The 66,805-nt window shown below is 31.8% G+C and overlaps 3 protein-coding genes across 3 annotated transcripts; 1 reads left to right on the top strand and 2 right to left on the bottom strand.

Annotated features, from left to right (window-relative positions):
- Positions 1-12,762: 12,762 nt before the first annotated feature.
- Positions 12,763-14,468, top strand: LOC133669452 (transcription factor MYB60). The gene is made up of 3 exons (XM_062089594.1): positions 12,763-13,023; positions 13,229-13,358; positions 13,509-14,468. Exons 1-3 carry the CDS (start codon positions 12,891-12,893, stop codon positions 14,218-14,220), a joined length of 975 nt encoding a protein of 324 aa, XP_061945578.1. The 5' UTR covers positions 12,763-12,890; the 3' UTR covers positions 14,221-14,468.
- Positions 14,469-42,073: 27,605 nt separating this feature from the next.
- LOC133668914 (probable arabinosyltransferase ARAD1) lies at positions 42,074-45,277 on the bottom strand. The gene is made up of 2 exons (XM_062088918.1): positions 43,611-45,277; positions 42,074-42,833 (listed from the first exon to the last, which is right to left on the bottom strand). The coding sequence occupies exons 1-2, from the start codon at positions 44,583-44,585 to the stop codon at positions 42,279-42,281; spliced, it is 1,530 nt and encodes a 509-aa protein (XP_061944902.1). The 5' UTR covers positions 44,586-45,277; the 3' UTR covers positions 42,074-42,278.
- A 9,079-nt stretch (positions 45,278-54,356) lies between these two features.
- Positions 54,357-59,309, bottom strand: LOC133670002 (NADH--cytochrome b5 reductase 1). The gene is made up of 9 exons (XM_062090382.1): positions 58,917-59,309; positions 58,040-58,181; positions 57,758-57,848; positions 57,563-57,640; positions 56,997-57,077; positions 56,772-56,861; positions 55,685-55,750; positions 54,915-55,001; positions 54,357-54,805 (listed from the first exon to the last, which is right to left on the bottom strand). The coding sequence occupies exons 1-9, from the start codon at positions 59,029-59,031 to the stop codon at positions 54,713-54,715; spliced, it is 843 nt and encodes a 280-aa protein (XP_061946366.1). The 5' UTR covers positions 59,032-59,309; the 3' UTR covers positions 54,357-54,712.
- Between the last annotated feature and the right edge of the window lie 7,496 nt (positions 59,310-66,805).

Genomic DNA, 66,805 nt, shown 5'->3' with positions numbered 1-66,805 from the left:
TTGTTGCAGTGTTTTTCCATATGATTTTTTTATGATTTTTTCCAAAATTATCTTTGTCCATTTTTTTTTAATATTGAGTTGGTTAAGAATTATAATTACAATAAAGCTATATCATATGGGGAAAGCGTTGCATTTTTTCTCTAAATGGTTTTTTATTTTATTTTATTTTATTGGGGAAATCACTATAGTTTTCCTTACAAAACATTGTCAATTGCTACAACATTTTTTCTCATGGGTTTTTTTCCTTCCAAAATTATCTTTGTTGGTTTTTTTAATATTAAGCTGGTAGAGAATTTAGGTTTGTATTTTTTTTTGCTTTTTATTAACAAAAAAGCTAAATTATATGGCGAAAATACTGTATCTTTCCTCCCAAAACACTGTGGATTGCTACAAATCATTTTGTTCAGTCTCCAAGTTTTGGTCACCAACACAACTTTTTTTTTCCGTCATGAAATATTGGCTCCATCATACCTTTAGTTTCTATTACTTATTTAGCGCTGGCTCACAATTATAACACTATTAAATATATTTGTTTTATAAGCCCACGACAGCGCACGGGCATGCCATCTTGTAAAGGTTATTTGTGTTAGGATCTTATCTCTAATCATTTACATGTTTCATATATTACATTTGGAAAGTAAATAATGATTTCCTCTTCTACAAATTTATTTGTTGATGATGCTAATACAGTTTCTCTTTCCACTTATTCTATAAGTGTATTTGGGAATACAGTTGAAACCATGTTTTGCAAAATTTTAAATAATTTTTGCTTAAAATTAATTTTTTAAATGTTTTCAGATTGATTTTTGATGTTAAAAATAATTTTTTTAAAATAAATAAAAAAAACATTATTTCGATGTATTTTTGAGCGAAAAACACTTTAAACTGCAACCACCACTACATTCCCAAACACACCCATGAATCAATGACTAACTCTTGCTACAGTCCTATTTTCCTTCATGAATCATGTTTATGGATTCTAATTTGGGTCATTCTACTAACCATTGACCTTTGCATTGGTCATATAAAGTCAACCTTCAATACCATTTCATGAATATTATGTTTATTATAATTTCTTTCTATAAGTCATGTAGCTATTAAGAAGCTTGTATTGATCCTTTTTAGCAACGAGCTTTGGTTAAAACTCATACTTGAGATTTTATTAATTTGCTACTTAATAAGATTATTATTAGTTGCAATTGGATATATAAAATTAAGATTCTATCTAATAAATATATGGAATGTTATAAAACGCGTCTTATTTCTAAGGGTTATATTGATGACCTATATGGTATTGACTTACTATTATGCATAGTTTGTTAGTTATTGTTGCCATTCCTCATTAGCCTCTTTTTCGGCTGAATGTAAATAATCTTTTCTCAATAATGATTTATCTTAGGAGATATATATGAAACCTCATGATGTGAACTTTATGATCATATGATCACATAATCCACAACAAAATTGAAAACCAACTCAAAAAAGCCAAATATCAAATTTGAAATCCTAACTTAGAGGTAACTTTATACCTAAGAATCAAAAGTATTGAGAAAAAAACTTAGACATAAAGACAACCTAGCACCTAAGAACCCAAGCAAATGAATGATGCCACGAAGTTAGTTAATTTTTAATAAGTCGATATATGATTTTTTTTTTCTGCAAAAAAAGGTTGTTTGCAGCATGCAAAACAAAGAAAAAAATCATGTTTATTCAAATCATTATAGTTGCCAAAACTTGCAGCTATAAAAGAAATATATAATCCCCTATAAATAACCATAGTGAACATATTTTAGATTGCAAGCTAATAGGCTCTATTTAGTATCAACTAACACACATCTAATATTGAAACTAACCTTAAAACAATGTCCAATGAGCAAAAACAAATCCAATTTAGAATAAAGTCCAAAAGTAATAATATTCAAAACTAAAATAGATAAATAAAAAACATCATAAAAAATTCCTCTTGCTTGAAATCCCCAAGCATGCCCGAAACCCCCTTGCTTTATTTGAAATCTTTGCCGGAACTTCGTGCTCCAAATTAGCTAGGAAACTTAGTTTTTAACTGCTGGAATTTTCTCCCTTAAATTATTTTCCTTTAGTATCCTTAATGTGCTAGGAAATCCTATAAAAGAAGGAAAAGATCAACAAAAGAATCCCAAACCTCTTGCCACCACATACATTCCATAATGAATATGGAATTTTTGCATACTATGGATAATATTTGCTGGCATAAATGTCTCATTGTTTGACATAGATAATATTTATTGGATAATATTTGCCACCACATACATTCCATAATAGATATGAAATACTTGCAAACTATGGATAATATTTGCTGCCATAAATGTCTCATTGTTTGACATGGAATCCTTATAGAATAGATAAGCCAAGTTTTCATATATGTTTCCAAGAGCATTAAAGAATCCCTGTGTTAACTAGAATATATAATACATAAGGAAACAACATTTCTCTAATTTTCACACGTTCCTGTTAGATTTCAGTCCTGGTTTTAAACATGTTGTTCTCTCTCGTCTGGATGAATTAGTAGACCTACCACATATCTCTGGAAAGGTAAGGATGTCTACTTTCCAATAAAATTAGAATCTCAGAAGAAATACTGATGTAGCTTCAGATATAGTCCAAACAGTTGACAAAGGTATAAATAAACATATTTGATAAGATTCATCTAGTAACTTTGACCCTTTAAAATAATCCCTTTTCGAACTCTGATTGACCTGAAATTTCAACCTAATGTAAAAAAGCATGTCTAAAAACGCATGTAAAAATTGTAACCTGATCCAACAGTCAAGTTGAAAGTTATTCTTAATAGCATGTAACTAGATAGTAGAAAGTTTTACACCAAAATCCTAATATGACCTTGCCTAAATCGTATCACCTCCACTTGAGTATGATCATCCTTCTAGAAACAACTGTCAATGTTTTCATGCTTTGTATGGTCTTAAATAAGCTAATTGAGTTTGGTTTGTCAAACTTAGCTTACAATTGATGATTTTGGGTTTACTTCCATTTTATATGACAAAAAAAATATTTTTTTCATTAGATTTTTAGAGGTCTATGTTTATGATATAATAATAATTATTATTAGTGATGAGGTTAAAGAAATTAATGACTCAAATGCTTTCATAATTTATAGTTTGAAATGAAGGATTTTAGACCTCTTAATTATTTATTAGGAATTGAAATATCTAGTGATGAATCATGAATTTTTCTTTCACGAGCTAAATATGCTACAAGCCTATATTTTAGAGTAGCTTAACAAATAGCAAGATAATTGTAGTGCATCCAAATTATCCTATATTTATCAATTCAAGATCTTCTTTGATGGACTTTTAGTCACGCTCAAACTATTCAACTAGCCTTGTCAACTTTTTTATATCTTCTCTTTCCCACTCTCCATCATCCGTGTAATTATATATTCATCAAGTTTTGGCCATCCATTCTTGATGCAATATGTTTATGCAAGTTTTGTTTTCTTGATCTTGATTGCCTTCCTGTAAACTTTCCTCCTAGGCTTAAATCTCAATCCAAATCATTGATTAACACATTTTATTTTTTATCACATGAAATCTCTTGGTCTTACCCATGGTTGGATGATATTAGAATGGTAGCTCGTGCTTCAAAAAAACATTTTGTGGCCATTTTGGAAGCTTTTAAAACCCGAGGTTTTCTTATTACTGTATTTTAAGGCACCCATTTAACATTCACTACCTTAAAAGCATACAAGTTACCGTTAATGTTGTCTTCAGTTTCAATGTAAGAAATTGTCATATTATTTATCATTGAAAATGCCTCTCTAGCCTTTGCAGTGACCAGGCCTCCAGTTGTATAAATCCATGGCCTTTCTAACAACATGCCATAGGAAGGGTGAATATCCATCATTTGGAACCTCACTTGAAATGGTTATGGACTGATGCAACCATATTATTCAATAGTTTCACTCACATTTAACTAGTGTTTTGCCTATGTTTTATATATAAAATGCCTTGATATTCTTTATTTTATGTTTTGAAGGCACTTTTGGATGAAAGATGCAAAAAGGAGTAAATTGGAGATAATTGACATATTTGACCTTCAGTCGATGTTTTGTGCAGAGCGTGAGCTATAGAGGTTGAAATGAAGTGATTCTAGTGGAATTAAAAAGCTAACATCCATACCTTTCTAGAAATCTAAGGCAAGAAAATAAAATAAAGAAGAGCATGGAAATCGCAGCCTTCAAAGTCAAATCTCGCAATCTGCCAGTGTTGACCGTCGGCCATTCCAACTTGAATATCTGGAGCTACAGAAGTCCAATTGATACAAACTCAATTTTTTTGGATTCAAGACTCAAAGTTCTATAAATGCTCCAAAGTTCAGCCAAAAAAGATGTCATATGAGGGAGATATGAGTTTTCAAAGATGACATCTGAATTTTTACCAGCAAACAGGTTTCGTGAAGAAACGAGTCCAAATTACGTTCCGAAGTATCTAAACCGATATCCAAGTTTTCATTTCAGAAATTTAGCTTTTCTAAGTCAAAGCTTGAAGATTTCATGCAAGGCTATTTCTCCTTTTTTAGGAAAATAGTTATTGAAGTACTTAAATGTAAACAGTCTACTTAATGGAGGACTATTTTGTAAAATAGAGACCTAGGGTTTCCTAAGATATAAAAAGAATGAGAGAAGAGAAGGGAGGCAGCCAGCCAAGAAGAGAAAAACGCCCCTTTCCTCTAAGAAACCCAAATTTATGCATTCTTCCTTCTTTTTGATTAGTGGTTCAAAAAACATGCAAGGCTAAACACTTTTTCTTGACTGCAAGGACACGAAAACCTTCTGATTTCAAGAATTGTGAGATTTATTTTACCTTTTCTTTTTAGTTTATATGATGAATATGTTTGTTCTCCTATGCTTATTTTTCTAAGATTGTTTATTTTAATTGTTAGAGCGGACTCTAAGTTATTATTGTAGACAATCTATTGCTAAGTTTGATATCAAAACCAGAGTTGTGGTATATGAACTTGTGAAGCAACTGAGTTTAATAATTATGGCGGATCTATATTATTAATCTTAGGGAGAACATTCAATCAAATCAAACATAGACTGTGGACAGTTATGTTTTCTTGATTAATCAACTTATCTAGTTCTTAAGGCTGCCATTGAATTAAATTACTAGTACGAACACTGTGGTTGTTTGATGGTTAGGGTTAGTTATACGGTGGATCCGTTACCTAACCAATGTTAAGAAGATATAAATATTCAGAATATAAATTGATGTTTTGTTTCCATGATCAGTTCTGATTTCTGTAGGTGGATGTGTGCTTGTGACCAAGGTTTGTTCTCTTGATAATTTTCTGATTTTATTAAATTTCGTTTGATAGTTTTCTGTTTTCTTTTGCTTTAACCTAGATAACGTCCAAACCCCCCAAATTGCATATCATCTAGCATAAAAATCTGACTTGAATCTTCCTCGTGGGATCGACCCCTTGCTTGCTCTATACTATCTTGTGTGCTGTGTTTGAAGCTAGGGTAATTAATTTGTGCGACCGCGACATCGCAACATGGACTAATGATAAGCTCAATCTCAATATTCCCAATAACATGCCTAGGCGATTCTTCATAAGCTCTAGTAGTCATGGTACTCGGTCTTATATGAGAAATATCTATTGGTATCTTATCCAGTATATGTCTTGGTAGCATATTCAAAACAGAACCATTATCTATAAGAACCTTAGCAATTATACATTCTTTGCACCTCATAGTGATGTGTAATGACATATTATGACCAATCCCTTCAGAGTCAAACTCATCATCGATGGAAAACAAGTAGTTGGTAGATTGGATTCTACCAACTAAATGTTCCATTGAGTCTTTTATGATGTCTTGTGGGATATAAGCTTCATTGAGGACCTTTTATAATGCATTATGAAGCAGCTCCGAGTTCATGATTAATGACATTAAGGAGATCCAAACAATTATCTTCTTTAATTGTTCTATAATGTATACTTATTATACTTTATAAGGTCAAGGAACTTTATTGCCTCTTCCTCACTTATTGGTTTCTTCATCATTTTTGGCCAATTCCATCACATCCTTCCCTTTAGCTTTTCTTTGCCTCTCTAGCTCCTCAAGAGTAAAAAACTTCTAACTTCGGGTTAAATCATCTATTTCAGCATGGACAATAGGGGTAGAGCTTTCAATATGGAATAAGTACCCACAGTTATAAGGTAAAACATTATAGCTTTCGTTGCTTACAATAACAAACTTAGTGAAGATCATTTTTTGGTCAACCTCCTATCATAGGTGACACGTGCAAACCTTAGCCTTCTTGTTCTGCCCATTTATCATCCTAATTTCAACATTTTTTTTTTATCACATTTGATTATTAGCACACCCAAAACATTCTTTCCACCTCATTATGGAACTCCTCGCAACGATCAATAACATGCCCTAACTGCCGATGATAATTATAAAACTCCCTTATATCCCTTTCAGGCTGCGTTTTGGATGGTGCTCTAAGATACCAGTCTTATACCAATATGTCATGCAAATATTCCATAATAAATTTCAAAACCACTCCTCCTTTCATCTCTTCCTCTAAATAATTGACCGTTCCACTTCTTGGGGCATGATTTGGAAGAGGATTAGAGTTCATATTGGGAGTTTCCACAAAAGTAATCCACCTCGCCTTAATAAGCTGAAGGACTTTCCTTTTAAATGCAATATAACTTCCAATGCTATATCATGTGATACCAACATGGTATTCACAAGTTTGGTTTGGCTTATAACAGTTTAGGAATGGTGGTTGCAATGGGGCTAATGAAATAGGGGCAATTTAAACAATGCTTATCAATTCTTGATACATTTCTTTGATTGGTATGGGTATAGGTGGCAATTGTTCTTGGTCTTTTTAGAAGTTTATGCATGGGTGATTGTCATTTTAGTTATTGATTTCCTAATTGTTTTGATGATTGAGTTGGTTTCTAAGAAAAGGCATGGAAAGATTTATGTTAGCTATGGGCGGGGTAGGTGTTTGATAATTGTATGTGTTTTAATACCCATTTCCTTTATAACCTCCCCTTTCAACATTTTTTACTCTAGTCTTTTTCTTTCTCTTATTGAAGGCTTTTTTTTTTTCTTCTAGATATGTCTATAATTTTGCCAGCTCTTCACATTCCAATCTCATATAGTAAGTTAGTTTAGCGTCACTCAAGCTATCTTGAAAAAAAATAGATCATTGACTTTTACTAGCTCACCACTTCAGCCATATTATTGCAATATACCTTTAGGTGGGTTATTAGGCATTGGATGCCAATGTGTTTTATAAATTCTAAAACCCTAATTTTTTTTGCACTATTATATTAGGGACTAAACACATCTTTATGGCTCTCACTTGGTCGTATAGATCAACCCCTTTAATTGGTGTCATCCTTTCCTTCAAGGCAACAAGCTTATCATAATTATCCTTCTCCACCATTCTTTGTTTGTGGGTTTCCTTGTTAGTCAGGTCCACCATGGATGATGCTATCATAAGAGGTACCAGTTGGGTAAATAGAAAATAGGCAGCAAATTAGGGTTCTGGTGTACCCATACTTTAAGGAGTTATGGATTATGCAGCAACTGCGGGTTGAGCGGAGTGTCCCTCCCCAAAATTGGACCTCAAGGCTTGTTCAAGTACGCTAGTGATCCTTGTTATATCACCTTTCTTGCTTTTTATCTCCCTTTGGTATTGCGCTTCCAACTAGGCCCTTTCTACGTTTTTCATTAATCTCTTTCGGAGACGAGTTTTGTATGTTCAGTGTTACGGGGGACCTATATTTCAACTTGTTTTACTTTGTTTTATTATTACCATGTAAGCAAAAGGCATACAATATGCTCATGAATTTAAAATGTTGGAATGATTATGGTAATGGATTGTTTGTTCATTTTAGTACCATAAAGACAGACTAGGTCAGGATTCTTGTAAAAAGCTCTCACTGAAGACTCCAAACCCATAAGAACTTAGGCCAACTTGATAAATTAAGAAAGGTTACCATAAATAAGGAAAAGGATATCAAAATACTTTATTTCTCAATAATAGTTTAATTTATTACATCATTTTCTAACACTAAACTACATCATTCCATGCTTTCAAACCAAGATATTTAACCACTATAATGATGCAGTCCTAAAGTTGTCCAAAAATTCTTAAAGTTCATCTCTTGTCATTGCTTGATCTTCTGCCAAGTTTTGAATAGTCTCCCTCTTTCTAATTGTATAAAACTAGGCATTTTCAGCTTGAATATGATATTGCATAATTTTTAAAGCTCACCAGCTTACCTTTTTTTTTTTTTTTTGCAACAATCTCATCTCTAGAAGATCTATTTGGTAGAAATGGACTCATTAGCATGTTTAATCAGAACCCTTTATTGATCATCATGCCGAGTAGTTATCATTTTTAATGCTAAAATAACTTTTTAATTTTTTTCTTCGTCTACTTTAATTCTGCAATCTTTTCTTGAGCTTCAAATGTTACTTGAGTCATTTCTAATATGTTTTTTTTTTATCTTGTTCCCTTTTGGCCTCTAACAATAAACTAAATCTATTATGCAACTCCTAAAAAACTTCTTCTTGTTGTTGTTATTGTTGTAATTGAGCCATTAAACAATCTTTATCTCTTCCTATTATGACTAAAGTCTGTTCATGAACCGCTAAGTTGGACTCCAAATTTATCTTCTTGGCCCCAAACTCTTTTAACTCTAGGTTCAAATCCTTATTATAGGTCTCATGTTGAGCTCTAATTTAATCTTGTATATCTTTCATAGTTTGGACCATTGGTCTTTAAGGAACCTCGTGTGCTGGGACCTAATAGCCTTTTTCTCTGGTTTTTTTATCAGATAACCTGGAGTTGTTTTCCCATTAACTCTATTAACAAATGGTACGATACCAAGGTGTCTCTAGCTTGCTTAACTGTTTTTCCAAAAGCCTTCAAGTCTTCATAGAACTCACCCAACCTAATAGTTTGATGTATAAATTGTTCGAATCTCAATTGTTATAAAACCATATTAGGGTAGTAACTAATGCAACACCATGCTCCCATTAATGTAATCCATTGATAATCTTCACAGCAAGCTAAATATATCCAGAAATAAACACATCAAGTCCTCTAATAAAAAGTAGACTTGCTCAAACTGTGAAACATGGATTTCTAGGTATTCTTTCCCAACTCCCTTAACGGTTGTTTTGCAAATTTTTCTAACTTTGAGTATAGGTGTCATAGATACTAGAAATCTTTCCTTTCACTAAATGATTGATGGTCCATACAAAGAGCAATTGTAAACAACATCTCAAGTGCCTTTTTCCCAGCTTTTCGGTAATGGTTCAACGAAGACAAAGTCTCAATTAAAATTGTTCAAACTAGATTGATTTTGAGAGCAACAATACTTTTAAACATGTTCATAGCCTTGAAGTCAATCACCTCTTCTGCCGATAGGAATAAAACTAAACCATATATGCCCAATGCCAATATTTTCAAATGGTCCTTATTTTCTTTGTCATAAAGCTTCTTCTTCAATGTAACTTCTAAAATACTCCAATACCACCCTTGGCTATTTCCTTGTTAATTGCTTGTGCTTTTGCCTGTTTCTTGCTCATCATAGTGATCCATACATAGTTAGATGAGGCTTGCTCTATTGGTGTGTATAAGTACACTTTATTTGACTTTGGACAGCTCAACAAAAAGTCATACTTATCAAGAGTGAGAGTCATATCAACTGTATCAAAAGTAAAGCACCTATATTCTGGATTCCAAAACTTTATCATGGCCTAAAAGCTAGAATGTTGTGTTATGGTCTTGACTAGTTGAGCTATATCCCCATATTATTGTTAAAAATCAATATGGTCATGTAAATATAACTTTTCCCAGTGGTTCAAAAGTTAACCAATGCAAGAGAATATTTTGCCCAATTTCACTTGTTCCGACAATTATGAATCAAACCTTATTTGCAAGTAGTCTCCCTTATTATTTTAGACTTGCTCTTACCTAGTCCTTTTGTCTTCAATGGCAACGTGTTTCCCCATCTTTCACTTTTTATAAGGACCAGTTAAGATAAAATGAGAACATAGTAAAAAGATGAATATGTATGTCATGACATATTATTATTCATGTCTTATGAAGGGTCAATTTTAAAAGAAAAGATCTAGCTTATAAAGGTTTTGGTATTAGATTGTCCAAATTACAACTTGGGTAACCCAACCTCTTAACCTTAGCTTATAGTTTATTTTTATCAAAAACAAAATTTTCTTATGATGATTGGTTTGATTTATATATGGGTTATGTATTATTTATACATATGTATGATTTTTGGATGGAGGAGCTTGATTCATATTGGATGTTTCTGATTTTTTGTATATGGCATGTTCAATTAAATTATTTTATATTTACTGGTATTTTGGTATAGTATATTGGGTTACATGTGATATGTCCATATGGGTTAATTGAATTTATTCTGATGTGATGAATTGGATTTATATGTGATACCTTAATTTTTCTATAGTTTAAGTAACATCGATTAATTAAGATTATTCTGGTGTGAAGAGTTGATTGAGATGGTTTATGAATTTAATTTATATACGATGTGTTAATTTTATGATGGATTGGTTGAGAGAATTGAATCTTTTTATTTATTTATCAATTTCCATGTGTAAATGATGAATGTGTTGTGTCAGATTTGATGGGTTTTTTTTTTAATTTTATATATGAAGGGTGAGATTTTACATGGAATTTGTTTTATTTACATTTTTTAATGGTATGAATATTTTCATATATATAATTTTTTTTTAATTTTGTATTCCTTTGTGTTTGTTTATTTTTTTCTTTAGATTTTTAATAAAAAATGAATAAAAATATCTTTTCTAAAAAATGAATTTGAATTGTTAGTTGATGGGTTTTTTGGCAGTAATTTTTTTACTCATTTTTTCTACAAGATAGTAATTCATTATCCTACTAACGAGGTTATTTATAACATGATAGCTTTTTAAAAAACAAAAAAAAGAATAAAAAATTTATAGCATGTCCTTTTATTCTATATCTAGTTATTATTTATTAATTAATTTATTCTCTTTTTTTTTTGTGAGAATGGATGCTAAGAATTTAGTTTTTTTGTTTCAGGATATATTCTTTTGTACCATATTATGAGTCGTTTTGAACCAGATCAACATAGATCAACATGATCCTATAAGGTTTATTGAGAGTGAGTGATGGCCTAAAAGCCTAATTTGAGACACAATCAAGAAAATGAGTTCAAAAAACTCGATTTAATATTCATCATCTTCTCGAGTTCAACGTCGTGTTTTACAAGTGAGGATGAGGCCTTGTAGCTAAACTCAATACCAAATCAATATCCTAGATCTTTATTTTCAAGAATAAATTAGTTTAAGCAAATACTCATTCCAAGAAAACTAAGATCAAGTTTGGAATTGAACTTGACACAATGATAACCTGTATTAAAATACAAAGACTATAAATAATTGAACCCCCACCTAACATCTATAAAGAGATGCAAATGAGAAGTATAGAAGACGCCATAAAGTTTGATTAATTCTTTGATAAGTTAGAGCAGTTCAATGAAGAACAAAAAAATATGAGCAAAACTTCTCACACACAATATTAATAATTGTCAAAAACAAAGTTTGTTCCCTTAAAAAAAAATTCTAAATACAAGTTAAATAACCTTATCTATACTAGATAAAATGTCATAAACAATGCTAAAAAAATAATAAAAGAGTTCTAAAAAAAAATCCTAAATCAACTATGAAATTAACTAATATAAATTCTGGTAGCTTTTGGATCTTATCACAAGACCAAGAGTTTTTTAATTGACTAATATATTTAATTGACTTGAAATATTAATTTAATATAGAACAAGACCTCTGAAAATTTCTAGTAAAATTTTAGCTCGATCCAACAGTTGGATTAAAAACTATGACTGTTAGAGTAAACTATACATTAAGAAAAATAAACCTCAAACTGCTGAAATTAATTAGCAAATGAAGTAGATGGACTAGGTCCATTTTGTACACGAATTAAATTGACTAAGATTTGATCTTTATTTGCTGATGTTGTTTTCATGAAATTCACCTTAGTTCAAATATTTCAAATAAGCCGATTAAATGTATATTTGAGTTTTTTTACTCTTAATCTTGTAATAGCTAAATTGAAGCTTTTAATGGATTTTTTTTTTGTATAGTCTTGATGGCATCGTGACTTCTTGTTTATTTTTAAGAGTTTTTTAAAAATTTAAAAGCCTGTTTAATATTGTGATAGAGTTTTTTTAAAATTTATTTTTAATATTAACATATTAAAATAATTTAAAATAATAAAAATAAAAATTTAAAAAACATACCATCTTACAAACCTGATTTGCCGCGAGGTCCGTAGCGACATATGGAAGTCACTGATCCATAATAATGAAATACAAAATAAGTATTATACTTTACCCGAAGTGAGAGATGCAGGATAGAAGAGAAATAAAGAGTGTAGGGCTGAGAAGTTTCCTACCTTTGGGTGAAAAGAGCTGCAGTGGCACGTGATCAGCCAGATAGGAAAAGCCACAGGAGACACATTCACTTCCCTTCTGAGTTCTGACATTGGCTTCTCTTTCTAGATTGACTAAGTAGTGAAATTTAATAAAAGGCAAGGTGAGTCAGCATGGTAGATCAAGTGTGGTGTAAAAACTAAAAGAAACCTGGTGCCCCCCTAGAAGTCCATGTATATATATATATACACACACTTTCACATGGTGATAGATTACACTATTTGACAGGTCCCTATAGAGAGAAGCTTTAGCCTAGACAAAAGGGAGAGTGATTAGCTAGAGAAAGAAAAGAGAGAGGAAATTGTGGGTGAAGGTCCTCAGCCATGGGAAGACCTCCTTGCTGTGACAAAGTTGGGATCAAGAAAGGTCCATGGACCCCTGAGGAGGACATCATCCTAGTCTCTTATATTCAAGAACATGGTCCAGGAAATTGGAGATCAGTTCCTACCAACACTGGTAAGTTCCACAACTTAGATCCATCTGATTGCTCCTCATCATTTATGAAATGAATCCCAATGACCAGTTTTGAAATCTTGGCATGGGACTTACATTTCCAATGTTTTTCAAGACATGGGGTTTTGATTTTTGGATGATCAGTACGTAAAAAAACATTGAATTATGGAATACACTAATGGATCAATATATCTTGTTGCTTGCAAAGGGTTGTTAAGGTGCAGCAAAAGTTGCAGGCTTAGATGGACTAATTACCTCAGACCAGGAATTAAGCGAGGCAACTTTACTCCCCATGAAGAAGGGATGATAATTCACTTGCAAGCTTTATTGGGTAACAAGTAATCCTCAAAAACCTCAATTTTCTGTTTAAATTTTTGTGTTTTTCATTTGGTAAATCGAATTATATCGTTAGTATTTTTTATGACATAATTACATGTCATGAATTAATTTGAATCCTTTTTGTTGTTCTTGATTTATTTGGACGACAGATGGGCAGCCATAGCTTCATATCTTCCCCAGAGAACAGATAATGATATAAAGAACTACTGGAACACCCACCTGAAGAAGAAACTAAAGAAGTTCCAATCAGCTTTGGATCCTATGGCACAAGGCTCAGCAAGTAGTCAGTTTATGTCGAAAAGTTTCAATGAGAGAAAGTGCTTGGATGATTTCACCACCGATTCCTCAGTCCTCAACAGGCCTAATCAGGTCTCCACATATGCATCAAGTACCGAAAACATTTCGCGCCTTCTTGAAGGTTGGATGAGATCATCTCCAAAGCCAAACGGCACTGATCTTCTCAAAGAAAATTGGGAGAAAAACAACAACAGCAGCCTGGAAAACAATGATCATAGCTTTGGCAATTCAGTGGCTACAAATTCTCTTCAATCTTATAGGCCAAAACCCGAGGAAGAAAGCGGTGATCTAATCTCTCATGAAGAGTTTGAGTCCATTTTATCACTTGAGAACTTGAATAATGTTGCATGGGACAAATCCTCTTGTGATTCTGCTACTGCTGTTACTACTACAAAGGATTTCAAGAGCTCTACAAGTGATGAGAAGGACAATATTACAATGACTGAGAGGAAGCAGAAATCTGATGAAAGCACTCCCCCCCTATCATTTCTCGAGAAGTGGCTCTTGGATGAAAATGGTACTGTTCAAGTGGAAGAAATCATGGAATTGTCTCCAATATTCTGAGCACGTTATTGTTCCTTCTCTCCCATTCTCGATCCTTTTTTTTTGTTCCTTTTTCTTTTGTTTTATTTTTAGTTTCAGCTAAACCAGTGGAGGAAAAATCAAAGAAAAAAAATAGCAGTGTGATCTCTCAGGGTTTAATCTTTTATCAGCTGGGATTCTGAGAAGTTAGGATCTCTTTGCAAATTGTAATTAATCTTATTATATATTAATGAATTGAATGTCATGAAATAACCTAATTAAGCATTTCACACTCTGTGTAACTTGTGCGAGACCAGCAGCATGTTTGATTGAGAGGTAAAAAAAAAACAAAAAAGTCCTGCTAATTAATAAGTACTCCATTGCAAAAAGTCAAATTACACAGGATATGTATATGTGGATCGAATTTCGTTCAAGGGTTAGAAAGAGATGCGCCTAACGCACGACAGCAAAGAAAGAAAAAATGAAAGGGAAGAGTAGTCTACCCATTTATTACAGATCCTTTCATGGGTCTCCACCAGATATTAATTAACTAGTAGTATGTGCTTCATATTTTCTAGGTTACTGTGTACACATACAAGAGAAAGAGATACACAAGGGGAGACGAATGTTATTGAAGTCAAAATAACGACACGACACTCATGGATAGATAAACAACAAAATAATTTTGTCTTTGGACTAAACCCTAGCTAAGAATACGTACGTAGCCAGAAGCAATAACGTATAATTATGGAGTTCCCATAAGGAAGGTTAAGCGTAGGAGCTATCATGCATTATATATAAGTAGCACTGCTGGGTGTATTTCGGCAGAATATATTGGGTTTAAGACTTTAGAATTATTATATAATACCTTCAAGATTATATATATATAATTAGCTGGCACTCAACCTCCACAATGAATTTGTTCAGATATCAGGGATATGCAAAATTTGGTAATTAATTACTTGAACCAAAAACGGGAACTATTGCAAAGTGAAAGCAAGAGGAAGAAAATCCATACAAGTTATAAAAAATGAGAGAGTGTCACGAAAGTCTTGCATCCAAATGAGGTAAAATGGTTGCTTCAATGGCTTTTTAGCTAGAAATACTTGTAGTATATATAAATGAGAGAGAGAGAGACATGTGATCTTAAATGACCTTTCGGTGATGACTGATGAGAAGCAAAAATGCCAATCTTTCACAAGATACAGCCTAGGTTCTGGCTTCTGATCTCTTCTATACGTACGTGATACAATTTGGTCCCCCACCTCCCTTCTACGCCACTACCTTTTTATCAATAGAAGAACCTCACAGGGTTATAGCTTTAGGGACAAAAATGTTCCAGCCGTGCTCCAGCATTGTTGAGTACAAACAATTATACCTTCTTGTATATATAAATAATGATAATTGGAGTAGATAGCAACAATTATATCACAAAATAAAATGTGTTTATTCTATACTTGTGAAACATAAGATTAATTCCAATTTATCTCTCTTAAGTTTGGAGCAAGTGAGGTTTCGGTAGAATCATACTTTTTTTTTTAAAAAAAAAAAGATACACTGGTGGTAACGGTTTTTTAATCATGAATCAATTTATACCTTATGTCTGTCTTTGTGTTAGGCAATCTAACAAAACAAAAAAATTTGGGTCTGTAAAGTGTTAAAATTTGATCAAGGTTTTTTTTTTCCAGATGAAAGCGTGAAGCGCTATAAGACTCGGTTGGTTGCTACAAATTTTATTCAGCAGAAAAGCATTGATTATTCTAAAACTTTTAGTCATATGGTAAAACATGGATCTATTCATTCGGTTCTTACCATTACGGTTTTAATGATTGGACGATTAATTAACTTAATATACATAATATCTTTTTTAATAGGATACTTCATGAAAAGTTGTATATGCAGCAATCTCTAGATTTTGTTGAAACTCAATTTTCAATCAATCCTTTCGGATCCAATGTTGAAAAATAAAATTTATAAAAAATTTAATTAAAAAATAACACAAAAAATAAGTCAAGTCAACTCGGGTTGATTGAAAAAAATTAAAAAAGAAAAAAAATGCTTTGTTAGAAGAGTTACAGTAAAACCTCTCCTCCTTTTTTTTTTTTATTAATATCTATAGAATCACTTAGGAATAAAAATTAAAGTTTACGTATAATATCCTTACCATTGAAAAAAAATATTTCCTCAATAATGCGTCAACCATGCATCATATTTATTGATTCACCAACAGGAAGGAAATGCACCACTTCATGTGCAAATTTGCTTTGCTATCTATCTATCCATCCATCATCAGGTGCAATGCCTAATTATCAAGGCCCCTGACGGAAGACTATAATGTTTTTTTTTTTTTTTGATTAATGTATATATAATATCATGATGATTTGAGTATCGGTGCAATGCTAATGGCTCCAAGGACCACTAAATTCGAATAAAATAGCAAATTTAGCGGTTAAACATCGATATTAGTTAGTAGCAAAGGAAATTTTTTTAATAAAGTTCTAAAAATGTTATATAAATAAGATTATTTATGAAGCAATCAAAGTTTTTTCAATAAAAAAAATACTCAAAAAATTCATTAAAACCAAATATAAAGAGTAACGATGCAAAATATCCTAAAAAACTATAATTAATGAGAAATATTAAAACACGAAAAAATCTATACTGAATTCTCTCTTTTGTTATTATTCCTCTTGAAAACGCACGAGATTTTGTAATAAACATCAAAGATTTTAGGAATATAAACAGTTGACAAGTTTTACGATTCAGAATGTTTTTTTAACAGCCACTCATAAGAAATATTACTATATGATATATATAAGAAATTATGATTTTATCTACCAGCTTATTATATAATATATACCGTTAGGATTTATCTTTTCAAGAGTGCGGTTATTACTGTATGCTACCATAGAATTTAACCGTTATACCTATTTGTTCAATACTATACATATTTTATATAGAGAATAAATATTGCGTTTTAAATGGAAATTGAATAAATTTTAATTTTTTTTGTTTAAAATAATTTTTTTATGTTTTCGAATTTTTTTATATCAAAAATAATTTTTTAAACATAAAAAATATTATTATAATATATTAGTAAAAAACATTTTAAAAAATAATTATTTTCCCCATTCTAAATATCCCTGCAGATCTATAAATGAGAAACAGGGTGCATCCACCAACTAGGTCAAAATAGGACAGAAAAATTATTAAATTTGTATTGGAGATTTGATTTGATGTTTTAGTTGTAAATACATAGACATGTATTAATACATAAATATTTATTAAAAAATAATTATTATTACATCCTCAAGACCCTATATATCCATACGTGAGATGCAGGGAGTGTGCACCAACTCGGTCAAAAAAGGACAGAAAATTATTAAATTAGTATTGGAGGTTTGATATGATGTTTCAGGTTGTATATACGTAGGTGTGTATTAATAAAGGTATTGTACGGACTGAGGACCATCTATTTTCCATTTTAATGCCTATAACTAATTTCATAAATATTTATTGGCATCGTTTTTATCTTCTTTTTAAAAAAAAAAATAAAAAAAAACCTTGGTATGACATGCATGCCTCTGGTTGTAGCGTACATGAAAACTTTCTTGCCCTAACATTCCTGTATTTCTTTTGGCATATTCACATGCAGCTAGCGATCGAGTCTTGTAAATACTTTATTTCTCATAAACCTCTTATGAGCATCAAGAAGGAATTAACTCAATCTGTTACTAAATTTTAAGTTCAATCTCCAATATCGTTTAAAGTCCTTGTGTTTTTGTTTATTTTATAGCATGTTTATTTATTTATTTATTATTAACGTATATATCCGGATCAATTTACACGTATCTCCATTAATTTTACATGTTTAAAATTTAATATTTTGCAACATGTTGTTACAAATTTAGGTGATGAAGAGCAGCTCTTTCCAAGTGAACAACCCTTAAATAAATTTCTTCTGCTCCAACGTGACGATGATTTGAGATTAACCAGGACCCATCACATCATTTTGTAACATGACTATTTTCTCTACCCAACATATGTAGCAAGGTGCATGTGAGATGAGAGACGGCACCTATTCTTATGATCCCCATGAATAGCCCTGCTCCATTGTTCATGAAAATGATCTTTTCTATGGACCACACAAACCCTAGCATCTAATGATTTTTTTTTAAAAAATTTTTTATTTAAAAATAAACTGAAATAATATTTTTTTATTTTATTTTTAATATCGAAACGGTCTAAAAAACTAAAAAAATAATTTGAAATAAGAAAAAGATTAATTTTTACAAAAACATTTTTCAATCGCAAAAATAAATGGGGCTTTACAATAAATAAATATCAAATAACCATTTCAATCTAAAAATTTAAGTTATTAAGCGAGATTCTAAGATATAGTTTATATTATTTTCTAACACATCACCTCAAAAAAAAACCATTTAAACTTGAAACTTGCACAAGTTCACATTACTTTATGCTTAATTTTTATCAAATAAACAAGAATAATAAGATTTAAACTCATGAATATTTGATCATCAAAACTCTGATGCTATATTAAATAACTATCTCAATTTACAATTAAAATTCTTGGTAATTTGTTATTTAATTTTAAAGTTGTATTGATTAATATTTCAAAACAGAAATGATATACACACAAAGAATATAAAAGTATTTTGTTATATATATATATATAAATAATATGTGTGTGTGTGAACTATTTTAAAATGAAATTTATTTTAAAATAGAAAAGACAAAAAGACGTATTCCATGTATTCTATTTCAATATCTCGAAACATTAACTAAACGGGCAATAAATACTCAGTACAGATTAGCAATGAAGTCAATGCCAGAAGAATGAAAGCCAATAGCATGCAAATAGATGATCCTATCAAAATACTAGCTATGGTCCAACTGCTATCTGAACCCACCACCTTCAATGCAATTTACTTCAGTCCCGTCCTACAAACATGATTATCTCTCTCTCTCTCTCTCACACTCAGATCAAATCAACATGTGATCTCTCTTAATGGCCTTCAAATTAGGCCAAGAACATGGGCCACCCCATGAAGAAAGATCAAAGCCAGTTTTCACACAAGCATGAGACCTCAGACCATGACACTGACCTCAGTCCTTAAACATCTCTCTGTACATACTAAAAACAATTTCCAAGTAATAGGAAAATCACAAGTATGGAGAAGGGAGGTGGGATTTAATCCTGAATTAAATACTCTAGTTAATGTTGTTAATTTCTAACTTTCTTTAGCTTGTTCGGCAAGTTCGCTATATATTTCATGATACATATAAAGTGTTTAGCATGACTTGTGAAACAACTTCTTTAAAAGTTGATTTTCATATATAATTTATAAATTAAAATGATTTAAAACTAGAAGCATGTTAAAATCGATTTTAAACAACTACTTTAAAGAAACAATGCAGTATAAGTTATATATAATCTATAAATTAAAACACAATTTTGACTCATATTTGTACAAAAAAAAAATATTTAAATCAAAAAATTATCTTCGAGCCAGGTGTATTTTTTTTATTATTGTAATTACCAGTTGTTAATCTGGGGCAAAATAATGGATCCAACTGTTGATGTCCAGGGTACTATGGAGCAAAAATAGCCAGCCCATTGTCCTGGTACAGGTCCACCAGTTCATGAGCAGCAGTGAAAATTCATTCACACGGAAGTCAAAGTGCAAACGACAATCCTGAATCCACCAGTGTGAAAGTGGACTCCATCAAAGTTGAAAAAAACAACTCTAACCACCAAACCAGGAGCATAAGAAGAGACTAATTCCTAGAAGGTTGGTAGCATCAAGGGCATAAATGATATGATGTGAAATGTTGAATGTTCAACAGCTCCATTTGACACTGGCTGCTTAACTCAGATACATATCTGAACATGATAAATTGTAAGATGCAGGGACAAGATAATAAGAACTTGACACCGACGCACTCAGCTACTGAACTCCTAAGAACAACTTCCTCGAGAGAAAAATCTTGACACCCAACATTGCTTTAAAAATAAAGCCAGATTCTATGTCGTGTGTGTATGAAGTTTTGGCATAGTCGAGCTTGCAATGACGGGTGATTCTGAGGAGTCGGATCTAAACTAATAGAACAAGTTTAGATCCAAAAGGAGATATGATTGTGCAAGACCAAAATGATTGCTCAAAATAGTCATAATTTTTCATCCTACTGTTGAATCAGACTGGAATTTTTGCAGGAATTTCCGCAAGTCTTTTTTATTATAGTAGTCACCACGTCGCTACGCGAATCATTAGTTGGTACCAAAGCTGAACAATCCTTGATGATTATTTTTCTTTACTGTGTGGTACAAAACAATCATGGCTAGAAGAGGTTACAAAATATAATGTGCATGTATATGAGGAGATGATGAGGTTTCTTCTTGAGAAAAAAAATATCCAAGAACTAATGTGTTGTTTCCATCTACATCAGTTGTTATTAATCGAAATCCTGGTGGTGGGATCCATGTTAGGGTGACCCGCATAAGGTATTGTGTTAGGGATCCATGACGGAGCTACCTTCACAAATATTTTGTGTTAGGATCCATGATGAGGTGGTCGACACAAAGGTGTTAGAGACCCATAATAGGGTGGCTCACGCATAAAAGGATGTTCTTGATAGAGGACAATTTCTAACCGAAAACTGAACTAGAGGATGGGTTCTTTCCAACCCAGAGAGACTTATATTGGAGCTTTTTCAGGAAAATATATATTTTCCTTAGTTAATTTTATTTTTCTCTATTTTATTTCTCTATTCTTTATTATTATGCTTTTCTAGTTTTTTTTCCTATTTAAAAGGGATATTTTCCCTGATTTATTTCTTCTTATTCAATATTATTAGAGTTCTTTAGTTTTCTCTATATAAAGGGTTGTAATAGCCATTTGAAAAAGGGAGACATAGAGGAATAAAATTAAGTATTTTGAGTCTTTTAATATTTATGGTGTTCTTGGTCTTTGAAGGTTCTGACTTGTAACAAACCCTTTATCCTTCACTTTGCATGCTTCAATTGGTATCAAAGCTCGTCATTGAAGGCATGCAAAGGTAGATCACAAAACTGACTCGTAGGCTAGAGGAGAGAGACCTACGACATCAAGAGCAACATTACCAGGACCAAGAGAATGAATCTGGGTTCTTGGCAAGTACTAGCAATCATAGGCATATTCAAATGAGATTACCTCTTGAGTAAGAAGAGAGCAGGCCTGTAGATTTCAACTTTCATATCAAAATTCTTGAGTTTTCAGGAACTTTACAAGCAAAAGAATTCATAAACTTGTTGAATGAGGTTTAGAGGATTTTTTTTAATACAATGATTTATCTAAACAAACATGAGTAAAGTTGATTGCAATCATATTATAGGGCAGTGCATCTGCTTGGTGGGAGCAGTTGAAGAAGATATGAAAGAGATAAGGGAAAGCTAGAATCAATGACTAAGACAAGATGAAGAAGAAGATGAGAAAGAATTTTCTTTCTTTTGGCTACTCCCAAACTCTATATCAAAGGCTCTACATGCTAAAACAAGAAGGTAAATTTATCAATTATTACACTAATGAGTTTTACTAATTAGTTTCCAGGAATAATCTAGTAGAAACAGTGGAGCAGCTAGTGGTGAGGTATCTTAGTGGTCTACATCAATCTGTTTAGGACATACTATGTTTTCAAGTCTTATAGATAGTTTTCTATGTCAATCTATTCATGGTGTATTGTATCTCCATGCCTTGTAGATAATTTTTTAGGCTTATTAGAGAGCTTTAACAGTGGAGAAGCAACAAGTTGCAAGAAATTTAGTAGAAATTTTAGGGCAAATCAATGGAGGACGCAGTAGTGATCCAAGGCAGGCCACTAGCCAGACTAGGTTTAACCAACAAAATCAATAGGCAATAGGTCAAGGTTTTAGCTTTATACTTTGTTGTTTTAGATCTAGTAAGATGAGAAACCAAGTTAGCGAGTGTAGCAAATTAGAGAGTCGTTCAAGAAAGAATATGCTAGTAGAGAAGGAGCCCATGAATTTTACTAACAATGAAGATGATTTAGACAAAGATGGGGGTGTTTTGCATTGAGATGAGAATACAACCCTTATGATTAGAAAGAGTTTTTTGATACCCAATGGTAATTTAGATGAGGATAAGAGGCATAATAGTATCTTTCACTATACATGCACCATTGAAGATAACATTTGTAGTTTGATTATAAATAATAGGAGCTGCGAGAATGTGGTCTCTATGGAGGCAATACATAAACTTTAGCTGGCAACTGAAAGTCACCCAGAACCCTATAAACTGACATGATTGAATAGAGATATTGAGATAATTGTTAATAGACACTGCGTTGTTTCTTTTTTAATGGGTCAAAAATACATTGATAGTGCTTAGTGCGATGTGGTATCAAAAGATGTTTGTCATATTCTGCTGGGGAGGTCATGGTAGTTTGATAGGAGTGGTTCATGATGGTAGAAAGAATACTTATACCCTTAGCATTAAAGGGAAGCGTATAGTTCTAAAACCTATAAGGGAGAATATGGAGACAAAGACTGAGGATGAGAAGAATTTATTGTCCTTATCACAGTTTGTGGAGGAGTAAGCGAGTGGTGTTTGCCCTAATACCTATGAGTATAATCAATGAAAAGGAAAAAAAGGATGACGATCTTGAAGAGGCATAAGGTGTGTTGGGAGAATTTTTAGATTTGGTACTGGATGAATTGCCCCAAGGTTTACATCTTATGAGAGATAGATATAACACTAGATTAACTTGATGTTAGGTTCTAGCTTGTCAAACAAAACAGGTTATAGATTTTAGGACTTGATTAATTTTTAGTTTTAAAAGTGTTTTTAAAAAAAAATAATTTTTTTAATTCTTTCTTTGCTTCAAATTAATATTTTTAGGGATTTTAATATTATTTTGGTGTGCTGATGTAAAAAATAATTTTTTTAAAATAAAAAAAATATTATTTTGATGCATTTTCAAGCGAAAAACACTTGAAAAACAATCGTTGTCATAGTCTCAAACACTCTCTTAGCCCTAAAGAAGCTGAAAAGTTATAGAGGCAAGTGGTGGAGTTGTTAAAGAAAGGGTATATTCATGAAAGTATGAGCTTTTGTGTCCAGCTAGCCTTTTTAGTAAAAAAAAAAGACAAGTCATAGAGTATATGTGCAGACAATCAGGCCATCAACCAGATCATAATAAAATACAGGTTCTCCATACCATGTCTAGATGACATGTTAGACCAGTTAGCAGGGTCTAAAGTATTATCCAAGATTGATCTCAAGAGTAAGTATCATCATATCAGAATTAAACTAAGAGATGAGAGGAAGACAACCTTCAAAACTCACCATGAGTTATATGAATGAATGGTTATGCCATTTAGAATGTCCAATGCTCTTAACACATTCATAAGATTCATGTATAAGGTATTGAGGTCATTCATAGGCAAATTCATTGTAGTTCATGTCAACGACATTTTAATTTATAGTCTCACTTTGAATTCTCATTAAAGCATCTAAGGGTTGTTTTTAATACTTTAAGAAAGAAACTATTATATGTCAATAGAAAAAAATGTAAGTTCTTCATTACTATCGTTGCTTTTTTGGGTTTTATTGTATTTGTTGATGGTGTTTAAGCTAATTAAAGTAAGATTTTTATGAATATGGAGTGGCCAACATTGAAAAGCATCTATAATGTTCAAAGTCTTCATATCCTTATATCTTTTGAAGACTCATCAGGAATTATAGTTGCCTTATTGCAACCATTATAAAGTGCCTAAAAAGATGTCTTTTTCAGTAGACAAATAGGACTGAAACAAGTCTCAGTTAGTGAAGCGGAAGATGACTAAAGCTTTAGTATTGGTATTCCTAGACTTTAAGAAACCATTTGAATTTAATTATGATGCATCCATAGTTGGCATTAGGGGAGTTCTTAGCCATGATGGGCTTTTAATCACCTTTTTTAATCTGGAGTTTTATGTTATTGTTCAAATATAAAGTATTGGAGACACTACCTTATGCAAAATGAGTTTATTATAATTACAGATCATAAAGCTCTTAAGTACATCAATGGATAACATCAAGTGAAATGAGTGTCATTCCTATAGGAGTTCACGTTTTCATTAAGACACTAATCATGGAGCATAAACAAAGTGGTTGATGCTCTCAATAAAAGAGTTACCTTGCTTAGCATCATACACACACATGTGCCAGGATTTGGTACTTTACATCATACGTGTACGACATCATGACAATCATCCACCTGGATCAAGGATCTTTGTGGTGATATGGGTAAAAAAAACAAGGAATTCTTGTCCTTTATTAGTAAAAAAGAGAAATAGGAGTCACCACCTAATATTTTGGTTACTAGAAAACTTAACTGGTCTTAGATTCTAGATAATAGAACTGATTATATAAAAGAAACGTAATAGAACCCCTAGTAATGTCTTATCTGAGGTAAGCTGCATTGTTTATTTATTTGATATAAATTAAGGTAATGTTTTATTTTCTAATCGTTGATCTTTTTAATAGTTTAATAAAAGTTCTTCTCAGTAGGGAAGTTCTTATCCTATCAAGTTAAAACCTAATCATTTTAATATCAAAACATAAAAACAAAAGGAAATGTTTTTTTTTATTTAATAGTAAATGAAATTGTAGGAAAAACATGCGAGGGACCCATAAATAATTCTAAAATGATCTTTGAATGTTTTAAGAATTTTTAGGGCTTGTTTGGCAAAAGCATAAAAAATGAGAAAATAAAGCTTGCTGGAAATTATTAGGGCGTCTCTTCCATACACGCCGTTAACTAAAAATCACAGGTTAAACAATTGTCTTAAGGCTATATTTGGAATACATACCTTAAGAACACAATAAAATGTTTTTTTTTGTTGGTAAAAACTTTACTAGCCAAAGATGCTCTGATCTTAGGAATGGGCTTAATCCAAGTAGTAGTGAGCAAAAAAATCAAAGAACCAATTAAACCGAGAAAAAATATAACCACAAAACCAAATCGACAAAAAAAAAATTAATCAATTAGAAATTAAAATTTTTTTTCGCTCGATTTTAGTTTTTAAAATCTGAAACTGATTGAATTGAATTAAACCAAACTGGTTCAACTAAGCCAGCACTTAAAAAAATAGGTATAAGTAGGATTTTTTTTTCTAACCTTAAACCTAAATCAATATTTCTTAAGACAAAATTAGTCGCCCCTTCCATTTGCTCTATATGTCTCTTGTTTCTCAAATTTTCATGCTCCACAATTATTAAGCTTCATGCTCCTCAGTTCTCTCAATCAAAAGCACACCTCTCTTTATCTTTTCTTTTAATTTTTTTATCCTATTTCTTTCTATTTCTCACATAAACTTGTAATTGTTATGCAATTTCTCGTGCACATGTAACTAAAGAAGATTATTTTGTTGAACTAGTAGAAGGCCTTTTTGTGCTCTCCTTAATGTTGGTATTGTGAGGACAATAATTGAGAATCAGGTTTAGTTATTTATTGAAGAGACTGAGTATAAAAATGCTAGGCACATGATGGGTGGTAAAGATCTATGTAGAGTATTTGTAATTGGTTTTCTCTTCTTCAAATAATAACGATTTGATGGTTTTACATTTCAATAATAGATATCTTTTGATCTTCTTTTATTTTTTTGCAGTCAAATTACTTCTTTTCTTTTTCATGTACCTTTTCATAAAGTTTAATATTTGGGTAAGGATCTAACAAAAAAAAATGAGGGTGAATTTCTAGATATCACGCATGCCTAACTAGCTTAAAAAAAAAGTCATGTTTGTTGAGAAAGCCAAGATGTCTCAGAAAAAGGGCACTGAGTTGAAAAAATGGAAGCAAGTACAAAAACAGAAACCTTTAAAAATGTGGCCAATGAAAAAGACTAGAAGAAAACTTAATTGAAATAATTTCATTTTGAACCGGTTTGGAAAGGATAAAACCAAATTGAAACTAGTCGATTTGAACTGGTTTTCAATTCGGTTTAGTTTGAAAACTTGAAAAAAAAAATTGGTTTAGTTATTTATTTTAGTCCAAAATCGAACTGAATCGAAAATGATCAGCCCTAACCCTAGCCATGTGAGCTGGGCTTCCTAGCCTAAAGTCCAAGCCCATAAACATAACCCAAAACAGAAATAAAACAAACTAAGAGTTTTTACTTGAATGTGACGAAGAACACCACAAAAGGAACCTAGAAACATATCTTTGATTTTAGACTAGATATAAGAAATCCAAATTTATATGAAGGTTGGAAATCATATAGGGATTAATAATTTAACATCTGTTCACTTTGATTATCAATGAATTATCATGAGTTGGTAAAAAAAGGTTTCAGTTCAAAATTGAAATCCTAAGATTAAAACCCTAAAAGACATGTTATTAATGTAAAAGAAACCTAGATTACTGGCTATAAGGGCCATGCAGAGTGGCTAGTGCAAAGAAATGACCAAAATTGGTCCAAATCACGGAACTAAGGTAGATATGCAGAACTGCTTAAAAACCCGGAATGGCAAATATATAGCCAAACCTAGAAAAAGAACTTTAATCCCAGAAAACAAACTAAACTTAGTGAACAAAGCTTAAGCATGCTCAAAATAACTTGCTTCGACCATTAAAACAGTAAGAATCAAAGGCAACACAGTAAGTAAAGTCTAAGTCTTATAGCAAACCAAAAACACATTTCAACATTGTTCTAATGGCTATTTTTCACATTCTTAACCATAAACAACATGCATTTTGCTTAAGCAAACTCAACTAACCATTAACAATGGCCTAAGAAAATCAGAAACAAACATAAATAAAATTTCAACATATATTGCCACAATGAGTTTATTGACTTTTTTGAACATCAAAACATGCTAAAAATATATCTCACACTAACGTTTATCACCTCAAAAACAATTAAAAGCATCTAACAAAACCTTGAACAACACTTAAACACACACACACACACACACACACACACATATATATATATATATATATATATATTAAAACATGGCATGGTTAAACATCCATTCCATTTAAACTAATAAATGGCTTTAAGAGAATGCATAATGAACACTCAATGCCAAAGATAATAATAAGAATAGAATGGAAAAGGAGAGGTGTGCTCATTGAGCTACACCCCTTCATCAAAGTTAAATATTTACCTTATCTAATGATTGTTACCTCCTTGGTATCTTTCCTTGAGATATGATGGTGAATGGCAGTGTAGAGAACTAGTAACAATGGTGAGGATTGGTGGTTAAAAGGCTAATCTCTCTTTTTTATTTCTTCTTATTTGTTATGGCTTTATGCAATATTTTTTAAAAGGACAATAGGGATCATTCAGGGGCTATGAGATGGACTATTATCACACATTGATGTTGAAGAATCAATCCAAGCCATTCATTAAGGTTAAGGACCACGCTTTGTAGTGTTTCAGAGCTGATAAAAGGAGTATACTGGCAGGCATGACTAGTTGGGATGTGAGTTTTGGCTTCTTGTAGTAGCACCTTCAAGGCTGCAAAAAAGGTTTTGTTTTGTCTGGATAAGAGTACAATATACAGGGTGTGATGGGCTATGTTCCTTGTCTTGTTTGGGGAAAGGATGAAGGAGATTTTAACCTTGGAAGATGGTAACAACCAACCTTCTTTTGAAGCTTTTTAGGAAGAAGATCAATAGTGGCCATACAACAAGTTATATGGCCCTTTTTAATTTTTTTTGTCCAAGACTAATCAAAACTACATTGTTTTGGCCACACAACAAGCCATTCCTTAAGATTGAAAAAGGGAGTACACTAATAGGTATGACTAGTTGGGGTATTGGTTTTGGCCTCTAATAGCATCGCCTTCAAGGCTACAGAAGAGGTTTTGTTTTGTCCGGGTAGGAGTACAATATACAGGGTGTGATGAGCTATGTTTTTGGTCTTTTTTTAGGAAGGAATGAGGGAGATTTTAGGCTTAGAAGATTGCAACAAACCAACCTTCTTTCAGGGCTTTTTGAGGAAGAAGATCAACAGTGGCCACATGACAAGTCGTGTTGCCCTCTTTATTCTTTTTGTTCAAGACTAATTAAAACAACACTTGTTTGAACCCAAACAAACCGTTTTAGTCAAAACACACCTTCATATTTAAATGAAACAGTGTCATTTTGATAACCCTAGGTTACTTAGGGTTTTTCAATTGAAATTTGACTAAAATTCAATTTAGCCCTTGCTCTCTTGATTTCTTTTAATTTAACACATAATTGGTCTCTGACTTTTGATTTTGTGTAATTTCACCCCTACCAAATCAATTACCAACCCCGAAGTTTAACACCTCTTTCACTTTAGTCCTTGGTTTCTGATTTATAAAAATTAACTCTCAATTGATCATTTAAATTTTATTTTTTTTTCAATTTGGCTCTCGATTTTGTTGATTTATGTCCTTGAATTTACACACCTTTCACACTTTGGTCTTTGGTTTTGAATTTCTTCAATTAAGTCTCTAATTATCCATAAAATTTTAATATTTATACAATTAAGCCTCTAATTTGGCCAAATTAACTTTATGAAATTGCAATGTGACCCCCAAATTTCAATTTCTTTCAATTAAAGCCTAAATTCAACTCAAAAATATTTTTTTCTTGCAATTAAGCCCTTATTAAATTCCATTAAACCAAGAAAAATTCTAATTGAGTTTTCAAATGTCCAATTTTGAATTATCCTTCCCTAATTAATTTTTCTCTTATCAATAGAGCATTTATCTGTCAAAATTGAACTGTCAATTCTCCAACTTTGTATATTTTGATCCTCCTCAACAAGGCTTTGGTAATTTTTTTAGCATTATTCATATTTTTCTAAGATATATATATATATATATATATCTGTGTGTGCGTGTGCACACGCGCGCGCGCGTGTTTTCTTTTCCAATTTTAATATTTTTTTTTATATTTTCCTTTTTTCTGATTTTTTATATGCGCACCCTAAAAAATAGGTAACAACACTTTCTGTGAGCTGTATTATGGCTAACAACACTTTCTATGAGCTGTATTCGGGTGTTTTCTCATTCTATTAGATTTATATTGAGTTATTCAAAAAAGATAAACAAGATAACTTTGTGCTTGAGAATAGTTATTTTTTTTTTTTGTGATTTGTAGCTTTGTATTCCAGTTTGTTCTTTGCGTGAACATATCATTCATGAATTACATTGTGAAGGGCATTTTGGACGGGATAAGATACTGGCTCTAGTACCCACAGACTATTATTGGCCTAAGTTACCAACTCAGGTTTCCAACTTCATCAAGACGTGTGTTGTTTGTCAAAGGTCTAAAATGTCTTATCGATTACTGGGTTTTACACCCCATTACCAGTTCCTGATGCTTTATGGCTAAACATGAGCTTGAATTTTATATTAGGCTTATCTTATACACAACTGGCCATATACTCTAATTTATTTTTTGTTGATAAGTTCTCAAAGATAGCCAATTTCATAGCTTGTCGAAAGACAATAGATGTATCTCGAGTAGCTCAACTTTACTTAAATGAGATATTTTGTTTTTATGGCATTTCTAGGTCCATTATTACGGATAGGGATGTCAAATTCATGAGTAGTTTCTAGAAAAGTTTGTGGAGAAGGATGAGAACTCAATTGAACTTTAACAGTGCTTATCATCCTTAGACAAATAGGTAGACAGATGTAGTTAATCACAATCTTGATAACTTACTACGAATCTTAGTTTGGGATAAGCCAAAATAGTGGGATATGGCATTGTCACAGATGGAGTTCTCTTATAATAGGTCTCGAAACCGGACCACCAAAATAAGTCTCTTTGAGACCATCTATGGAAAGAATCTTTTAGGAGTACTAGAGCTAATTCTCATACCTTGTATAAGATGATCGAGCATCCAAGCTATAAATATGGCAAATTACTTGCATAACATTCATGAGTAGGTTAAGTAGACAATCAGTAATAACATTGCCAAGTATGAGCCCTAGCTTATACTCATCGTAAGAGGGTAGTGTTTGAGGTTGGTGATTTGGTATGGATAGTTCTTACACGTGACAAGTTTCTAGTAGGTGAGTATAACAAGTAGAAGAAAAAGAAAATAGGCCTCTATGAGGTGTTGCAGAATATAAATAATAATGCTTACAGGATTTATCAACCTTATCATCTAAAAACTTCTTATTTCTTTAATGTCTAGCACTTGATATCTTATTAAGAGGAGGACAAAACTTGAGGATTAGTTCTCTCCAACCCATAGAGTTTGATGTAGATGGGCTTGCAATAACAAGTGATTCTAAGTAGTCAAGTATGAATCTATCATAAATAGATAAGGATTTGACCTAATTAGATTATATAGATGGCTTAATAGATACATTTATAGACTAGCTGGACAGGTCTAGGTGTAAAAGAAGGTTTGGTAGCTCTAAACTAGAATGATGGCTAGATAAGGCCATAACTTTTGATCCAATTATTGGATTATGTAGAAAGTTTTACAAGAGTATTTGGAGGTTGTTTTCCCTACAGTAGCCACCACGTGCTATGCAAACCTTAAGATATTTAGATATTACAAATCTCATCCAAACCCCTAGTTTTGGAATTTTTGTTATTTTCCATGTACTTTTTAGGTTTCTTGTTTTATTTCAGATTTTATGCTTCTTTCCTTTGTATTTTTGGATATTTTTTTGTTTCCTAGTAAGTAAGGTTTCTTGCCTGGTTAAGCTTTTGTAAACTTTCTAAGGAGGCAGTCTTTATTGTTATTATTTTAAAGAGAATAAACCTGTGAATTTGGAGTTCACATCTGTAACTCCTTTTGCTCATTAAAATTCTGTGTTTTTATTTGTTGATATCTTTAGCTTCTGCCTACATCAAGATTACACCTACAGGGGAAAATATGTGGGGAAATAAAGTGATCCAGGAACATTCTAAGGAAAAAAGTTACTCTGAAAAACTGTTTAAGCTTCTAACTTGTCAATCAACATAACAACTACTCCTCACTTAAAGATTAAAAAAAAAACTCAATTCTTCATAAGACTAATATTCTGGATAGTTCAATTATATTTGTTCCATATTTAAACCTCTTCGTATATAGAAAGAAAAAAACAGTCAAAATGTACCCCTCACCAAAGCATGATAATATAACCTCTAACATTGAAACCTTTAAAGTTTTTCAAGCTGAGAATAATGACGTTGACATATATGCTTACGGATTTTTTTGAAAAATAGCATAGTTTGATAAAAGTTTGGGAAAAATAACTTATGTTAAAAAAGTATTTGGAAAATAGTACAGTTTGAACACAATTATGTTTCATAATATTGATTTTATACATAACTGTTATTTGAAACACAATTGTGAATGTTTCAAAACATCTTTCTTTTGCAAATTAATTAACTTCAACAAAAGTCAACCAAATATTTTATGAAGATTTAGTGACCAAAATATGGGATTGAATATCCAATAGCCAAGAAAGAAAGATAAGATAAGGTGATGTGGCAAGAGAGAAAAATGATGGGGAAGAAAAAGAAAAGAAAAAAAAGAGCCATCGAGGACACACTTAATATTGTTAAAAAGATCTCAACAAAACTATTCTAACTACACATTGAAAGAACACCAAATGAGGTTGTAATTAAACCTAAATTAACCCTTAACAAATTACTACTTTATTTAGTGGGTTTTCAAGGTGTGGTTATAATCTTCTAGTTGAAATCTTTGTAACGGTACTAGATATGTTAAAAACAAAACTCTGGTGTGTCCTAGGTGACCCATTCTTTCTTAGAATAGGATCTTAAATCTCATTTCTTAGCCATTGGATCTTCATAAAATGTTGAATTGATTTTTTTATGCAATTGAATTGAGAGGAACATGGTTTTTGGAAAAATCATTATTCCCAATAGCGGTTGTATTCAACTGCATTCTCAATAGCGAATGTGTTCAAATTGTGTTGTTTTGCTAATATTTTTAAACATGTGTTATTTTTCTAAAACTTATATAAAAATGTGTTAAAATTTTAAAATATCCTAATTCTTACACGATCAAATAAAAATACACGAAATGATTATTAAAATCTTAGTTGTCGATGAAAGAGTGTATGTAGGTTCCACCTAATTTTTTTTGTAACAAAATAACAAATCATGAAATATATGTCTCATAGCTATTAGGCAAACCTTACAAAGTTGATATATAGAAGTTAAAATTGTTTCAGAACATACACTAAAGACATCATAAAATCATCATCACTATAAAGATGAAGTTGCATCACTTCAAGTCAAGAGAAACAAATTTGATACCTTCGGACAGTTTAGTTAGGCCTCTCGCGACCTTTAATTTGGTTTTTCTGGCAAGTTTTAAGAATGGATTTAATCTCTTTCACTTTCATATTAGATCATTAGGGTGTCACATCCATGGAACCCTCTTCTGTTGGTTCTAGTTTAAACCAGATTGAACTAGATCCTTAATTATAAACACAAAAATGTTTCTCATGTACAGTTGAAGCCTATCTCACTTTAAAGGGAAAGAAAAAAAAAAGAAAAAGAGAAGGGTATCACCCTCAAATCAAAGATCCCTAGCAAATGCTTCTTAAGAAAAAAGATTACGGTATTATGTAATAAGGAAACCGCAATAAAAAGGATCTTTAAGCTTAATGTGGCATGAAAATTTTACCTATTAATTAACGGGTGGCTTGGAATATAAAATTTATAGACAGTGATGAAATTATAATCTCTCCACTTCATTTTGTTCATTACGAGTGATGACATAATGGCATTTAGCCATGAATAATCTCTATAATTTCAAATACATGTGCTACATATGAACAATTAAAGTATGGAATGAAACAAAAGGGTATACCAGCTACACAATCACGACCTCCTACAGCCCGTAAGATAGCAGTTCCATTATGATTGAGGGATGAACGAAGCTATGCAGATGTTCTGATTTTAGATGAAACAATTAAGCCCAAAGACAACCATCAGACTCTTCTTTCGGATAATTTTCTAAACCTAGATATCATAATTTAAATGATGAACTGATTATTCATGATTCTTGTGATTTTGATATCAAATGGCTTCGTAATAGTTTAGTTGGGTGGATATTTGAAGGTAGGGACCATAGATAGATTCAACAATAATTAGTCCAGACTAGATTACTTTTTAGTGGCCATTCAAGTTCTTATTCTGTTTGATGACCATGATGTTATGATGAATGCTTTTATTTAAAAGAAAGAAAGAAAAAAAAGAAAGAAATTTGGCCAAGTTTCTTCCTCAAAACACAACAATGGCTCCCATTAGATTATGCTGCAGACAGATTAACATGGATCTCCATTACAAATCTACCAATATCTGGATGGAATATGGCTTATCTCACAAAACGGTTACAAGATATGGGTAGACGCAGACTAATAGGGTATGATAAAATCAGCCTAAGGTTCTCTTCATTGTATGCCATACAACTTCTTATTAGCACCTAGAATTTTGATAGTCTACATTCTGAAGTGACATTAAGGTTGAATGGTGATGATTATCGTATTACAATCTCTGAGAATAATTCTCTACCTTACCCTAACAGTGATTCAATACCATACAGTATAGATACTTTTTTTGGAAACATTGCAGCAGGTTGAAGATGACAAGTCAGATGATTAGTTTGAAAATTTAGACAGATGAGGGAATGTGGAAAAGAAAGTGGATGTTGTACCTATTCTCCCAATCAGTATACCTCAAGTGGTCGACTTCAAGATTCAACATACATTCTTGATGTATAACACATATTGGAGTGGTGATAAATCCTCAGTGAGAATCATGGAACAAGAGAATTTATTCCTAGAAATTTTAGGATGGTATGTGTTAAAAGTAAACTAATTTGTAGAAATTAGTTTATCCAGTCAACCAGTTGAGACTAAGTAACTGGTTGGATTAAATAAATCGGTTTATTGGTTGAGCAACGATCGACCAGTTCAGTAGGCGGAATACAATTCTTGTTCAAATTAGAATTTTCTTGTCTTAGTTTAATTCCTTAATTATTTAGGACTTTTATGCCTATAAAATGAGCTTGTAATTCAAAATTATTTAGCACAAAAAGAGAGAATAGTTAAGAAAGCTTAGAAAGAAACATCTAATAAAAGTATGCATGTCTCATAACCTTCTTCTTGTTCTTAAGTGTTTGACTTTGTATTACTGTTTTTGATCTTATACAACACTCATCCCTCTTTCACAAGTGGTATTAGAGTTTAGGTTTTATTATTTAACATGGTCAATCCAAACTTCCCACTTCATTATCCTAGGCTGACAAAGAACAACTATGAAATTTGGTGTATTCAACTAAAAGTTTGGTTAGGTTCCTAAGATGTATGAGAGACAGTTGAAAAAGACTCTAAGGAGCCTATAGATCAAGCAACATTGACTTCATTCTAGAGGGAGGTCATATAAAAGGCACGAAGAAAGGATCCATATGCATTAATAATCATCCACTATTGTCTAAATGATACCATTTTTTAGATAGTGGCAAATACAACCACCACAAAACAAGCATAAGAAGTTTTGAAAGAATCAAACCAAGATGCTGACAATGTGAGGAAGGTATGTTTACAAAAGTTATGTGGTGACTTTGAAAAGTTACATATGCTTGAATCGAAGAATATTGAAGAATACTTTACAAGAGTATTGGCCATATACAATCAAATGAAGAGATATATAGAGAAGATGGAAGAGACACGTGTGGTAGAGAAGATCATATACTCACTGTAAAATAAGTTCTATTATATGGTGGTCATGATAGAGGAATCGAAAAATATAAATATCCTTTCAATCCAAGGTCTCATGGGAAAATTACAGGCCCATGAGGAAAGAGTCAATAAGATTCAAGAAGATGTGGGTAAACAAACATTTTTTCAAAGTAAGATGGTTCTGGATATTCACAAGGGGGTAGAGGGTGTGGACAAAACAAAGAAAGAGGGAGATTTGGAAAAGGAGTTCAAGGCAGCCTCAACAGGTCAATCAATCGACCGTATAACCGGTTACACTGATAATGACAATCTAAAATCTAGGTTTGACAAATCAAAAATTAAATTCTATAATTGTTAAAAGGTAAATCATTATGCTAAGGATTGCCGAAGTCCAACCAAGAGGATTGAGGAGAATGCAAATATAGTGATAGAAGACGTGAAGGAAACCACCCTATTAATAGTGTGTGATGAAAGAATACAAGACAAAGAGAACATGTGATATCTAGATATTGGAGCCAGCAACCATATATATAGAGACAAAGACGAGTTCATTGAGCTTGATGAAGCGATTATAGGTAAAATCACCTTTATGGATGATTTAAAGGTTTTCATGAAAGGAAAATGTTTGATTTTGATTAAATTAAAAGATGAAAGTCATCAATTTATTAGTGATGTCTATTATATACCAACGGTGAAAAGCAACATATTGAGCTTAGGACAATTACTAAGAAGGGGTATGATATTAAGATGAAAGATCATACTTTGACATTACTTGACACTAAAGGAGCTATGATTGCAAAGGTAGCCATGAAAAAAAATAGAATGTTCTTGCTAAACATAGAGACAGGTATGCCTAAATGCATATGTGAAGGATTAGACTTGGCTTTGGCATACGAGACTTGGATATGTAAACATTGATAGCTTGAAGATAATGGCACAAAAGGAGATGTTGAAAGGTCTACCATCTATTATACATCCAAATCAGTTGTGTGAAGGATGTTTAGTGGTAAGCAATTTTACAAGAGCTTTTTGAATGAGTCTACATCAAAAGAAAGTCAACCCCTATAATAAATATATATTGATTTTTAAGGGTCCTATCAAACCATGTTTATTTGGTAAAAATCTGTATTTTTTACTTTTTATTGATAATTATAGTGGAAAAAATTAGGTATACTTCTTAAAAGAAAAGTCTAATATGTTTAATTGTTTTAAGAAGTTTAAGGCATTAGTTGAAAAAAAAATGGTTAATCTATAAAATCACTTAGGACAAATAAGGGGTGAATTTTATTCTAATGATTTTAATATATTTATAAAGATCATGGTATAAAGAGACTCCTAACGATACCTAGATCCCCACAATAAAATGGCATAGTGGAGAGAGAATAAAAGCATCCTTAATACGGCAAAAAGCATGCTCAAAACCAAGAAGATGCTTAAAGAGTTTTGGGCCGAAGCTGTAGATTGTGCTATTTACTTGTCAAATAGATGTCTTGCTAAAGGTTTAAATGGCATGACTCCACAAGAATCATGGAGTGGAAGAGAGCCAAATATTTTTCATATGAAAGTTTTTTAGAGGATTGATTATGTGCATATACATAATTAAGTAAGGACCAAGCTAGATGACAAGAGCAAAAGGATGATCTATGCAGGCTATGAACAAAAGTCCAAAGGAAACAAGTTGTACAACCTTAATGAAGGAAAAATTGTGATTAATAAAGATGTTGAGTTCAATGAAAAAGGAGTTTGGGATTGGAAGGTAGATTATGGTGAGAAATATGACTTCCTACCGATTATTGATGAAGAGTAGGAAAGATATAAAGATGATCAAGAACCTATAGTTATACCTCCACAAACACCAATGAGCTCCACTTTTCTCCTTTTCTTCTTTAGCATCTTCTTCAAGTGGAAAATCAAGTAGTGGCACGCCAACAAGTGCATCAAGAAAGATGATGAGCCCTGATGACTTATATAAGGTAATTATAATGTTTGAAGAATCAATTAAATATGCAAAATGAAAAATTGTTATGGATAAAGAGACCGCATTAATTAAAAAGAATGACATATGAAAATTGATTCCTAGACCAAGAGGAAAAAAGTTAATAGGTGTCAAGTGGATCTTCAAAGAAAGAATAATATCAAAGGAGAAATAGAGATGTATAAGGCAAGGTTAGTGGCAAAAAGCTGTAGTCAAAATCATGGGATTGACTATGATGAAATATTTGCTCCAATTACTAGATTAAAGATCATTCAATTAATTATTGTCATTATTGCCCAGCATAGATGGAGAATCTATCAAATGGATGTCAAATCAGCTTTTCTTAATAATTTTCTTGAAGAGGAAGTTTACATTGAGCAACATATAGGATATAATGTGAAGGGACATGAAGATAAACTCTACAGAGGTTCTCAAAAAGTTTACGATGGAAGATTGTGCAAAAGTTCAAGGGAGTAAAGATATCAAAGAATGATGAAAGAGAGAAGATAAACTCTACAACATTCAAAAGCTTAGTTTGGAGTTTGAAATATTTTACATACATTTGTCTGAATATTGTTTTTGGAGCAGGAATTATGAGTAGATTTATAAAGACACCAACAATGACACACTTCAAAGCATTCAATTGAATTCTTCGGTATATCAAAGGTATTGTTGATTTTGGCTTGTTCTATGTTATTCTAATAGCTTTAAACTTGTAGATTATAGTGATAGTGATTGAGCTGGAGATATGGATAATAGAAAGAGCACTATGAGTTTTGTTTTCTACATAGGAGACATAGTATTTACATGGAGTTCAAAGAAGCAATTTATAGTCACTTTGTCAACATGTAAAGCTACATATGTAGCTACTTCATCATGTATTTGTCATTTTATATGGCTAAGGAGATTATCGAAGGAATTGTGAATGCGACAAGAGAAACCTACTGAAATTTATGTTGACAACTTATTAGTCACTGCATTAGCAAAGAATCTAGTATTTCATGATAGAAGTAAGCATATTGACACAAAATTTCATTACCTACAAGATTGCATTACAAACAAATAAGTTGAAGTCAAGTATGTAAAAACACAAAATCAAATCGCGGATATCGTCATAAAGCCACTAAAAAATGATGTTTTATCAAGATGAGAAATATGTTAGGATTTGTGAAGAAAACAAGTTTAAAGAGGGATGCTGAAAGTAAGTTGATTTTTTGAAAATTAGTTGAACTAGTCAATTAGTTGGGAACAAGTCAAATTGTTGAAACTAGATAACCGCTTGGATTAAATAAATTGGTCGATCAATTTAGTTGACGAAATACAATTCATGTTCATAGTAGAATTTTTTTTATTAGTTTAATTCCTTAATTATTTAGGATTTTATGCCCATAAAAAAAACTTTTAATTCAGCATTATTAAGTAGCATAAAAAAATAAAAGAAATTAAAGAGAAATATTTAATAAATATATATCTTTCTCACAACCTTCTTTTTATTTTTAAGTTCGTGACTTTACATTACTATTTTTTTATGTTATATTATACTCATCTTCTCCAAATAATATCCTATTATCAAGTACCATGGCCAACATGGACCTGGATATTGAGGTTTCACAGCTATTCGGCTCTCAGCAAATGGGCTCCCTACTCATATATCTGAAACAAGATTTACTATAGTTAGCACTGAACACGAACTCATCGCAGAGGCCCATGGCAGTAGCTTGACCTCACAGCATGTCTCCGAGGAGTAAAGCCCAAAATTTAAAGTTTCTCTCCAATACAGGGTGCTTTCAAAACACAGCAAAAGACAACTGTACAGAGGGGGTTGATGAATCTTCAATGAACAATGGCATCCGAATGGGGAATCTCAGATGGGAACAGGAGATGGGTAGACAGATTATTGATTCTCCATTCAGGAATAATACTGATGCTGGGATAAGCAAGACGATTGTGGATGGAGTGACACTTGATATTGCTGGAGGTAATAATTTAGAGGACTTCTCTTCTGAGATAAGGAATCGATTGGAACGAGAGGCTGGGGACTGGGAGTCCATACAGTGATAGAATCTTGGTCTAATAGGTATTTACATTAAACTTCTATGAAGATATTTTCTTGAAATATATGTGGTATGGGTTCGAAGTTAAACGAAGGTCTGTTTCCAAGGTAATCTCTCCACATGATGTAACATTGTGTTTTTTTTAGAAACTATGTTGAATACTTGTATGGATAATAATATTTATCAGCTATGGAATGGAAAGGATCTCAAATGGTGGGCTCTAGATTCAGATGGTCGTTCAGGAGGATTGCTGGCTCTATGGGATGATGCAAAATTTCAGGTTCACTCTATAGAATACGGTGATGGTTTGATTGGCCTATTAGGGCAGCATGTTGAATCCAGTTTTCGTTGTGCAGTAGTGGGAATTTATGCCCCCTGCACAGTGCATCAGCGACAGTCTTCATGGAGGAATTTGATCATTCTGAAGTCTGCATTTGACATTCTTTGGGTAATGATTAGTGACTTTAATGAGACTTTGGCCAAGGGTGAGGGAAACAGTAGATTCATCAATGCTGCAGGTTCTAATGACTAGAAAAGATTTTTAGATTCTTGTAACTTGATTGAACATGCCTTAACGGGGCATAGCTTCACATGTTTTAGAGGAGGCTCTATGAGCCGTATCGATCGAGCATTTTCTTCGCCTGAATGTCACTCACATTTCAGAGATTCCATTCTACGAATGCTACCAAGAGGTATTTCTGATCACGGGCAATTGATTGTAGGAAACCATGAGCAAGATAAAGGATGGAGGCCTTTTCGATTTATTGACTGCTGGTTATATAATCCTCTGTTTCAGGAAACTCTTCAATCATCATGGCAGACAGCTTTTATTGAACTTCCAGGGAGATCCAGACTTTTGAAAAAGCTCAGTTGTATTGCAAAGGGCCTGAGACAATGGAATAATGCTCAATATGGAAATCAAGAAAACCGTCTGGCTTGGTTTTATAATCGCATAGCTGAGATTGAAAAGCTTCAGGTGGATAGAACTCCCACGTAGATGGAACATCAAGAACTGGGGGATTTGATAAAAGAGCAATGACAATATTATATGAGGATAATGCCAAATGCACTGCCTGGATGAAGGGGGGTTTATATTAAAGGTTATAGAACCCAATCACATATTATGGAAATTGTTTTTCACACATGAACTAAAGAAGAAAGGAGAAATCAATGTTCATTAAATATGCTCAAATGAGAATCCAGCATGTTTGTTCATAAAAGCATGAGCAATGTTGTTATCCTTCTTTATTTACCCCACAAAAAATTAAAAAAATAGAAAAAAAAAAGAAAATTTTAAAAAATATATGTGAGAATACACATGAAAAAAACCTAAAAGACCGTCCAAGTTGGTGGTAAAGGTCTAAAACGACAGGTAAAAAATTGAGAGATCAAAATGTAAAAGATTGGCAAAATTAACAACTCAATTTTGATTGACAAAAGGTCTCATTGGTAAAAATATTTTTATTATGGTGTTTAAGGACTCAATTGAATTTTTTTAAAGCTTAATTAAAATCATTCTCTCAAAATTAACACTTCATATTGGCCTCTAAGTTTGTTGCAAAACTACCTAAAGCAAAAATCATTGATGCAGAGGTGAAACCAGCCTAGTTTTGGTTTGTTAGAACCCTAATAAACTCATTTAGAAGCTCTGAATCCGCCTATAAAAGGAGAGGTAATCAGAGGAAGAAAGGAGGAAGAAAAAAAGAGAAAAAGAGAAACTTTGATTAAGGTTTAAGAAATCCAATCTAGTTCAAAATTTCAAGGGTTAAATTCGTTTTTGCTGGGTTTGGAGATAAAAAGAAAGGGAATGCAGCATTAGAAATCCATTTTTATTTGAAGATTTCAAGCTTGGAAGGTATATATATCTATAAACCTTGAAAGTGGAGTCCATGAGACCTGTTGGATTGATTTCTATTGTTTAAATGCAATGTATTAATATGTTAATAATTGTTTTAATATGTTATGTTTACATGTTTGTTTGATTTCGAATATGTCAAATGTGATAGTAAGGAGTTAATGTTTTCTGTTTAGTTAATGCATTGATTTTAGATTTTTGAGTTGTGGTTGTTTTTTTTTTTAAATGTGGTCTTGTAAAAATACAATATATATATATATATATATATATATATATAATTTTGATATAAATGTTGGACCTACAAATAGGCTGGTATTTAAATATCAAGAGTTGACCATAAAATTCTCATAATTATTTTAAATATTTATAAATTTTAATTGAGAATATTTTTTATCTCAATATACAAATTGCAGAAAACCTTCCTATTATAAGAATTCATTTGGGCACATGAACCCATAATAAATTCAAATCGCCAGATTTATTTGCACGAATAAATCCTTATTCTAAGCTATATACAAGTTACTAATTAGAAACTTATCAAAATTTTCAAATCACATACAATTTTTATTTTAAGCTATAGATAGTTATCAAAATTTTCAAATCACATTCAAATTTGCACGAATAAATCCTTATTCTTGAAATCTTTTAACTTTTTATTGTGTTTTGTTGATCCTCTATTTGCTCTCTAGTTATTATTTTATTTTAATTTTATATCAATTTTTTTTTATTTCCAAAAAAATTGAATGTGATCTTTCACAAAGAAAAATTCCAAATTTCTTCTATCAAAACTACTAGGATGATCATTTTTTATTCAGTTTGGTTTTTATTATAAAAAAACAAAGTAATTAAACTAGTTTTTTTTAAAAAAAAACCGAACTGAAACTAGTTCAAACCAACTGGTTTCAGTTCGGTTTGGTTGTTTTAGAACAAAAACCGGTTCTGGTTTGGTTTAATTTGGCTCAATTTTTTCGGTTTGACTCGGTTTTTTTTGTTCGTTTCGATTTTTTTAGTTTCAGACTTATAAAGCAAGAACCGAACTGGTCAGTTTTTTAAAACTTCTAATTGATTTAATTGATTTTTTTTCACGGTTCGGTTTTTTCGATTATTTTTTTTCAGTATTCTCGATTTAATTGGTTTTTTAATTTTTTTCTCACCCCTACTGGTACAACAAGGTCAATGCAATACCACTGAGCAGGACTTCCTGGCTATGGTGACTCACTATACTCTTCTTCAATGAAGGGAAGAGTTTATCAACAACCAGAGAAAATAATCTGTGCATTATATACTGAGTCAAATCTGAAGATATATATAGACAGCAAAGACGGTAATATTGAGAAAAAAAACATAGGCGATGCTGGAACACGCACGAAAACCAAATGCTTGAAACTCTATCATCTAATTTCCTAAATCTTTATTTTTACAAAAGAGTTGTCAAAATCTGCAGCGAGAATAAATTGAATTTCTCACCTTTATATATAAACAGAACCTCGAAGTATAAAGAAACACTGGATGTTTCACCAAAAATTACTAGGTGATGGTATTTTTCTTAACACTCCATCTTCATGGGTCCCAAAACGAGAAAATCGCCTAAACTTATTTACCTTCAACCTAATTGCAGGGACTTTTCTTGCTACAGCCTGCCATATCATTTGAACTGCATCGCCTTCCTTTGATGGATATTGGAACTCAAAGAAGTTTTCTACCTCTTTCAACCTCTGCCACATTCTAGTCCATTCATCCTTCTTAAAACTCCTGACAAGGTTTATGAGGAACTTTTCTCTGACAGCATCTGAAGTGCGGACAAATATGCAGAATTGAGAGTAGTCAAGGACATCCTCATAAGGGAGCTCGATATCGTCACTGATGATGACCGGAACACAGTGGCTGGCAATGGCATCAAAGAGGCGGTTTGATGAGGGCGTATCACCTGCTATGTTAAGGCAGAATTTGGAGGAGTGCATTCCTTGAGAAGCTTTGCTCACTCCATCCTTTTGTACACTACCGAACTGAAAATGCACGTCTTTTTCATCTTTTAGAGCATAAAATAATTCTTGCCGAGCAAAGCCACCCTGAGTGCGTGAAATCCAAAATTGAAGAATCAAGGAATATGTAATGTAAAGCCAACCTACAGTGACGCATATAATAATAGTTCGTTGAAATGAAAAATACTAGATCATCTTAAATAGTTGGTTTTTCAGAATCTAATGAACATGAAATGGGTTTCCCTGGCGGAAAACATTCAGCAAGTCAAATATGTCTTTTGACATTGTGAAGATCAAGCAAGGATTATAATGGCAAAGTTTCATGAGATGCATTGGTGTTTTTGGAGTTTATAACCACAACCAATCCTCAACAGCAGGCCGGAATAATTATCACAAATGAACTCCATTCATGTTCATATGGCTAGTTCATTACATCTGTGAGAAGTAAACTATATAGATATCAAGTCCACGCTAGTTTCAGAGCCAAAAATTCAATTTTGCCAATTATTTTACCGCGACAGCTACATGATAAGATTGCATATAAAAAACTCAGTATGTTGATAAGTTGAAATCGATGCCTCAAAATAGAATAAATTATTCTTTTATTGGCATGTACTTTGACACTTGATCCATGAAATTATCCTAATCTAAACAATCTCTGTTTCACAGAAAAAGAAATAACAAGGTGCGAACTGGGAAGTGCATGCCAGTTTATGTTCTTAATACATAAAATTGTATTTATACCTTATTTTTACGTTATGGAAAATGTCAAAAAGAAAATTTTGTGGCAGATAAGTATTTATTGCAGTAGAAATTTTAAAGAAACAATTAGCAGCAGACATAGTAAAGAGGAAGAGAACATACATCTTTCCTGTATATGGCTCCTTGAAAATACAGCAAAGTCTGGCGGCTGTCAAAGTTAGAGGAGTCGTTGGCATAGCTTTTAATTACATGTTTGTATGGTGCAATCACATCTTTGCCAACATTTGCTATATTTGGAGAATACCTCCCAAAGTCTGCAAGTATGAACATTGCCGTCCATAGCTTCATCCTTGCATATAACATGCTATTTGGATGGTGAGCCAAAATGATATGGTCTCGCCCCCCAGACCTCTTCCATTCCTTTTGCGAAGTCACAAACTTAACCAACTTTTCTTCCAATGATTTGTTCTTGCTCTTCTTTTGGTGTGGATTCACCTTGGAATATCGGTTATAGCTTATAGAAGAAAAGAATGGCACAAATATAACATCAGCTTCACTAGAATTTTGAACTCTTACTGCACTACCAGCTCTAGGAATGCCAGGAATCTCTGAAGCAAGAAGATCCATTGTAAGCCAATATTCAATACTATGTTGCAAGTTCAGCCCACCAGGATATGCAGGCACTTTAGCTCTAAGATCAGGCCAAACACTACCCCCCTGAGGTTTCCAATCCAAGAGTCCAAAATGAAACTCAGAAGGCAAATCATACATGAAAACCTTAAGAACTTGATTGCAATTATTATCAAAACTGTTACATTTCACATCTCCTAAATCATCTTTCTCTTGAGGTTTTTCTTCTCCTCCATCTCCTTCATTGTCTACAGGAATTGCTCGTGCTCGATTTCCAATCGAGGGTTCAACATAATTCCGATTCCAGGATGCAGAATTGCCATTATCAATCACAGAATTGAGTTTAGGATGAGGTAACAAACTAAGGTCAATAAATCCGGCACTGACCGTGGAACGCAACATAAAAAACCATGACAGTATAAACAAGGCAGACACGAAAGAAAACAAGCAAAACATAGATTTCCTAGAAACAACCCCAAGGGATGATGAGGAGTGCTTCTCAGCCATTGCAATACAAATAATAATCCAACAAAAAAAAAGAACAGAATCAGCTATAATATCTTGTATCAAACATCACATTTCTGCCAACATGATTCTCTATAAGAAATTGGTGTCAGTCACATCGGCTAAAAGATCTCTCTCCCTCTACAATCTCTCCAATAGTCTTCAAAAAACTTTAATACCCAACAAACCAAATCGCCTCTAGACTGCAGAAAATAGATCAAAATTGATTTCCTCAACCTACATTGGCTAGAAAGTGAAAAACCAGCTCAATGTCATTCAGAACACAACCCACCAACAGAAAAAAGTACCACAAACCACTCAAAAAGAGAAAAGATTAAAAACCCACCAAAGAATCATATAGGAAAAACCAAGAAAAAACAAAAGGGGTGTTCTTTGTACGCGGTGTATAGAATCGTACCGTAGAAAATAAACGAGCACACACCAAAATTGGCCGTTGTTCTCCTCTCTCTCTCTCTCTCTGCCAGTTTTCTTTTCTTTTCTTTTTCTTTTGAGTGCAAAAACAAAACACAAAAGGAAGGACTCTGAAGTTGGCGTGGGGATAGGGTCAATCAGTAGAAGCGGGCTTTGCGCCTCTCTCTCTCTCGTCCTCTTCTTTCTTTGTGTCTTTTCCCTCTGCGTGTTTCTTTTGTAGAGTAAGTTTTGGGCTATTAATGGCTTTCTGTTTTGAGGTTTTATTTACCCTTATTTATATCAATATGTTATACATTGTAGTGTTAATTAATAATAATTAAGGGAAATAGTGATAGTTGTTGTTGTTGTTGTTGTTGTTATTACACGCAAAACTCAGATTCTACAAGGAAACCGATAGCTTCTTTGGCTTCTTATCTTTAGCATGTTTTGTTACTACCAAGATTCTTTTGAGAAACGGATAGCTTGAGCTTTCCTCTTTGAATTTGTATTTATTTATGATTTTACTATTTAATAAAATTCATATTTTGGGTATGAAAATCCAAATAAAACAACAAATAGAATTTCCTTGTTTTTTCCTCTAAAATTGTTCTTAATTTAACTATTTCAAAGCTTACAAAGGTAGTATCTGAAATTATAGTAGCGGTTGTTTTTTAAAGTTTTTTTACTCGAAAATATATGAAAATAATATTTTTTTTTTCAAAAATTATTTTTAATATCAGAATATTAAAACAAAAATAAATTTTAAAAAATCACGAAACGCGGTTTCAACCGCAAAAAACAAACAGCCCTATGCAAAAATATTTTTAATTTTTTTTTGTTTTTGTTTTTATTTTTAATTAATTTTTTTTGTTTTTAGATTTTTTAATATATTGATATCAAAAATAAATTTTTAAAATAAAAAAAAATATTATTTTTATGTGTTTCTAAATAAAAAAAACACATCAAAAAACAATCGCTACAACAATACAAAATTAGATCAAAAACAAATTGCAAACTATTTCTCTAAAGACTAAATAAACAATCGACACAAGTTTTTCTTTTATTTTAACATTTAATATATCCACGAGTCCATATCTATTTATAGATTATATCAAGTTTAAATTCTATTACAAATTCTCTTCTTTTTTTTCTCATGAATATTCAAAATATACCAACTCGAAATAATAATTTAAGAGTTCCTAATTACTATCCAATCCAAGTCTTAATTGCAAAGTAACTCCAGGATGAAAAAGAAGAATAAAAATTGAAGTCTAAAACTGGAGGAAGACTTGGAAATTCCAAGCATTTTCTCTATATAATCATGATCACAAGTTTTCTATTACATTCAAACCATGTACTCAAGGGCTTTGAGATTTGAATGCCAAATACTGTAAATATTTTAGGTAGACGTTGGATTGTATATTCGGGAAAATCCATGTTCTAAGTAGTCAAATTGTTAGCTAAGCAGTTGCATTTTGACGAATTTCATTTCTTTTCTTTTTTTCATTTATAATTTAGATGTGATATGAAAATATTAATGTATTTATACTTTATTTATTAAAATAAAATCACTACTTTCTTTTTTTTAAAAAAAAAATACCTTTTAATGTTGTTACTACAACAAAAAAATTGTTGAAATATTTATGTGGTGACCCAATATTAATTTGTCAATATAAAACAAGACGCGGCTTTTCAATTCATCAAATGAGACATGTGGTTGTGATTGTTTTTTAAAGTATTTTTTACTCATAAATATATTAAAATAATATTTTTTTTAAAAAATTATTTTTAATATCAGCGCATTAAAATGATCTAAAAATACAAAAAAAATATTAATTTGAAGTAAAATAAAATAAAATAAAAATTTAAATTTAAATTTTTTAAAAAATATTTTTAAAATGTAAAATAAATATCGTTATCTGAAATCATTTCAAAGAATTTATTTATAAATTATTCAAATAAGGTCTGATTTTTGTTTTACTTTTCTCCTTGATGATTCTTTCAATCCTCTTGTATTTCCAAATCGACCTTGTTCGTCGTCAATACATAGTCGACGTGGTTGGTGCCATGACTTGTTGGGTTTAGGTGGGAGCTTCTTTTCAAAATTTTGACTAAAAATCTAAAATAAACCATTTTCTTTGCAAAATAATAATTAGTTAACATGTCATTCAAGTTTCAATCCATTGATTGAAGTGATGGAAGTTGTTTGTATTTTTGCGGAAGAAATATTGTTTTTAAAATAATTGATTTTTGTTTAAAATCAGATTATTTTAGTGTTTTTTTTTATTATTTTGATGTGCTAATTAAAAATAAATTTTAAAAAATAAAAAAATTAATTTATTTCCAATCAAAATACATTTTAAAAAATAATTATTACCACAATACTAAACATCTTTGTAATCTACCACAATACTAAACATCTTTATAATCTAAAAAGGATGCCCGATCATTTATCTTTTCTATCATTTTTTTTTAGATTACTATGTCTCAAGAGGTAAAATTTTCAAAATGTATCAATATATATATATGGCTTTTTATTATTATTATTAAATTGGAGGGATGTATTTAATTTTATAATTTTATCTATAAAAAATACACGAAAGCACCATCTAATTGAAAAAAAAAAAGAAATTATTGGTTAGCTTGTGATTCTATTTCGAGAAAGATTGTTAAACCGATGGATGTATCTTTCCTATCTTTCAAGATTAATCTGCTTATGATACGTGTTGCTGTTGAAGATGAAATGTTTCAATTAAGAACAAAAGTATCCCTCAAAAAATAATATTTTCGAACAAAATTTTGCCCAAGTTTTGAGATAAAATTAGTATATTTACCCGCGTTTTGCAGTGGGTTAATAACAATTTTTTAAAAAATATATTAAAAATATAAAGAATATTTTAAATATCTTGGATCTGGCAACCATGACAGATCCAATAACCTTGGATTAGGTAATCATGCCTTAATCCAAAACATGCCAGCAACTTTTAGAATAAAAAATAGAAAAAACAACGTCTTTATAATCCTTTGAACATGTTCACAGTACAAATATTTTATATACACAATACTGTTAAAGAATGATATAAATCATATCTTGAGATTTCATCTAAAAGTTTAAACTATTAGGTCGAGATGGTTCTTTGATATGGTATCAAAGCCTTAATGAACAAGTGGTTATAAGTTCAAATCTCATCATCTCTATTTATTTAATAAAAAATAAATCACATGATAATATGAGTCAATATAAATTTTAAGCTTAAAATATTTTCATATAAAGAGGTATATCAAAAAATAATATAAATTATATCTTAAAATCTTATCTAACACGTTATTAAGTTAAGTTAGTTAGTTGATAAATCCTAGAACAGTAATTTTCTCACATATTTTACTATATATATATATATATATATATATATATATATATATGCTCAGAAAGATCCCACTTATGATACGGGTGCAACCGGGTAAGGTGGAACTAGAGCAAGATCCAGTGGCTTGATTCTATTATATTTTTCAATTTCTGAACCGAAAGAATCAATCTGTTTCTTGCAGTTGCAAAAAGAGACATGGTCTCAAATAAAATGCTAGTGATTTGTGAGAAAAGAGTGGGTGACCACGTGGTCCCATTTTTAAAGCACATTCATATTCCACGTATAACCGACCTGCCACATGTCTATGTATTTATCACTTATATATTCACATTAAAAAAAAAAAAAAAGAACGAGGTCGGATCCTGGACTATTTGATGGAGTGGTTGAATCATTGTTTTGTTAATTTTAATTTTTTTTATTTGTTTTTAAATTGATTTGATGTGTTAATATTAAAAAAAATTATAAAATTTATTTTAGTATATTTTTAAACAAAAAAATTTTAAAATTTTTTATTACTATTATCTCAAATACTCTCTAATTAATGTGACCATTTACGAGTCCAGCTGCTTGATGATAGAGATGGAAAATAAGATTTTAATTGGGTATTTAAAATAGTGATAGTGATTATTTGTTAAAATAATTTTTATTTGAAATACATTAAAATAAAAAAAATTATTTTTTAAAAATTATTTTTGATATCATCAAATCAAAATGATCCAAAAATATAAAAAAATTTAATTTAAAGTAAAAAAATAAAAAATTATAAAAAATCAAGTTGAAACGTCTCAACAGATTTACATAAAAGTTGATATTGTGATAACGATTGTTTTTCAATATACCTTTTATTTTAAAATATATCAAAATAATATTTTATTTTTATTTTTTAAAATTTATTTTTAACATAAACACATTAAAAAACGATATAAAATATAAAAAAATTAATTTTAAATAATAATAAAAAAGATTTCTGTGTAATGACTCTTTTGAGCGGCGTTCCCAAACCACGAGTAATCAGTTGTCATCCCACTATTTAAATTGCTAATTAGTCGCAGTTGTAGACTTCCACAACAATGTGACTACCATAATCTTGACTATCATAATCTATGCAAGTCAACGATTTTTTTTATTTTTCGATGAACGGGCAAGGAAGGCACTTCTTTCTTAAAAACCCCCCCAAGTGCATTGTAATTTAGACGTGTCGGTTATAGTTGAAGTCATTCTTACATCAATCTTTGATATCACCAAAAGATCCGGTTGTTTGGTAGCAGCACGTGCAAACAAATCTCCACACCTTGATCTTGTTTTTCTCCTGGAGGTGGCGAGGCTCTGTGGTTTTGTAGGGGCATGTGTGTTCATATCCCACCAACACCTTAATCTTGTTTCTGTTAAGGATATCACTCCCTAGCTCCCAACAAACTGGATACTTGATTTCAAATGCTTACTCTGTTATGATTATCCTAAAGTTATGGTTGCTGTTATTGTAATGCTTGTCACTACAACTGTAATGTCTATTTAATTATAATGATACTCACGGTTTGGCTATTGGCTATTGAGTCAAAACTGTCTTTTCTGTATATTGTCTTTCATGGTATCAGAGCAAATCTAGCTTACGCTTTAAAGATCCTACTTCCGCTTTTCCAAAACATGTTTGAGTTTGGTTTCTCCTCATCCTATTTTGCTTTCCCCAATCCAACACAACTTGTCTTTATCAAACTTGATGAGACAAACTATCTTGCGTGGACTGCCCAGTTTAAACCTATTCTCAAAAGTCACAATTTGATTGGCTTTATTGATGGTTCTAACCTCTGCCCTGCTGCCAAAATGAGTTCATAAATCCTGCTTACACCAGTTGGCAGAGTCGTGACCAACTTCTGCTAAGTTGGATCTTCTCCTCTCTTTCTCTAGCACTGGTGGCTTCATTCTATGGTTTGGACTCCTCATTTTTGACATGGCAATCTCTTGCTGCTCGTTTTGCATCTCAATCAAAATCCCGTATCTCCCCGCTTGAAACATCAACTACAAAATCTCTAACAAGGTTCCTTGACTTGTGCTTCGTATCTGACTAAAGCCAAGTTCTTAGCAGATCAACTATCTACTGTTGGAAAACCAGTTGATGATGACGATCTCATATCCTTTATTATTGGGGGTCTTAATCCTACTTTTACACTATTTATTACCTCTTACTCCTTCCACACTCGGGAGGTTTCTATGTCATTTTTTGATTTCAGGTCTTAACTACTGAATCATGAAATAATTTTGAACCGTCATGCTCCACTAAATCCTGCACCAGAAACATCCTCATTTGCTTCATTTACCAATCGACCAAAGTTTTAGCCTATGAAACGTAAACTCCAATTTTCAAGGTCTTCAAACACCAACGCTACAAAGCCATATTTTTCTGCCCCTTCCATATCTACCAAAGACGTTCATTCTGTTTTCAACTCCGGTGGTCGTTCCCCTTGCCAGATTTGCAAAGGTAATAATCATCAGGCACTGGATTGTTTTCGTCGAATGGATTTTTCTTTCTAAGGATGTCATCCCCCAACAGACTTGGCAACCATGGTTGCTTATATTAATGCAGAATTCCTGAATTGTCAATGGCTTGCAGACAATGGTGCTAATACACACGTAACTAATAATGTTGAGAATCTTGACTCCAAATGCTCGTTTGATGGTAATGAGATTGTCAGTTTAGGTAATGGTAGAGGTTTGTCTATTAAACATACTGGTTCATCCATTGTCCACTCTGATAATAATTGTTTTATTCTTAAGAATATTATTCACTATTCTCAAGCTGCTACCAATCTCCTTTCTGTTAACAAATTTTATGTCGATAATGATGTTACTTTCCATCTCACACATAATGCCTATTCAGTTTAGGACAATCAGACAGGAATCATGCTCCTTTAGGGTCCGAGTGAAAATGGGCTTTATCCTATCAATCTCACCAACTTATATGGAAATCAAGACACATAGCTCCCTTTGGCATCAACGTTTAGGTCATCCATCTAAGTCTGTCTTGCATCATGTCTTATCTAATTCTAATTTACCTCTTGTCAGTTCGGTGGAAAAGAATTTTGTATATGAATCTTGTCAACTTGGCAAGTCCATTCAATAACCATTTTCCAGCTCTAATTGTGAGACATTAGGTCCTTTAGATCTAGTTCACTCGGATGTTTGGGTTGCAACTCTTGTTTCACCTAGTGGTTTTAAATTTTATGTAACGTTTATTAATGATTTCAGTCGATTTACTTGGTTGTATCTTATTGCAAACAAATCTGATGTCTTCAATTCTTTTGTTCAATTTCGGCTACTTATGAAAAAATAATTTTCATCCCCTTTTAAATGTTTTCAAACCGATAATGGTGGAGAATATATTTCCTCACCTTTTACTCGGTATCTCTTGTAGTGTTGTGTTTGATGAAAACTAATTTCCGCCAAAATAAGGATCCTAAATCACTCTCTTGTTGGTGTCGAGCTCCCTCCTGGTACGTCTTCCTCACCCTTTCAAATTCTAGTTTCCACTAATTATTTGGGTTCACCACCAACCAGATCTACTGGTATGTCTTCCTCTCCCCTTCAAGTTCTAGTTTCTCCTCCTTCTTTGGGTTCCCCACCTACCCATTAGACTTCACCCCAGCCACATGAGCCTCTAGATTCATATGTGTCACCCATCTCAACCTCTATTTAAACTTCAACTGTGTCCCCCAATCCTTCGCACCATCCACCTCTCATTGAATCACCTGATCATTTGGCATTTGTCGAGGACTCCCATGTCCATCATATTGTCACTCGCTCACAAACAGGGCATTCTTGACCTCGCCAATTCCTTAACTATGTAACCTATTATTCCTCACGACATCCACTTCACCTCTTTTATACGATAGCCATCCCTCCTGAGCCTAACACTTTTACACAGGCAGCCTCCAAACTAGAATGGCGTGCAAATATGGAATCTGAGTTCAAAGCATTATTGAAAAACGATACATGGTCACTCTGTCCATGGCCTTCATCTCACCATATTGTCCGTAACAAATGGGTTTACAAGATCAAACAGAAACCTGATGGCTCTATTGATTGTTGCAAGGCGAGATTAGTCGCCAAAGGATTTGATCAGAGGTCTGGCGTCGACTACTTTGAGACCTTTAGCCTAGTTATTAAACCGATAATTGTTCATCTTATTTTAGCCTTGGCTGTACAGTTTCGATGGACTACACGACAACTAGATGTCTCCAATGCTTTTCTTCAAGGATACCTTAATGAGGAAGTTTATATAGAGCAATTGAAGGGGTTTCTCAATGCTAAACATCCTAACTTTGTATGTTGATTGCATCGCTCTTTTTATGGCCTTAAATAGGCACCATGAGCCTAGTTCACTCGTCTCTCACAAACACTTTACGATCTTGGCTTATCTGGTTCTCACGTTAACTATTCTCTCTTCACTCTTCATCGAGATAAATTGCATATTTATAAATTAGTGTATGTCGATGATATCATCATCACTGGTAACGATGATTCTACAATTTTCTCTATTATCTCAAAATTAAAATATGAGTTTGTGATGAAGGATTTAGGTGACTTGAGCCATTTTTTAAGGATAGAGGTTTCACGTGATCATACAGGGTTACATTTACATCAATCTAAATATATCATTGATTTACTTGATCGTGCAAATATGGTCGGTGCTCGACCTTACAAGGCCCCCTGCATTTCTTGTTTCAAGATGTCAAAATTTGATGGTGATCTCTTAGTTGATCTCTCTGAATACCATTATATTGTTGGTGCCCTACAATATGTTACCATTACATGTTTTGATATTGTGTATTCTGTCAATCAGTTATGTCAACATGTGCAAGCACCTATCAGTACCCATTAGACTTCGACAAATCGAGTTCTTCGTTACTTAAAACATATTGTTGATTTTGGTCTTCATTGTAAACCCAGTACTGTTGCCTTACATGCCTTCTATGATGCAGATTGGGCGGGTAATCCTGATGATAGACGTTCTTCCAATGGCTATGACATCTATTTCGGTCAGTGTTTAGTTTCTTGGTCCTTTATGAAACAACATGTTGTCTCCAGATCCAATACTGAAGCAGAGTATTGGGGCTTGGCCTTAACGACAACTAAAGTATATTGGATCCGTATGCTTTCGTGAGAACTGCATATTTATTTGCCTTCACCACCTATAGTCTAGTGTGATAATCTCATTGCTATGTCTTTAGCCTCTAATTCTATTTTTCACCCTACAGTCTAGTGTGATAATCTCATTGCTACGTCTTTAGCCTCTAATTCTATTTTTCATGCGCGAACCAAGCATATCAAAATTGATTACCATTTTATTCGAGGGAAGGTTGTTAACAAAAATGTGGTTGTTCGTTACATTAACACCCGCAATTAAGTTGCAGATATCTTCAGATATCTTCACCAAGAGCCACACTGCCTCACTGCTGATCGGTTTTGCATCTTGGGTGACAAATTATTGGTCTGTTCCTCACCCACTAATTTAAGGGAAGGTGTTAAGGATATCAAAGATATCACTCCCTAGCTCCCTACAAACCAGGATACTTGAATTCAAATGCTTGCTCTGATATGCTTAAACTTGTACTCTGTTGTTATTATCCTGGAAGTTATGGTTGCTGTTATTGTAATCCTTATCACTACAACTGTAATGTCTATATAATTTGGCCATTGAGTCAAAACCATCTTTTCTGTATATTGTCTTTCAGTTTCTACCTTGGTCTCACGGGAGGGATTGATGCCTGCTAATTGCTACCATATCTTCTAATTATGAGTGAACACAAGTACAAGGATGCTCTTTTAACATGTTCAGTTATTACAACATAAAATCAAATTTATACCCTTTCAGGGTTGTGGTTCTTCCATCATGACAGTTATGTCTCATTATGCTATCGATCATATTAAGGTCGCATTTATGCGGAGACACTAGACATCTCTATGTATTTGTATTGTAAATATAGAAATTCAATCTAAATTGATCCCAAAAGTAAATGTATTTTATTCGTCTCTTTAACCAGACATGTGTCAATTTTTTCTATCTGTCCCAAAACAGTAACCAAATGCAATCTAAGTGAAGTAAAATTTGTTCAACATCCAACAAAAATCTCAAATCTAGGATCAAGTGAAGTAAAATTTGTTCCACATCCAACCTTAAAAATCTCAAATCTAGGATCAATTGGAGAGTGAGCAACATTGCGTATTAAAGCAACTCGAAGAAGTTTTTTCTCATTTCGAAAGCAAAAGTAAGTTTTTTCTCAATCTAGTCTTTTTATTGAAACCAGGAGAGTGATGAATACCAATCCAAATAGAGAGTCAACAAGTTTTCAAGGATCAGAACTGGAACAGCATCTCAGGTGCATATCCAAGAGCTTCGAGGTGTGCTGCCATGGCCTTGTTCATAGGTGGCGGTCCACACCTTAGAATCTGTGGATTGCATGATGGAAAATTAGTAGCAATTGTTGTAATTTTCTTTCGAGTATATTTTATCTTTCCCTGATGTCTCATGATGAATGTAAGCAAATCAGAAACCTACCTTGATATCAGGTGCTGGTGCAGGGCAGTAGGTTTGAATCATTTCCTTTGATACAAAGCCAACACCACCATCCCATGTTTCGGGAGGCTAAGGAGAAAATAACATCCAACAACACAGTTTGGTTAATCAAACAGTCATCAATGACTATACCACATAAAACAGACATCTATAACCCATTATGCGTGATAAACATGCTTCAGCATGAAGGACCTACCAGCAGAACAGTAGCCATCATGCATGCACGAGCTTGTGCAAACATGATCATGCCATCAGACAGAATATGTAATTCATCCAATACAAAATTCAATAGATTTAATCAGTTTCTCATGGCTGTATCACAGGAATTTGCTTGAAGCAGCTAAGCTGGACAAGGAACTCATTTCGATATTCCATTTAGGTTTTCAAGACCATTTTTATCTTAAATTATAACCAGCACAATCTTTGTGCCCCAACAAATTGTGAGCAGATTTCATCGAGGTTGGGTTGAGTGGGGTGGGGTGGCTGTTGAAGTATAATTTTCGATGTACAGCCAGGCTAAGCAAGGACTCTCTCCACTATCTATTGTATTTGGAAAGGTAGCTGAGCAGGGAAAAAGGTCATAAAAGAAACTAATAAGCAAGTTGCAATCTTCAAGGACTTCTCTACACCAAGATATAAAGAATACGAGTCTCAATTATGAAAAAAGGAAGACAGTAAAGCGAACATATTAAGCAAATGAAAAGGAGAAACAAGTAACAATAGAATTGTCTGGCATAAGAAAGACAACTAACCTGATTCAAAACATAGTAGACGTTAAAGTGACTAGAGTACCTCTCAGCAAGGGTGTCCAATTCCTCCTGTAAATAACAATTCAAATTATTTTGAATTGCAAAACAAAATAACACATATAGCATATTGTCACTGCTAACAATACAGAGAGGGGTGGCATACATGTTATTGTATTAACAATAATATTCAAAAGAAGGATGCAGACTAACAGATCCTCTTGAGCCAAAAAAGAAAAAAATATCCCCAAGAAGCTTTGACAAAATTTCTACAAGAGGAACCTATAAGAGTTTTAGTTTCAGACTACTATCCATGTCTTAGCTTAGATGGTGAAATTTGATTTAGTTCCTCTTTTTTTATTGTTAATCTTTCTAGAATTATTTTTAAAAGGATTTTTCTTTCTCCGAAGACCAACATTATCAACCAAGTTCTTCAGTTTCCGAGAAAGTTTTAGTTCCACTGAACTACACTACAATGAAGTCTTGGCAAGTGGTAAATGAATGATGGTTTGTCAATCCCACGAGTTTCATTTAGTATAAACTAAAGTAGCCATCATTAGTTCCCAAAATGCCTACTCTCGTGAATTTATTTTTCTAACAAAACACTTTCAAGACAATAAATGATTTCTCTTTGAACATTTTTTTTCTATTTTCTTCCCCTAGAGTGGTATAAATGAGCAAATGAGCAGGTATGAAATCCTGTGAAAAAAGTTGAGAAAGTCAGCTAAGCGCACTAAAACTTTAGAACTTCCATTTGGGGAGCATGCTTTTCTGCTATTGTAAATTCTCTTAATTCCAACAAATTTCAAGAGTTTGTAAAGTCGGTTTGTATGCTGCTAGAACGTGCTCAGAACCCAAATGATATTTCAGCTAGTTTCCATTTTGGGGATTGATAACAATGAAGTTTGCCAGCAGAGACATAATTGCCAAGGTATTTTCACCTCATGGTTTAATATTTCACCAAATAGATGGCACTGCATGATATTCACTCGCTTAGGGCACCATTTAGCCCGGCATAGGGCACATTGGCTTGATAGTTCAACTGATTGTGAGCTACAATGGAGCATCAGAAGAAAATAGAGCTGCAACTTACCTTCAAAAGAATGTCCTCATATGTAACATTAGCATAAATGAGGTGCACCTTTGTCTTGTCATTTGGGTTCTCTAGTATGGCTCTAGCAACCTGAAGCGGACACATCAAGGTACAATGAACATGTGATCACCAAAACCTTCCAAGAGGCAACAGCCAAAGACCATTGCAAGCTAAAGATAGAACGAAATCAAAACTGGAATAAAAAATATAATCTTGATATCATACTTGGAACATAGGAGTAATGCCAGAGCCTCCAGCAAGCATCCCAAATGCTCTAACCTGGCCAGGTTGATACCTAAATCGGCCCTGTTACAATGGTATTTCAAACACCAGCAGTCCAAGCCAGATCATTGTTTTTTCATCTCAGTAATACTGGATAGTTAAAACTTAAAACCAACACATTCACAAGATAGTTAAATCATAGCCTGGAAGTTATAGATGAAACAGCATATGATAAACTTGCATCCACAGTTTTAATCATTCAACTAATTATGAGAAGCATATGAGGCATCGCATCTGGTGGATATGATAGGACATCATGCACACTATGCACCTCGTTTAACACATAATGGAAATAACAATGCAATCGCAATACAAGTATTTACTATCAGGTGGAAATAGTGAAAGTCAAGAATTAGTGTAATAAAAGAAAGAAAGAATCTCTTAGAAGCAAACACACCACCCTCCTTGTTTCCAGATCGTGACATTGTTGTCGAAGAACAACACAGAATTTGGTAAGAATTATGAAAAAAAAAAAAAAAAAACCTGTTCATTTGGAAAAGAGCATTTACCTTGGGTCCCTTGACGGCAAGATAATGACCGACTTGCATCTCTCTGAAATGATGGGACATCCTTCCTTGCGGATACATCTAGTTACAAAATAACAAAAAGAAATACAACAGTTACAAAGAGACAAAACAAGTATCAATATTTAAGTACTATCCACTAAAATCAAGCCCAGCGAGGTAAAGTTTTCTGGTATGTACCTTAATGACTAATTCGAATTGTCCAACATCAGAATCCAATGTAGTTGGGGTGTAAGGTTTGATAACCTCTTCACCTTGACCATCCTTACCCCTGTTCAGGAAAGAAGCTGATAAAAGAACTAAACAATGACAGGGACAGGTAACAACTAAGGCAACTTTCCATCATATCAATTAATATAATTGAATCCATTTGAATGGTTAATACTTACAAACACTGGATTAAGAAACGATTGACACAGATAAACATAAAGAATTCACAAAAAGAGAAGGAAAGAACTGAACTTGCAACTTATATGCTGTCCAATAGGAAGGCCTAAAACAGAAGTAGGTGTAGGAAGTGCAAATGTGAACTTTGCCACATTATGGCTCAACTGAACACGCTTGACAAGTTTAAACTGCTTGAAATTTTCTGGATCTAAGCAGCCTATAATCAAACAGAAAAATTAGTTAGTTTCATAAAACACAACAAATACATTGATAGAAAAAATAAAGGCAAAATAAACTTCACATAAAGCTAGCTCAAATGTAAAATCTAAGGGATTGAGCGTACAAGCAAACAAAAGTACAAAAAGGCTAAAAGCCAATCCACTTAGTTACTCATGCTTTAGTTAATAATGAACTTCAATCTAGGCGCTTGAGGGAATCTCAATTTGCTCATTAAAACCTCATTCATGGGGAGTTCACCAAGTTCTAGCTGTGGTACAACAATACGAGCTCTCCATAATCCATGATGAAGTATTAAGGTTCTTTTACAGAACCATAAATCATTCAATGAGAAACCGTAGAACAAAACAGCAAAGCCTATATCACCTTAAAATTAGTAACTCAGAGATACAGTTATAGAAGTATGCAATTAGAGCAACCATTGCTAATAACAATCGCATCAAAGCCTCGTACAGCAAGCAAACTTAAAACGACAACCCATTTATTACTATGTTAGAGTATAACATCTGCGCAGCTTGAACTGCATTCAACATCAAGAACCATCTTTCTCAATATGGATACTGAAGATTTGGAAAACCCAGAACCCAGATTTCATAGAACAATCACAAAGTTGGTAAAAAAATCTAATCTTCCTAACAGAAACTCAATCAACATGCACAAAAACAAAGGATAAAAAAGCACAGAATTAAGAAGAAAAGAAAAGAAAAGCTCAGACCTTTGGGCTTTTTGGAGGAGAAGAGAAAGACAGCACCGATAACAATGGCCACAACAGCCACAGCTACAGCCCCAAGAATCTGAACATCAAGTGTGTGCAAGAATTCTAAATCCATTGGGTCAGTGATACTGATTACCTTACCCTAAAAGAATTCAGCTTTATAAATGAGTTTTCAGACAGGTGAACAAAACAAGAAAACGAATATCAGAGATGGGTGTACTATGTAGCCTCTCTTGTCTTTGTTTTGGATTTTTTCTTGCTGCTGTTAATTGTTTTTTTTTTTTGGGTGAAATGCTGCTGTTATTGTTGTTAGTTGCTGCTACAAGTGACCATAAAAGAGTAGAGCAGAGAGCCAGAGTCTGAAAACGTGGTAGGTAAGACTATTTGACGTTTGGTATGGCCTAGCCTAACTCGAGACCTCTATTGGGAACTGGTTCACCAACCCGCATCTTGGCAGGTGTGGTGGCTTGTCACATTTTATTATTATTTCTTGCTCTTGATTTTTTTTTTTTGTGCTTAAGATTAATTATTATTATTTATGTAAGAAATATTTTCCAACCAATTTGACTTTTTAATAGAGTAAAAAATATGTTATCCATGCTAAGCTCATAGGATTCAATGAAATTTGACCTTTTTTTATAATATAATATAATATATATATGAGATATGAAATTAGATCCACCCCTACAAGATTTTATTTCAATTAATAAAATTAATTTAGCACAATATAGGCACACCAAAGAAAAGCAATGTTAATTCATTTTAATTTAATAGGCTGCTTTTTAATTTAAAAAAACACATAATCACAAAAGTTTTATTATAATATGGCATATTATTTTAGGAATAGCATGAAGTGAATCGTAATTTTTCAATTATATGTATGTGATCGACTATATTATAGATGTATATAATTTTTATTTTTATTTCTTAGGTGCAAGACATTATATTATTTTCTTCCCTCACGTTAGGTTTCTAATCTTAAGTGAGGTTGTAAGAAAATAAAATTTATTGTGAACGTACCGCTACGAAGATTTATTTAGAATATGATAATTAAAAAAATAAATAAATAAAAACCTCATCCAAGCTATCATCTAGCTATATTGGGCCAATTTGTAAAGCCCATCATTATTTTTTATTTCTTATTACCATGTTTGTGAAGCTATAATTTCAGCTAGAGCTATTATAAATTACCATATAAATTTTATTCCAAGATATGTTATATAGCTATGCGTCATCCTATATGATAAGCAACAAATAATGGAAGCTACATGTGACATGAGCAAACTACCTTATAATATAAATGAGTTACGAAATAAAACTGTCATATTTTATTATGAGCTCCTCTATATTTTTTTCAAGATATACTATACATTTTTAGGTTTAGCGAGGGAGAAAAAATTATTTTTTTATATGAACAACACTAAAAATTCAGCTATCTTTCTACCTACTATTATAATACAATATTTTTCCTTCAAAAAAAATTCTAAACTAATTTAAGTATTGAGAAGTTATTTTGCATGTAAAATTTAGATACAGTAAAGTTTTATCAATTTAATCAAAATCTAACAAAAAATGATTTCCATTCCGTGCAAAAAACTAATTTAGAAATGCATTTATATTATATATATATATATATATATATATATATATATATATATATATCATAATTTTTTTATTAACGTGAGTGTCCGGGTCAACTTATACATACCTCGACTAATTTCACAGACCCTAAAGTTAACGACCATGTAAGCTTTCAGTGGTCCTGAAGTTTGTGAGACTCTAACTGGTAATTTTTAGAAAGCAAATCTAGAACATAACCAGTTGAGTTACATCCTCAGAATTCATATTATAATTTTTTTAAAAAAAAAGAAGCATCCTTCTATAAATTCAATTTGCAAAAAGAAAAAGAAAAGACTTCACTTCACTCAAAAAATATTCATTATTTTATTCCATATGATCTCGAGTTTGTGTATATATATATATAATAACATATTAATTTTTTTTAAATAAAAATTTAGTAACTGTTTTTAAGGTTGATGAAAGAGAATAATACTATTAAATGGTTTTGGATCTTCCATCAATAAATTTCGGTAGTGAGATTCAATTAGTTGCTATATAAACAACCTAGATTTAGAAAACTCAAGGAATTATCTTCGGGTATAATATAAAAATATTGATGTATTTATACTTTATTTAGTATACGTGAAACCAAATAATAATTATTTTACTATTATAAGGAAAAAACCTTGTTAATAAAATTGATATTAAATATAAAAAAAAACATTGGGAGCCAACAGATTTGTTTGTGCCAGCCAGCACATGGTTTCCTGTTTCCACTCTCAACTCAACGACAAAGAGGCTTATCTTCCTTGTCTTGACCATGTCAAAACCTTGTCTCTACCGATGGATGAGGAGATGTTTGAGTCAATTACAACTTAAACCTCTTCCTTTGCTATGGACCTTTTGGCTATAGGATTTAAAATTGGAAATCCATGGTTAGGCCTGACCGGATTGTGTGTAGGATATGGGAATAGGAAAGTCAATATGTCAAGTTAATTTCTTGAAGATTGGCAGATTATATGGAGGGATTTTGTCTGTACGAGAAAGAGACAACTCTCTATCTTTATTTGAGAAGAAAAGTGTCTTCTCTCGGTTTAAATTAAAAATTAAAAATTAAAAATTAAAAATTAAAAGAATATTTCTCTATTTAATAAATACAAATGCGAAAAACAAAAGTCCAAGTAGAGTTTTTGGTAAGTCATTTAACTACCAACACTCACAAAAAGTTGCTCAATGTGGTTTTTTCAAGAGTGGAATGATGTTTTGAATCATGTAGTCAAAATAAATAATTGGTTTGATGACACATAGAATAATCTAGAGATTATCTTGCGCTCAACTTTTCAATAAGAGCTTGAAAGATATATTTAATTAACTATATGATTTTATTATTAAGGTTCATTTGAAACTATTTAAATTTATTTTTTATATTATTGGATAGTATTAATGTGCTAATATGAAAAATAATTTTTAAAAAATTAAAAAAATTATTTTGATATATTTTTGAGTAAAAAATATTTAAAAAGCAATAATCACTATGATATCTAACACCCTCAAATTGTGTTACTATACATTGAAATCAGAGCCTTTTTTTAATGTTCATACAAATATTTTAGAATATTTATGATTTGTTCCTGTTTTTTGTGGGAAAAATTGATTTAAAAAATACTTTTATATTAATCCTGAAATTTCTTGCTCATATAAATTATTTGAAGAATATTTTTTATAATATAAAATGTACATGGTTAGAAAGCATATCTCATTAGCTTTTCAACAGTATAAAATTTGACTCAGTCAGAGTTTTGAACATAAAATTATAATTTTTTGAATATTTAATTTAGGTTGAAATTAAGTTTCTTCATTAATCCAAGTAATTCTATTTTACTAGAACTAATCACAATATTAATACGTGTTCTTTATATATTAAGTTAGATATTTTGAAATTCATCTTCTCACCAAGACAATTAAAATCAAGTTAGCCACACAAAAATTTAACATCAACAAAGCGACATATTTCTTACACGCGCCTTACTCATGATTGTGGATTCACGCACTAGTGGCCCAAGATCTAGTATGGACACAAGCACTATACACATGTTTTGCATGCCAATTATTAAGTGGAGGCAAGTTAATATCTGCATCACAACATAATGACACTATCATTAAACACAACCCATTTGCATATAGTGGCGTGTGTAAATATAGATGGTGGTCTAAGATGTTGTATTTTTAATTGATTTTTTTATATAAATTATTTTAAATATTAAAAATTATTTGCAATTTGTATTAAATTTATAGAGATTTGAGAATTATGGATTCGAACTTCATAACCTTAAATCATAATAATGATACTCTTGCGAGTATGAAAAAAATAGTATTTTTATTGAACTTCAACTTCAACTTCATACACATTTTTAGTGGTGAGTTGTAAACCATGAGTATTACCGGTCAACAAGAATATGGTGCAACAAATGACCCGAATAGATTGAATTCGTCTAAATATAACCTAAAATGTATGTTCCATGGTTCCATTAAAAAATTAAGGATACACCCTATTAAAATGTTTCCAGGTTTCACCATCAGAAGAGTACACTATGACTCTGTCCACTGTAGCATCATGTGAATGATATCATGTCATATGCTTAGCAATCTTTGAGGAAAGGAATAAAATTTATAGTTTAGGAGTAATTGAGAAGTATCTAAGTTTTATATGTGCAAGAAGAGTCATTCCCCTACTAGCTCCAGGTTTATACCGAGCATACGTACAGATTCTACACTCAATCAAATTTGCATTTTCAAGGGAGTACAACATGGAGAAGTTTGGGCACATGTAAACTTTCTAGCATCCTAGGTCAAGAGGTTTCATTATGGATTTGACAGTATAAAAGTTCTTTTTCAGCCTATACCTTTCAGGTAAAATGTTTCTCGCCCATTCGATGATTCTACCATATCGGCCTTACTCAACCTATAACTTGACTTGGTGATAAACACTTGTGCAACGACCAATAATTTATTATGATTTGTGCACCCATCCCATAATAGTTTATCAAATTTTTCAAAAGATCAAAACACCTGAACGTGTCTACATTTGGTTCTTCATCTACAATTGAACAATCATCCAAATAATTATGATTCATTCTCATCACATCCATAACTATACTTATATAAGAATTACTGTTATCATCTACAACTTTATACATATTGCTAGAACTAGATGTTGACCCAGTCATCCATTCTACCATGGTCTCATAAGGAAAATATGGTTTTTTGTGTGTAAACCAACACAAGTATTTCTCAATGAACCCTTTTTGTAGAAGATGTATCATAACAACATCTAAATCGAGAAACTTTTTATTTATACACCTCTTACATGGACATCTAATACCGCCTCCAATAGTATTTTTTGGATTATATAATACGTAATTAATAAAACCCTCAACCCCATTATAATAACCCATCATGCGTAATCTTTCGGGTGAAACTCGATACATTTAAGAACAATCATTCATTAATTATATGAAATTTATATAGAATATCAATGACAATATGTATTAATTAATTATGTGAACTAAATAAATTATCGACACCCAACTAATTAACTATCATTGATTTAACTCAAATTATTCAATCTATTTAAAAACAATACCCTTAAATCATTATTAATTTTATACAAATATTCAAATTCCTCCACATTTACATAAATTTTTAACTTGACAATAAAATTGACAAAATATGAAACATACCCATTAAATAAGCCATTATTTATTTCATTACAAAATACTTAAGTCACAAAATTGAACTCAATTTAATCATATTACAAACAAATATAATTTTCAACTCTTTGGTGGTTTATATTGTTGGTTAATGGTAAAGACTTTTCTCGTAATTGGATTATAAGTTTAATCTACACTAGAAGGAAAATATGTCAAAAGAAGCTGACTTTCTTTTCCTTGAAATTCTTATCACACCGAAAAAGAAAAAAACATACAGAAAACAAAAACATACAGAGAGCATCACAACAAAATTAGGTAACAATAAAAAAGAAAAGACAATTATGATGCAAGAAAGAATAAATACCTTGATGAAAGCAAGAATAGAAGATAGAGTAAATAACAACACAACCTGAAAAGTTACGATGCAATGTCAAACAAAAAAGAAGAACAATTAAAAAAAATTACATATCATGATATGAAGAATAAGACTTAGCAATTCAATTGAAAATTGCTGCAAAGTCACAGATCATCACAACAAAGCAATGAGTAAAAAAACACATGTAAAAGGAATAAAGGTTGAAAAACATAAGAAATAAAAGTTATAGAAAGACAAATAAAATGAAGAACAAAAAAGAGAATTGATCTTATCAGGATTGACCTAATAACCAACAATTTATTCAACAAAAATAATCTATAAGTTGTAAGAAACCGACCGAAAAAATCATTTAGTCAATCTTCAACTAAAAACATAATGTAACCAAACCAAACATCATATCAATACTAAGCATGATAACTCTCACTTTAATGATTTTTTTATTCTTTTTTTAACATAATGTTTTTTTTTTACAAAAATACTCCTAAATTTTTTCTTGTGGTAGATTAAAAAAATGGACAAATAGATCAAAACATAAATCAATTACAAAAATCCAAAAAAAAAATATGTATTTCAAGCAAGTGTTGGCTTTAATGTCTGGCATCCACTCACCAGGCACACACCTAGGCAACACTACATTGAAATTCATTGCTCGATGAAAATAAAGATGTTGTGGCATCGCTTTGCCTATAATGCTTAAGCGAGCCTTTGAGTGTCTTTTGACAACATTAACATACAGTAAAACAAACAAAAGCATAAAAGGAAATTAACCTCCAAGCCATAAATCTAATTGCATAAATAGATTTTGTTTTTTAAAAAGTAAAAAATAATAATTTCATTACCTTTAGGCATCTCTTTCTCTAAATCTCAATAAACTGATCACTTTTATATTTTGAATCAGATCATTAATAAAATTCATTCATAGTAAAACTATACAAAGTTAGTGAAGTAAATATAACACAAAAGGAAAAGAAAGAAAGAAATCATGATAGCGTTGATCATAAAGTTAGGAAGAGGAAGCGAATGCTACTATCGATCTACTTCTTCTTCATTGAAAGTCGTGTTAACTAAATCTATAGCAAGGTTGCATAACACATGAGTTTGTGTTTGAAGGTGGGTTTGTTGCAATTAAATGATAGCCAATGATGATATTGTTATGAGTTTGTCTTTGATTATGAATCTATATATTTAATACCTAAAATCAAGATTTATTTTGAAAGATGTATCATATTGTTAGTTTAGAGAGAGAACCATAAGCACATGAAATTGGATAAAAAAAAATCTAGTCTATTTTGAAATAATAATAGAGGAATGGTAGCTATTAAGAGAAGAGAAAATAGAAAAGAAGGAAAAAACATGTCACAACACCCAATAATTCTCCTAAAATTAACATGGAAGAAACCTAAATGAAAGAAAGATAGGTGTCCGAAAACAAATATGTTATGCAACAATAATAACAAAAAGAATAGAAAAGACTAGGTTTCTTTCATTACTTATATAAAACCTATGTAGAATATTGAGGACAATATATATTTCATATTAATATTGACAATCATGTTATTAAGTATTATATATGAATCTAATATGTAATTCTTTTTCTTAAATTATGATCATGAATATTCAGCGAAAATAAAACTTATTTTTTAGTTATTTTTTATTATAATTTTCCTATATAATTTTCTCAAATTAATTATTCATTTTTTCTTTAATTGCGTATAAAATATCGAGATATGATTTTTTTTATTGAAACTTATTTTTCATATCATGATAATTTTTTTATTTAAGAAAAAATGTTTTCTATAAAGAAAATTATATTCTTGTTAAAAATATATATTAATAAGGAAATGAAATTTGGATTGAAGAGACATAATTTTCTATTTATTTAAGTTATCAATTTTTTTTCAAAAACTTATGTTAATTTCCTTTGATTTTTATTCAAAAAAAAATATGATTCTATTAAGAAAATGTTGTCTAAAAAATTTCATGTATAATAGAAACTAATTCATCTAATAAAATATATTTTTCCAAAGATTTTATATCATCTCTTTGACTGATGTTATGCTTGGTTGAGAATAAACTTTAAACAAGTTTTATACCAAGAACATATCAACAAGCATGATGAATTTCGTGAAAAAATCAATCAAAAAGTTCAAGAAAAAAGCAAAATGAAGACTTAGATTAAATGTTCATTTTAGTGCTCATGTAAATCTTTATATCCTACTTGATAACACAATTAAAATGAACTC

Source organism: Populus nigra, chromosome 12, assembly GCF_951802175.1.
Source record: "Populus nigra chromosome 12, ddPopNigr1.1, whole genome shotgun sequence".
Classification (NCBI taxonomy): Eukaryota; Viridiplantae; Streptophyta; class Magnoliopsida; order Malpighiales; family Salicaceae; genus Populus; species Populus nigra.
This window is presented reverse-complemented; position numbering and strand designations above follow the sequence as displayed.

Coding starts and splice junctions, on each gene's coding strand:
- LOC133669452 (XM_062089594.1), top strand. CDS start 12,891: ATGGGAAGACCTCCTTGCTGTGACAAAGTTGGGATCAAGAAAGGTCCA. Junction 13,024..13,228: donor ATCAGTTCCTACCAACACTG/GTAAGTTCCACA, acceptor TTGCTTGCAAAG/GGTTGTTAAGGTGCAGCAAA. Junction 13,359..13,508: donor CAAGCTTTATTGGGTAACAA/GTAATCCTCAAA, acceptor TTTGGACGACAG/ATGGGCAGCCATAGCTTCAT.
- LOC133668914 (XM_062088918.1), bottom strand. CDS start 44,585: ATGGCTGAGAAGCACTCCTCATCATCCCTTGGGGTTGTTTCTAGGAAA. Junction 42,834..43,610: donor GAGCCATATACAGGAAAGAT/GTATGTTCTCTT, acceptor TCACGCACTCAG/GGTGGCTTTGCTCGGCAAGA.
- LOC133670002 (XM_062090382.1), bottom strand. CDS start 59,031: ATGGATTTAGAATTCTTGCACACACTTGATGTTCAGATTCTTGGGGCT. Junction 57,078..57,562: donor TTGCCGTCAAGGGACCCAAG/GTAAATGCTCTT, acceptor CCATTGTAACAG/GGCCGATTTAGGTATCAACC. Junction 54,806..54,914: donor CACCAGCACCTGATATCAAG/GTAGGTTTCTGA, acceptor TGCAATCCACAG/ATTCTAAGGTGTGGACCGCC.